The following is a 71,844-nucleotide window of genomic DNA, read 5'->3' as shown; positions in this document are numbered from 1 at the left end:
AGATCCTGTGTATGTCAGGCAGATAAAATTGAGCAGTGCAGGAATAATCTCTGACAGCTTTAAGAGCTCCGTTCTGCTTACAAACTCTCAGTCCAAAACTATTCACAGTTTTAAGGCAATGAACACCTGAAGCAGTTGGATCATCTGCCATTTGCTGCATTCTGCTTCTTGGCATCATGATTAGCACAAAGGGTTTTCTGCTGTCCTGCAGAGATGGACAAAGTCCTGCTTACAGATGGACCAAGTTTCAGTGTACAGCAGAGTTTGTACCAGACTAAAAAGCCACGTCATTCAATTCATGTGCTCAGGTTGTTATGCACTCAGAAAGGAAACAGAACTAACTGTTGAATTCTGAAGGCAATCTGTGAGGTCCTACATTACCTCCTGATTCTGGAAGAGGAAATTCTAATAGCAAATGCAGAACTTTGATCTTTGTAGACATGAGAAGAGCTGGCATTTAGGAACATTCATTTCAGGGAAATCAAATGATGTGTCTATATTTTTACTACAGATAGTATAGGGAGCTGCCAGTTGAAGAACCAGATACAAAAAATCCAGCCCATTGGCAAGAAAATACTTCTCCTTAAATTCTGTATGCTATTATGGTATAGAATCAGGCTACAGCGCCACATAGGCCAACCAAGCGTAGAACCAATTCCACAAAATACTGGTAGACAAAGCAGCAAAAACAGGGACAATATTCAGCAGACAGGCCTTTCTACCCACAGCTCAGCATGTTCTGCCATCCGAAAAGCAAGGCCTCTTGTCAAGCTCAGCTATTTCCCTTCTCAGTGTATTCTAGCACCACTGATACCAACTGGTATCCTCCTGTAGAGTGCCATCATATTGTCATCATCCAAAGGAAAAACCCACACAGCAGAGCATACAGCAGTACACCCATGCTCCAAATATCCACCTGAAAAACAAAAAGACAAGCTTACAAACCTGAAGCACCTCAAATGGCTTCCTGACAGACTGGATTGTCTGCCCTTGCCAAAGCCCACATATAGCCCATGAAAAGCTGGCTCTTTCCCTAAGGAAAAAAAAGCCTTATTGTCCCAGAGAAAGCATATAACCCTAATTCAATTGTTCTTCCACTCAGCTTAGAGCACTACTAAAGCCAGCATCTTCACCTTAGCTCATCACACTGCTGCAGTTCCTTTTAGAAGGATTTCACTGGCAAAAATGAAATCAAAGCCGTCACAAGGGATTTAGCACAGTTACGTGTTACTGGCTACGAGAGCTGTCAGCACAGTCACCTGTCAGGCTTTGCTGCTGTTCTATTTATGTATAGGCACAACAAGGTTCAGACACCTCACAGTGCAGTTCTCACTTTGACTGTAAAGAAAAAGGAGGCTTGAAAAGCAGTGTGTGGAAAACAAAGAAACAAGAATTAGAACAACAGTGGGGCCATGGCACTTGTAGGAATTGCTCCGCCTTTAACAGCGATTCAAGAAGGATGCTGGCATTCCAAACCAGACCAGTTTGGACAGATTAACAACTGCAAGTAGTGGGTTCCAAAATTCCAGACATGAAATCAAAGCTGGAAAAACTCTTTGCATTTACATCTCTCAATTTTTAGTACATTGTGCATTACAGTGCAAACAACTCTTTACATACAACTTGGAATCTAAAGACAAGTCTGACAAAACAGACTGCACAGAAATGATGGATAATTAACAGAGCAAATTGCTCTTTCAAACACTTAGTAATACAAAGAGATCTCTGAAGCTGCTGTTTTGTAGAGCCCCAAAGCAGTCGCTTGAGGCAGTTCAGGATTAGCCTGAGACAAACCAGCCAGCTGTGTGAACTGAGACCAATTGTGTCATCAATTTATAAGCAATGAGCCGATAATGTTCCAATTAGAAACTTTTATTAATTGTAGCGGGTAAAACAAAAAGGCAATTCAGCGCTGGGCGACAGGGGAATCATCGTTCCTCCAACTGCCGCACCTTCCCGTCCCTTGCAACTTCTTTTGTAAGGTCCATCCCGAGTGTATTGTCCTTTAATTGGTCGGTCGTGATCGTGCCACTTGGTGTGTCGTTCCTTGGTTGGTCCTTCCGTGAAACTTTGTATCGGGGCGCGCTTTGCCTGTAACTATGCAGAGTACACAATCTACCCATAAAATTAGAGTGTTCTGCAACCCTTGTGGCCTCCATATTCCACCATCACATCCCGGTCCTAATGAACAAGCACTCCACCACAATGCTACCACATCCCGGTCTTAATGAGCAAACATTTTATCACAAATTGCACTTTTCTAGTCTGTGGCCACTGACAGCTTCTGAGAGCTACCAAGCAATGCAACCTAGCAGAATTCAGAAGGGAAACCAAGAGAGCCTACCTGAGCTCCACTGCCTTTAAATGCTCTGTGGAGAAGGAAGGGAAAGAGGGGAAAACAAACACCGCTCTACATCCCTCTGAGCCAATAGACGCTTTGCCCTGGATTAGCTCTGGTGCTGCATAAGCTGGGCTTCCACAGCATGTGTTCAGGTGGTAATAAAGGCCTGCCTGGAATAACACAAAAAAGAGAGAGAAACGTTTGCTTTAACAGAGTTTATGTCTTCTGGTCATAACACTTCAGAAGCCTCAGAGGCTTCTTCTCCTGTGCATATTTTCATTCATCTTATATTTTGCTTTCATTCAATGTGACCTCTCTGGGCAAATATTGTCTAAGACCATGAGCATCACATAAATGTGCAGATCTCAAGTTGCTCACTTATCTAGTACCCTTCGCATGATGCTTTATTTTCCTCAGCTGATCATCTAGATTGTGCCTGTTGATTGTGCAACAACAGCCTGTTGGTCTCGATTACCTGTGAGAGGCTCTAAATTTGGCCAGGAAAAATCATTTGAGGATAAGTAATTATCTGGGACTCAGTAAGGCAGTCTTCCCATGCTTTCACAACAGCAGAGATACACACACACACAAATTCGTGGAACCCCACTGCTTTGCACAATCCTGTGATCACTCACATGTGTCATGCACTGATTTCCCAGCCAGTCCTCGTAGGGTCTCTTACTTAGGACGGGAGTGCAGGGGAGCAGCCAGAAGCTGTTTGCATTCCCTGCTGTCTGCTAGGCAGCTTTGCTGGAGATGCTTGGGTTGCTTTGTTTTTCCTTGGGAGGTGGGAAGGAGCTTTGGGTTGGAGGCACATCCCGTGCCAGAGCATCCCAATGGCACGTGTGGGGCACTGATCTGCAGCAGATGAAGGGGACGAGGTCCCAGCACAGCTCTGCACCATGCTCTGCCACACTGGGCAGCTTGTTCCTGGCTCAGCAGCGTCATCAGACAAGAAGCAGGGAAGGAAATCAAGGATGGGGGGTACCATCAAACGCAGTTAGTGCATGCCTGTGCAAGACAAACAGACCCAGAGCTTGCAGGTTGTTCTTGCTTTTGTAGCATTTGTGTGCTGTAGCTGAGCAAAAGGTTCTGCTGCTTGAATCTTCTTCTGCAAGAGCCGACTACCGGTAAATGTCTGCGGGGATGTACTTGGTGTGCACGTCTGAAGCCATTTGAGAACCTAGTCATTCTTGCTGCAGGACCCCTGTCTTCTGTTAAAAGCTGAACGGTCCCCAGAGCACCTGTTTCCATCAGCTACCACCATCCAAAGCAGCCAGCCTTCTTACAGTCACCTGGCCCAAACATCCCTTTTGCTCTACACTTGATTCATGCAAGAGATGGGAGCTTGGCACGCAGACCATCCTTCCAACAGCACATCCCAGCAGCAAGGGATCACAGCGCTGGCACAGCTGAAACAAAAAGGGTGTGCGAGTTTCCTGTTAGCACTCAGTGTGAACAAATCTACCACTGAGCAACACCGTGAGCCCCCACTCACCTCAGCACAGGTCAACCTGTAACCCCAGCCTTCCCCTATCCATGTGCAAACGCACACCCATTCACCACCCTGCCTGCTTTGCACACCCCCATGCACGCACTGCATCGTGTGCCCTCCTTTGCATTCACAGACATGTGCCAACCACCCCTGGGAACACGTATTTGCCTACACCTTCCACAAACACCCCTTTGTGTGCACCTGTGTGCAACCCAACTCCTCAGCACACGCACGCGTTTGTGCCACCCTGTCCACGCACTCACCACGTGCCCTCCAGCACCCAAGGATTGCAGAGATGCTCCAGACTGTGCCAGAAATGGAATCTCAGAGTACTGGGACATTATTGATCACTAAGGAAAACACTTGGAAGCATATTCAATCTGCAGAAGCTGTAATTGCTGGGCACAGTTAGCTTTCCTATGGCTCAGCTGGAGGAGGTGGGTGCTCTCATACATCTGAGACACTCGCACAATGTTGGGATCATTCTGATGGAAACTATGTCTTCAGATATCATGGTTAAAACCATCCAAGATGATCATGCAGAGCCTTAGCTCTTGAGCAGCACTTCTTCCCCGCCCTTCACTACTCCAAGCAGCTCCAACAAACTTCTCAGAAGAAATCCAGGCCAGCAGAGACCTGGCAGACCAGAACCAAGTGCAGCTGGTGGGACGGCAGTGCCCACTCCTTGCTTCCACCCTGCTCCAGCAGGTTAAGGAGTCTGAGCCTCACTGGCCTTTGACAGCTCAAGACTTTCAGCACCTCATGCCAACATTTCTCACTAAGATACACCTCAGGCATTGAATTCTCTTCTCACTACCTCCTCCCAGTCCTCCCGTAACAACAGAAACCATTCAGATTCTACAGTAAACTACAGCATCTGCACTGCAAGAGCACACTGAACCACCTGCAACAATGAAACATGGTTTTGGAGAGTGGGTTTGAAAACACACCTTTAGACAGCTGTCTCCCTGTAGCCAACAGGAAAACAAGAAGGAAAAGTCCAGCCTGAAACATGCCCATGCTACTAGCCCAGGTTTTTCACAGTCAATGCAGAATCCATCCTGTTCTTGAGGTAACAAATGACCAGTGAGTCTCCCGTTGCTCCACCCCTTCTCCTTCAAAGCCAGAAAAAGAAAGAATAAACAAGCAGAAGAAACCCAGACGTACCTTTCCACACACAGAGCAGAAAGTGGAACAGCAGTTGTCTCCTTCCTGAGACATGGTGGGGAGCATCCCAGAGGAAGCCCAAGTTCTTTGCTTCTCTCGACAGGGACTTCAAGCACTCTTGGCAAGAGCTGCTTTGGTTCTTTCTTCAACTGCTTCCATCACCAGAATCTCCTTTGGAAAAGGAACCCAAATGAAAGAATCAGCAAATGAAAAAGAATGAGCAATAGCCACTTTACCAGCTTTCTTCTGACACTCAATTTAGACTCTTGACTCGGGCAAGGTCTTAAAATCAGCTGGTTACAAGAACTATCCCAAAATATATCCAGCTTCTGTACAGCTGCTGTTATTTCTGACAGCGAGTGTAATCACAGAATCATAGAATGGCCCGGGTTGGAAGGGACCTCAAGGATCATGAAGATCAATCACCTCCCTGTCCCTGCTGGCCATCCCCTCTTCTGATGGAGCCCAGGGGACCATTTGCTCTCTGAGCTGCAAGAGCACGCTGATGGCTCACGATCTGTTTTTCATCCACCAGGACCGCCAGGTCCTTCTCTGCGGGGCTTCTCTTAAGGACTGCTCCTCCCAGTCTGTAGAAATGCCTGGGATTCCTCCAGCCCAAGTGCAAAACATTGCACTTTGCTGTGTTGAACCTCATTAGATTCACGTAGGCCAACCTCTCGGTTGAGCTCCCTCTGAATGGCATCCCTTCCTTTCACTGCATCAGCCGCACCACTGAGCAAACAGCAGAAGGTGCACTCCATTGCATCATTGGTGTCTCTGATAACCATGTAAAAAAGCACTGGTCCCAAGACAGACTCCTGGATGACACCACTTGTTATCGGCCTCCACCTGGACATCAAACCATGAATCACCACCCTCTGTCCTCTACAAAACCTCTTTGTCTTCTACTCCTGCTGCAGCTGCAATGGCTGCACCAGCATGACTCACGTTTGACAATCCTCCAGCTCTGGCCTAGCCATGCACAGCAGCAGTCCGTCTCCCTCCCAGCTCACTCACCAGTGTGCTGCTGTGCCCCAAATTCAGTGCAGCAGCACTGAGAGCAGGCAGCACCCATCACCCTCCTCTAACTCTCTCTGCCAGCTGCGATGAGGACTGACACAGCACGCCCACCCCAGCCCAGCTTTTCTGCTGAGACACCTCCCAGCAACCACCCAGCACCAATCCCAGTTGCTGCAAGCTGTCTGAGAGCCTGCTGGAGTGCACTAACAATAACTTTGTGGGCCAAGCATTAAGCACACCAAGCAGAAGGGAAGCATTACTGGACATGGTGCACAGCAGGGGTTAAGACTGGAGGTGGTCAGGGCTGTAGTGACCATGCCCTCCTAGAGTTCCTCATCTCAAGGAATGCGGGCCTGGCAAAAAGCAAAGTCAGGACCCTGAGCTTCAGGAGAGTCAGCTGCAGGCTGTTCAAAGAATTCTTGCATGAGAGACACTGGAAAACTGTTTTTAGGGGTAAAGGAATGGAAAAGAGATGGTAACTTTCTCAGAAAACCTTTCTCAGAGCTGGAGCTCTTAGCTCCATCCCGACCACACGAAACACAGCAGAGGAGGCAGGAAAGCAGCATGGCTGAACCTGCTGGTTACAGGGAGCAACAAGAAGGAAATGGAGAAACAGCAGAAACGGAGACATGCAGCCTGGTCGCTTTGGTGGCCTTCTACAGTGGAGTGACAGCATCAGTAGGGAAAGGAAAAGCAACTGACATCACTCAGCCAGACTTTTGCAAGGCCTTCGATGTTGAGCAAGTTTCCTGTTAGAGCTCAGTGTGAACAAATCTACCACTGAGCAACACCCTGAGCCCCCACTCACCTCAGCAGAGGTCAGCCTGCACCCCAGCCTTCCGCCTATTCTGCTCCATTGATGGAAGCACACCGGGCATCATTGCTACTCACCTGACCAATGATGATAGGGGCAGAAAAGGGAATTCCTCTTTACCTTTCAGATGAAAAATTGATGACTGTGTGGAATCTTCCCAGTACAGCTGCGGGGCCTTCCTTTACTTGTATCCTGCTGCTCCGTGTCACAGTGGGAGAGCTGCTCTGGCCTCTCCTCTCAGCCTGTGCCTCCTGCAGTGTGAGCAGCTTTGTGGATAGAGGAGACACCCACACAGACTTGGGCCTGGATAGAGAACTGTGCCCTACAGCATAGAATAGCCCTTGGTACATTTACATCATGCTCTTTTCCTTGTGTGTGAGCAATCCTTGCTCTTTTCAGATGGTACTATGAGCGTGTGACACCCCAAACACATATTTAGCATCTGTCCATATCATTAAGGCTCTTGTCAAGGCAGTTATTTCAGCCTTCTGAGGGGTAGTCCCCATGGCTGATGGTTGTGCTTCCATTCCCTGCTCAGTAGCAGTTACTGCATGTCCTGCCTTACAGCCTCCTTGTCTCACTAAACTGCAGCTGCTGGTAAACCAGACGTCTTCTGCATCTTCTAAGGGTTCGTCCTTCAGCTCTGACCGACTGGATGTAATGTGCAGCATCAGTTGTTTCAAAGCAGTGATGTCATCCTGGTTCTCCACCAGGGGAGTTCCACTAAGGAAAGATACTGGGTTGGCAATAGTAGTTACAATTATTTCTATATCACCCTGCTCTACCAGGATGGCCTGGTATTTCGGGAATCTTTGGGGTGAGAGCCAATGTCCCCCTTTTGCCTCCAATACAGTGAACACTGCATGAGATATTAAAACTGGTATCCTTTGGCCCAGTGTAGATTGATGGGCTTCTTGAATATTGACCACCAGTGCACCCTGGATATCCCTTACTCACTTCAAGCTGTTTCAAGTTTACCATCAGTCCGTAGCTGTGTATCCATGGTCGGCACCCTCCTGTCATCCCTGGCAACGTATGGAGTTCCTTGGCAGTTTGCAGCTCAGGGGTTGAGCAGATGGCTTCTTTCTTGGCAGTCCTTAAGGTTCAAAGTCCAGCTGTCATCTCCTATCCCAAATACGTCACTTGCTGCTGAGTTAGTTGTGCTTTCTGTCAACCAAGAAACTCAGCAAACTCTCAGTCTATTGTACACAGTCCTTTTGTTTCTGTGGCACCCACGTGCTCCAGTAAAGTTCCACCCTAGGATGGAGGATGCCAGGTCTCAGGCTCACGAGTTGACCAGTTCTCAACAATCATTCAGCTGTTCTCACAACCCTGGGTAACACTGTCCAGGTTCACTGAGTCTCTTCTCCCTCTATTAGGGAGAACAGATACACGCAAGTACTAGAATGCTATCATGAGGAATCCAGTAGGTTACATTTAATTTAGAAGCATGATGCAATCAAAAGCTCGCTTAAATAAAAGCATACCCTTTTCTTTCACTCAAAATAATAGCCCAGAAAAAAATAAAAACAAAACAAAACCCTCATCATAATTGTTAAAGAAATTATCTACTAGATCTCAATGGAGAGTGGAGACACATGCTAGTTTTAGGAACACAGCGCTTATCTCATTATCTGAATGCATCTCAAGGCATGCTCCTTGTGAAACTGTGAGAACTTCTATCATTAACAGACGTGTACCATGCCCTGATATATGGTTAAACCGCTTGCAGTGCACTGTCAGATGTACAGGATGGCAGCTGTATGTGCTGTGACCAAATAAACCCCACACTGAAACCTTTCAGAATTTTAGGACCTACAAGTATTGCATTCATATTAAAAGTAAAAAATTCCGAAGCTACACATGTTCTAGGTTTCCATTTGTTACATACAACATACCTTTGGAAGTAGGCGCCTGAAAGGATATGCCTTCTACTTGCTTCTCTGTCTGGCTCTTCGAAAAGAAGGCCTTTGGAGCAGGAAATGCAAAGGGCAGCTCATTTCTTAACGCTGACTCTGCATCAACATTCTCTGTGTTTGCACGCTTCTTAGATGCCACTTTTCTTGTCACTGGAGTTGACAGTGTGAATTCCATATCACCCAGCTGAGTATCATGCCTCGAATGCTGCCAGAGACGGAACAAAAGGTTTTCTGATCACAGCCGGAGAAGTTACTGTCAAAGAAATTCTAACAGCTGAGAAGGTCAGACACAATGCTTATAAAAATATCATACATTATTTGGCTATTGAACAAAACAGTTGAAAACTCTGATTCTCTCCTAGAATAAATTCGTTTCTTATAGACTGTCAAACGCCATTTTTTGATTTGTTCATCTCAATTCTCCATTGAGGATTAACCCTCACCAGCTTATCTAAACATAAATATGAATTATCACTTGGTTTAGTTAAAAATTTGAATAATATCACAGTGGATTTTTTTGTCCAACACAGTAAGATTGAATTTCTTTCGGTACCTTTCAACCTCTGCCTACCTCCAGCCTAACTCCAGAATCTTATTAACTGTGCCTTATCGCTTCCCATTGTGTTTTAAAATCCTCACTGACTCCTTTACTTGTTCCCTTGCTTGCTGTTTCTGTGCAAACCAAACACTGGAGTTAGGGATCACGTCAAACCAACCATGGCCTACAGGTAGATGGCAACAAAATTTATGCTTAACATACTTCTTTGCTCTATCTTTATCTTCCTTTGGTCAAGGTCCACTAGATACTTAAATATGGAGTAAGCACTAGATACAATGAGAAGCAGATTTCTAGATTAAGAGCTGTATTTTTTCTGTAAGAAACTAGCTGTACATCTTCACACACCTGCTTTGTTTTCTGAGTATTTAGATCTAGTGGAGATTCTTCAAACACTGAAGCTACATCAGAAAATTCCATGGATCCAAACGCATCTGGCACATGGCTGCAGTCTGGCACATCTTCATATGCCAGAGCCTTTTCAGACAGAAATGTTCCATCAAGATTCTTTTGCAGAATTAGAAGGAGGATTTCATCAGAAGATTTCATCACTAAAGTCTAAATAAGATTGCTTTGCAAGTTCCAAACTATGGCTAACAGCTAATGGAAGTCCACAGGCCAGCAGCAACAACTTTTATATTATGTTCTTAATATTCTAATTGTTGATATGACGTTCATATCAAGAGCAGAAGGGAAATTACTCTTAGAGCTCAAGTCATCTTTCACAGCTTGTGTCAACAAGAGCAGCACCTCATAGCCTTTGGTTTCAAGACCCGGACCACAAGCTAGCTAATGATTTTACACAGAATTCCAGAGTTCAAGTCACTGTTTACATTAGGGCTGAAATTGTACTGAAAGCCTTCAAGTTCATCACACTTAATTATCACTGGCACCACACATAACTCCACGTTACATATGTGATCACACGCAACCTGGCAACTTCAGACAATTCCAAAGCACTCCACTTGCACTTGGCTACTAAAGTACAGAAAAAGGAATTAACATCAGAAATAGCTGCAGTCAAAACCATCTAAGAATCCAAGTCTCCAGGAAACAAGGAAAGCAAATCCTCTCCAGGACTGTGTTCTAAAACGAAACAGATCAGAAAGGTGAGTTCTTCCCCCCTTTGACCACCCACTCATGTAACGTCCATGTCATTTCTAAGTATGCTGCCCAGACCAAGACTGAGGATGCTTCAGAAGAAGACCTTCCCTGCTAAGCCAAACAGAACAAGTAAGGTACCAAAATATGTAGAGCCAAACGAGGAAAGGTGCTCTAAGAAGGTAAGCATCACAAGAGACCAACAGGAATACTTACACAATCCAAACAATGCACAGTTTCTGTTCCACAAGCTGCCAAGAGGAATGTGTGCAGTACTCACAGCGCACCATGTACACTGCTTACTGCAGTCATACTGCTTCGTAGGACCAGCCCAACTTACTAAAACATTTTAATGAGCAGTCCGAACTGTCTGGATCAGCACGGTTCACTTGGAAGGGACCTTCACAGATAAACCTGAAGAGGTGAGGCGACTGCACTATCTAAACCTTAAAGCATATAGGACCTTATAGCATAAGCTTAAAGCACAGAAGCATGACCAGCAGGTCGAGGGAGGTGGTGCTGCCCCTCCACACTCCTCTCATTGAAACCCTATCTGGAGCACTGCACGCAGTTCTGGAGCCCTCAACACAAGAAGGACTTGGAGATGTTCAGGCAGGTCCAGAGGAGGGCCATGAAGGTGATCAGAGAGGGCTGAAAGCACCTCTACTATGTGCACAGGCTGAGAGAGATGGGGCTCTTCAGCCTGGAGAAGACTCCAAGGAGACCTTAGAGTGGCCTTCCAGTATCTGAAGAGGGCCTACAGGGAAGGCTGGGGAGGGACTTTTTATAAGGGCAGGTAGCAACAGAATGAGGGGAAATGGCTTTACATGGGAAGAAGGTAGATTAGGATTGGATATTAGGAAGAAATGCTTTACTGTGGATGTGGTGAGACACTGGAGCAGGTTGCCCAGCAAGGCTCCAATATGATTGCTTTGCAAGTTCCAAACTATGGCTAACAGCTAATGGAAGTCCTCAGTCCAGCAGCACAAACTTTTATATTATCTTCTTAATATTCTAATTGTGGATTTGACATTCATATAAAGAGCAGAAGGGAAATTACTCTTAGAGCTCAAGCCATCTTTCACAGCCTGTGTCAACAAGAGCAGCACCTCACAGCCTTTGGTTTGAAGACCTGGACCACAAGCTAGCTAATGATTTTACACAGAATTCCAGAGTTCAAGTCATTGTTTATGTTAGGGCTGCAATTCTACTGAAAGCCTTCCAGTTCATCACACTTCATTATCAATGGCACCACAGATACCTCACAAAGAAGCATTATGACATCACAAAGGGGCATTATGACGTTAGAAAGGGCATTATGACATCACAAAGGGCATTATGAATCACAAAGGAGCATTATGACATCACAAAGGAGCATTGTGACGTCTCAAAGGGCGTTATGACGTCACAAAGGGTGTTATGATGTCACAAAGGCGTTATGACATCACAAAGTAGCATTATGACATCACAAAGAAGCATTATGACATCACAAAGGGGAAATATGATGTAAAAAAGGGTCATTATGACGTCAGAAAGGGGCATTATGACGTCACAAATGGGTGTTATGACATCACAAAGGGGCATCATGATGTCACAAAGGGGCATTATGACGGCACAAAGGGGTATTGTGACATCACAGAAGAGCATTAAGACATCACAAAGGGGCATTAAGACGTCACAAAGGGCATTATGACGTCACAAAGAGGCATTATCACGTCACAAAGGGGCATTATGACATCACAAAGGAGCCTTATGACGTCTCAAATGGCATTATGACATCACACATGGCATTATGACGTCACAAAGGGGCATTAAGACATCAGAATGGGTCATTATGACGTCAGAAAGGGGCATTATGACATCAGAAAGGTGCATTATGATATCACAAAGGGGTGTTATGATGTCACAAAGGGGAATTATGACGTCACAAAGGGGCACTGGGAAAGGATCTCTGTGTGGAGATTGCTTCTACTAGAGGTAGTTCTATAAGACTGTTATATAGAGCTGTGCAGGGGCTGTAAATCTGTCTGCAGAGGGTGATGATCAGTTCCAAGTGTCTGCAGTCAATGCTCATGGACAGAGCCCATCCAACCTGGCCTTGAATGCCTGCAGGCCTTGAATGGGGCATCCACAACCTCCTTGGGCAACCTGTTCCAGTGCGTCACCACCCTCTGAGCAAAAAACATCTACCTAAGATCCAACCTATACCTCCCCAGTCTCAGTTTTAAACCATTCCCCCTTGTCCTATCATTATCCACCCTCATAAACAGCCATTCCCCCTCCTGTTTATACGCTCCCTTCAAGTACTGAAAGACCACAATGAGGTCTCCCCACAGCCTTCCATTCTCCAGGCTAAACAAGCCCAGATCCCTCCACCTTTCCTCATAGGAGAGCTGCTCCAGCCCTCTGATCATCACAGTGGCCCTCCTCTGGACCCCCCCCAACAGCTCCACATCCTTCCCAGGCCTGGACACAGTGCTGCAAATATGGCCTCACAAGAGCTGAGCAGGAGGGGACAATCACCTCCCTCTCCTGCTGGCCACCCCTTTTTCAGTGCAGCCCAGAACACACATGGATCTATCTTTTCCATACGGATATTCCCATCTGTGTACATATATATACCACACCTACACCCCCACAATCTGCTACAACTCCATAGAATTTTCAAGGTTGGAAAAGACCTGGATGATCTTATGATCTTATGATCTCAGATCTTATGATCTGGATGATCTTATGATCATCCAGTCCAACCATCACCAATACTTCCCAGTTAAATCACATCCCTCAACACAACACCCAAACTTTTTGTGAACTTCCCAGGGTTGGTGACTCTCCATGAGAGAAAAGGGCACTCAGATAAGGGATTCTGCATTTGCTATTAGCAGAGGTGGGATGAGACCGAGCACTGCCCCAGCTCCTGGGATAACGCAGAAGGGCTGAGACCTTCCAGCTGCTTCCACCCAGGGTCACACAGCAAAGCCGACCCTGCAGGAGTCTGCATCATTCTTTGCATGGCATTGCTAAGAGGAAGATCCCCCCCCTACCCTTGGCTCTACACTCCAGCTGCTGTCTGCCATCTGTAAAGCCACCACAGCTCTCCTACTGGAGTTCCCATCTGCACAGTGACAGCTTGGTTTCTTCTTACTGTCAAAGCAGCCACAGCCTCAGTGCTTCTAAAATCTCCCCTTTTCAGCTGATTTCCTCTTTCTAGTGGCTGGGCAATTCCTCCCTCTCACAGTCATCCCTCTGCCCCACTCTGTGCCCACAGACCCACAGAGGGCACACAGAGCCAGCCCTGTCCCAGCTGCTGCTGCTTCACATCTGACAGTCTCAGGAGCTGAGATCCAGGCCGAGACAGCAATGCCCAGACATGGTTTGTAGGACGTTTGTGATAGGAAATAGGGAGGCTTGTGATTAAACCTGCCCCCTAAGGAGGAAGGCAATGCTGCCTGCAGCCCCAGCAGGCATTACAAAACATCCCCATTTACAGGAGGGTTTTAAATAGCACAATTCAGGAACTACAACTGCACAAATTCCCGCATGCCCTGGAATAAGTTTGGGAATGGACAAGGTTCTACCACCTGTGCAATGCCATAGAAATAACAACCATCCACCTGTAAACCTCCATCCTCTCCCCTGCTGCACAAAGGGAAGCTCAACAGCAGTGCACAAATGTCCCAGCAATGTCTGAGCAGTGCTCTGTGCATCCCAACCTGCTCATCCCATCCACTCCTGGCTGGGCAGCAGGATTGGGGTGGCACACTGCAATGGGCACAGAGGAACGTGGAAGCCCCACACATGTGAGGAAGGGGCTGGCTGTGCTCCACACTCACGTTATCAGACGTGATTTGCCCTTCTGTGGGGAGCCTCTGCTCTTTCCCAGCTCATCCTCCAGCGTCTGGGACTCCAGGATCTCATTCAGGCTGTTGTTGGCTGCGGGGCAGCTCCATGAAGAGCCTCCCCTCCACCGACCGGCACACAACAGCCGCTCCCGCGCACTGCGGCTCAGCCAATCGGAGCCGGCGGAGCTGCCGCTGCCCGATGGGACCCCCCCCCTCCACATATTGACCCCCCAGACGAGGAAGAGGAGGAGGAGAGCGACGAGGAGCTGCCGCAGGAGCTGACGTTGGGGCGGGGGGGCAACGCTGGGGGGGGTCGGCAGTGGGGGGTGGGGGAGGGGGTGGGGGTGGGGCCGCATTACCCCCGGACCCCGTGGACCCCCCCCCAGCCAAAGTGCTGCTCTCCGACCCCCGCGGGCTCTTTGTGCAGCCGCTGCCCTCCAGTTATAGGACCCCCCCCCCCCCCTATATTGCGCTTTGCTCACCCCCAGCCCCCAACTCCGGAACCCCCCCCCCCCCACTCACCACATCGCCCCCTGCCCCCCCGGGTGGGGTTATGGGGGGTGGGGGTGGGGTCGACGATGTGCCGTAAGCCGCGCTGGGATCGTGTGACAAACCCCCCCCCCCATCAAGATGAATCGGGACCTGTCGGGGGGGGGGCTCAGCCGTGGGGATAAAGCGGGGGGGTTAATGACGGGGGGGGGCGGTGCTATAGGGAACGCAACTAATCTAAGCCCCCCCCCCCCCCACATTAACACCCCATTGTGGGTGGGGGTGGTGGGGGTGGAGCACACAATAACCCCCCCAAAGGCCAAACAGCCCCAACCCCCCCCCTCAAAGCCGCTGCCTTACGCTGTGCTCCCCCTGCATGAAGGGGCCCCCCCATCGATTGAGCCCCCCCCAATCCCATCTATAGTTGAGAGCTGTGCTTTTTGTAAACCCCCCCTTTTAAAGCCCCCCCCCCCAATGTTGTGCACGTTGTGCTGCCCCCCATGAGCCCCTGACCCCCCCCTTAAAAGATGGGGTGTGGGGGGGTGGTCTCGGACCCCCCCTCCTTTAAACGATGGGGTGGGGGGGAGATTGTCACTGCCCCCCCCCCACCAAAATGGACACCCCCCTTTTAACAGATGGGGGGGGGGGTGAAGGTGGTCTCGGCCCCCCGCCATTAAAACGGACCCCCCACCCCTTAAAAGGATGGGTGGGGGTCGGTTACGGGCCCCCCCCGGCGCTGTGTGTGTATGTGCCCCCCCCGTTTTGCTCCCCCCCGTGTCGGAGTGTGCTGGAAAAGGATCTCTGTGTGGAGATTGCTTCTACTAGAGGTAGTTCTATAAGACTGTTATATAGAGCTGTGCAGGGGCTGTAAATCTGTCTGCAGAGGCTGATGATCAGTTCCAAGTGTCTGCAGTCAATGCACATGGACAGAGCCCGTCTCTGGAATTCCCAGGGAGCGTGCACCTTGGTAAGCACAAAAACCCCAAAGGAAATGGGTCAGTGTGAGCTGAGCAGCTGTGTTGGTTCCCTAAAGATGTTTCCTTTGACTTTAATGATAGTAGTGCATTAACACACCAAAGGCTTTCCTTTATTCCTAGTTCTCCTATCTCCTATCAACTTCCAGCTACCACTGAAGTGATACAAGTTCTGTTTCTGTGACAGAGACATGAATATCCTTATCTTTTGATATCTCACATGTGCAAGAGGCAGAACTTTCAGTAACAGATCTTAAGCACAGAAGTGCTTCTTCCAGCACTCATGCAAAGGGAGAAGTAGAAATGTACCTATGATTTAATCTTCCATTTCTAATTGAGATACCAGACTTGCATCTAAAGAGCATTAAGACATACATGTTGTTCTTCCTCAGACCCAGTCCTGGCTGTGAAATCCCCCCTAACAACTGGTGAAGCTGTACCTGGAGGGGATGCCATGTTTACTATTGACCTTACAACAACGTGTTGCGGCACTTGGTACCTCAGTGGTAAAGTCTTACAGGAAAGCGAGACCTGCATCATCAAGAGAACCCAAACTACTCACAGCCTAATCATAAAGAACGTCACCAAGAACGATGATGGAGCAGAAGTGAAATTTGTTGCCCAAAATGTTGATGTCAGCAGCAAGATGAGAGTGAGAGGTATTTGCTTTGATCCTTCTCCTTTCCTCTTACAGTCAAGGCATAGTTGCTGTGATCTGATGATTAGAACTGGGGCTGCAGGCATTCACTGACTGTACCAAATACCTGAAATTGCATCCCATGGACTGACGTGAGTCCTGGTAATGACCTAAACATGATAGCACTGAGTGTAGGGTAAGCCAATCTACCCAGCTGCTTGGTATCTGAAACAGATTGCTTCATGCCCATGCCAGCTGATGAATGTCTGCAGTTCACAGCTATTGGCCAGTGCATTCAGTCAGCAGGTTTACCACTGCATCACCATAGAGCAGTACTTTCAGCTCCAGGTTCAGACAGCCTTTCTGATTGCACTGGAATAGTTTAGAAGTAGGGGAGCAATCATTCCAATAATATCTCTGTCAATCAGCTTTGCATGACAAAATATTACAAATAAACATTCATTATGGGAGGACTTGTTTGTCATTGGGTGGAAACCTCTGCAGAAGCATGTTTAGAGCATTATTAATCAGTAGAAGGAGATGTTTGGTTGTTTTTTACTTAGTAAATCCGGCAAGAAGACCAAATGAAATATCTTGAATTGCTCAGCACTGACCCAATGATGAGTGCAGGAACAGAAGGTGATACTTTTTCAGAGATCTTGCAGCAAACATTGACCACGTTAGCCTGATATCAATTGAAATAACGAGGCCTTTGCTCCTGACAGGTGCTGCAGTGAGATTTACCAAGAAGAGCAAAGATGCAGAAAAGATCTCTGCTCCGCTGCGTGAGGAAGCCAAACTGCAGGCTGAGCTTTCAGACACAGGCGCTACTGTGGAGTGGATGAAGGATGGGAAGGAGCTCAAGGCCAGTGAAAAATAGGAACTGCACATTGTGGGGAAGAAACACACCCTGAAAATTCACAACGACTCAATGGATGATGCTGCAAGTTATCAGTGCATCTGTGAGGGGGATAAAATGCTCTATCAGCTTTCAGTGAAAGGTATGTGATAGTCTGGGCTGTGCTCTTCCGGCCCAGGGCCAGCAGACTGCATTCACTTGACTCCCCGACAGTCCAGCTGTTGTCAGACAGCATCTGAGGTGTTTTCAATGGCTGTTTTGACTTGAACTGGCCAATCTGCTTTGTAGAGCCATTTGATTTCTGTGTTCTGTCCTGTGATTCGTCCCTAAGATATAGAGGAAATGAAGGGAAAGATAGGAAAAAGAGCATCCCAGCCTTCCTGCTCTTCTGTCAGGGTGGCCACAAGAGATGATGTCAACATCTCTTTTTGTAGCAGTGATCCAAAATGTAGAAAACACCTGTGAAGAGTCACAGGGACTAAATTGATGGAGAGCAGAACTTCCTGCCAAGGCTTGTCAGCTAGTCTTAATTTTGCTTTTCTTCTCTCTCTTTGTCATGTTAGCATAATATTTCATACTGGCAGGTCTGCCCATAGAATTAACTGGCACAGGCTGCCCAGGGAGGTGGTGGGATCCCTGGAGGTGTTCAGGAGCTGTCGAGATGTGGCCCTGATGGATGTTATCAGGGGGGATGGTGGGGTGGGTTGGGGTTGGAATCAAAGGAGGACCCCCATGTATTTCATCAGGAAGCACTACTGGTAATAAGACCTTTGGAGCAAATCCTGGTAGGGCCACGCTCAGCTGGTCCAGTCTGGAGGCTGTTTCTCCTTACTGCAGTATCTGCAGTGAAAACCAGCAGCTGCTTTTGTGTGGTTGGGCTCACATCCAGCAGTGGTGACGGGACTACAATGATAAGAGACAGTTCCTGAAAAAATGAATGAAATTTGACTGTATGATAGGATGGAGTTAAATGTATTTACAGGATCTCAGTCATCCCAGTGTCCATCAGCTGGCTCTCGAGCTCCTAAATACAGGCATTCTGTAGAGCGTTGTTGAATTTGTATTATACATGCGTGTTCTTGGAACTGCAGAACAAATGCATGCATAATCCAGACTTTGATTTTAGCAGTTCTGACTGCGCTTTCTCAACAGACCCAACTCAGTTGTGTGCGCTGTTTTGAAATGATATGTTAACAAGAAGTTGGAAAACAAGCTCAATTACCCTCAGTAAAATAGGACCGTGGACTTAGGCTTATACTTTTGGCTAAGACAGTGGTGAGATTTTGAATCTTTGAAGTCAATTATTCCACTGTGTGTTAATAGGGGCCAGTTTTATCATCTAACTTTTGCGCTCCAATTAATTTCCATAAAGGAATTCTGTTTTTCTTTTCAGTCCTAAGTGATATCTCTATCTTTTAGGCTTGATTTGTTTGCCAGGGGGTTACAGTGCAGTAATAGATACCCCCTCCATTGATTTCCTTCTAGTTTGCTTGTTCCAATTCTTTCCTCAGTTTTCCTATTTTAGACATTTTCTTGAAGCCTTGGGCTTCTTCCTTTGGCTCTGTCCCCTGTCCAGTGTATGTCCTTCAACTTGTGGAGATAAGGTAATCTGGTACGTGGTTTATAAAAGCTGCCAATTTGCCAGCTTCTGAATTTAGAATCTAGCAATTAGAACTAGGATTAAACGTGCACGTTTGATCTTATGATAAATGAATGCCTCATGGTCACCAATGTCCCCGCAGTTCTTTACCATCATATGTATTTTTTGTCTTCATATTTTGTTTCAGCACTGGCAAACTTCGTAATCAAAGAGACAACTGGAGGAGTAATCAGGGCCGTTGCTGGAAAACAAGCTGAATTTGTTTCTGAGACCTCTGAAGCCAATGTCATGGTGAAGTGGTACAAAAATGGCAAAGAAATCACAACCAGTAAGAAATTCACAATGGAAGATAAAGGGAAACTGCATAAGTTTGTGGCTTCAGCTGTAACGAAAGAAGACGAGGGAACATCTGCAAAATTGGAGATGACACTCTGATTTTTGATTGGAAAGTCTCAGGTAAGTTTGTGAGGCAAACATGGGATCACAATCCATGTAAAGCACTTCAGACTTAATTCATTTTATTTGTCCAGCCCTGTGGGTTTCCAGTATTTAGGACAAAGATTGCATAGCTCTATTGAAGCAATTCTGACCTTACTGTTGTCCCTATGCAAATCCACAGTATGAGCAAATAATGTAACTGTGTTGTGATGAATTCAGGACAGCCTTAGCCGCAGCTCGGGCTGGAGTCACGACTTGAGCCCTGACATCTGGGCTTCATTCTTCTAGTTCATGAATTGCCTCAGCGCTTACATCATCTTTAAACCACTGACTGAAATGGTCCTAAGTTCTTAGCATTGGAATCCTGTATCCTCTTTGGACAAATTAAACCCCATATTTGGAGAGTTCAGTGTCTCCTGCTGTACCCGAAGGATGTTGTGATCTCTGAGGTGTCTCCCTGAGGTGCTGTAAGCACAGCCATTAGCTCATAGTACAAGTAAAGCACTGTCAGGTCAAGCCTGGAGGAGTAATGCTTGTCACTGACATGTTCCTGTTCAGGGTGGAGCTGGAGGGTAAAATAACACAAGAAATTGTCATTGAAATTCAATATCTGTGAAATTCAGCTGGCTGCATTCACAGAACCTGGCATTAAGATCTGTTTTCTGGTTTCTATCTTGAGCCTATTTTCCATAACCCAGTCCTCATTTATGAACTGAAGCTCTACTGAAAGCCTTTCGCTGTGTATGCTCATGCTGCAGCGCAGCGCTTGTGACCTCTAACAGCACATTCACGTTCCTCTGATCACAGGATCCTTAAGGTTGATTAAGACCCTCTAGTCTGACTTCTCACCCATCACCACCGTGATGCTCACCATCAGCTAGCTAAAAACTCAGCGGAGATGATAGATCAAGCACAACACTGGATTTGGAATGGCTAGAGATTTCTAAGATATTGAAGGATTCTTGCAGGTGGTGTTGGTTCAGGTATTCACCCTGCATCCCACCTCCTGTTCTGTTTGGTTGAGAATCATGCATTCTGCAATTTCACTTTGTAATTCAAACACCCTGGCTTTATCTGTTGAAAAACTGATCTAAAACAAGCCAAGAAGACTCCTTTGGAACTGGTTGATGCAGAACAAAGGCATCCCCAAAGGACAAATTGCACTGTTTGATGAACATTATTGGATGAGAGCTAAGCTAAGATTTAAAAAGTTCTGGGGCTGTCTCTGAGCATCAAATACAGAGGAAGCCTGCATGATTCCCTGAGAATGGATACCTCCTACTTTGGTGTAGGGTTAAGGGAACACTAGCAGTAACTCCAATCACAAAATGTCGCATGGCTCAGACAAAATGCCATCAAGAGGGCTTAATTAGGAGCACCAAATGGTCACAAGATGGTCTTAGGGCAGGGAAGTAATCTATGTATGTGATATTGGTTGGTGCTATTAGTTCTTAACAGCTTGACTCTAGAGGGACTGTTGTTCTTTGGTCACCTAGTTTTAAAAGAATAGATGTCTCCTGTCTATTACAATTTTTAACGAATTATTTGTTCACTGACGCCATAAATGTGCCTGGCATAGCAATTGGCCTTGGTATATTCAGTGAATGAAAGCGACAGTTGTTGCTATAAGAAATGCAATACTAAGCTAGGTCTGCCTGTAGCTGACAGCCATCAGCTTGCTCCTCAGGCAGGTTCTGTCTGGATGGAATGAAGGGCATGAAATACTGATGTGCTCATCAAACACTGCTTGTTAGCTTAGAGACAAGGTGTTGAATAGGTTTGTTCATGTATTGCAAACAGGTTACTTAGCTGCCTTCATTTTAGCTTCAGAAGAACACGTGCAGAATACAGAATTGATTAAAAGAATTAAGAACTGTCTGCATAGAACTTACTCTTTCCTTACACAGGAGAATCAAGCAGATGTTTGTATGTGAGTACCTCCAGAGGTGAAACTCGATCACCCAAATGTAATGAGCAGAGACATTACAATCAGTTCTAACTGTATCTTCTTGCTGTGCTGAATAAGCCTGAGTCAGGATGTAAACCACTTTCTCTTTTTTTTTTCAGATGAAGCCATTAATTCTGTCAACAAGCCCAAAACGACTCCAGAAATATCAGTCAGTCCTTCTGAAGACCTGGAGCTGGTGTGTGAGGTGTCAGCTGCAAGCGGAGCTGTCGTATGGAAGAAAGATCAAACAGAGGTGAAGCAGGACCAGAGGACAACCATCATCTCCCAGGGGACGCACCGCAAGCTCATGGTCAAAAATGTGACCCTGAAAGACCAAAGGAGCTACAGCTGTGAAACAAAAGATGACAAAGCAACATTCCAAGTGAAAGTCAGAGGTGAGAAAATGCTTGGAATCCCAGAGAGAAAGGAACGCTTCATTTGGTGTGTCTTGCATTTGGAGGATCAACTGACAGCCTCTCTGGTGCAAAACACTTTGGCTATAGGACTTTCTTTGTCAACTAGTGTCATAGCAACACTTTTCTACATGTGCTTTTCCATCCAGGAATGAATTACTGCAACAAACAATAGGCAAGGAGGGTAACTTGTGCAGCTCTTGTAGTCAGCTGGTGTCTGCAGGGTTACAGTGCAAGAGCACACCAGGCATGCAAGGAGTGAGAAAAGGGGAGGTGTTTGAAGAGATCTGGTTACAAAATTTGAATGACACAATTAGGTGGAAAATGCCACTAATCAGACTCATAAATGGCCTGGGTTGCAAAGGCCCACAGTGCTCATCCAGTTCCAACCCCCTTCTTCCTATGTGCAGGGTTGCCAAGCAGCAGCCCAGGCTGCCCAGAACCACATCCAGCCTGGCCTTGAATGCCTGCAGGGATGGAGCATCCGCAGTCTCCTTGGGCAACCTGTTCTAGAGGGCCGTTCCCTTCTGATTTACTGGAAATGTAGAGAGACATCAGAAGAAAAAAAGAGAAGGGAGGAGGTTCAGCAGTGCATGCAGGTGTTCTAAATCTCATGTCCAAATCTGCTATCAGACTGCGGAATGTTTAGCTTTGTGATATGATGTGATATGATATGATATGAAATGATATGCTTATCATTTCCCAAGGCAAAATAGAGAGTTTAGCACGGAGGCAGATCTCTCACTCCAGCTGCAGTAGAGATTGCTCTGGTGTCAGTATATTTTGCACAAGATCCGGTAAATTTTAACTTAGACTCCAGATAGCCATGGGCACATCAGCTGCATTCTGAGTGACCATTAGTGAGCTGGCTGATGACGAGGGTTTGTCTTCTGTTTTATTTGTAGCTGCACTCTGCTGGTTTTTGCTCGTAAGTCAGCTTGTTCTCTGTTAACTTTACAGTTCTCGTCTTGTATTCTGAGCTGATCAGGACAGGGAATCTGTTTTCTCCTCTTCTTTCTTATGGCAGTGAACACATTGGAGCTTAATCCTGGTCAAGGTTTGGCATTTGATCAGCTATGTGGAGGAGCAACTGTACTGGGAGTCTACTGCCTTTCTGCTCACGCAGACCTGGTGTCCTTGCAGGGCATAGCTTGCGTTCTGTTCCCTTGTAAAGGTTGCAGTCTTTGCTCTCTCCATCTTGGGGCATTCTGCTCCTTCAGTCCCTGGTGTGCAATATATCTCTGCTCCTGTAGTAGACAGTTTTGCTGCTGCCTGTGGTGTAGACTCTAAACCATCAGCTCTTACTATTCCCACACCACGTGGATGTGATTCTGGGGCCTTTGGATCTGTTCCGTGAGTTGTGTCGCTCATGCTTTTGGCTCAGGAAACTGACAGTTTCAGCAAAGAGTGGATTACAGAAAGGGTAGATTTGGGAGGTATCTGTCAGAGAAAATGAAATATGAACGATTACAGAAAGACTATGGCAACAGCTGGAATCAACCAAGTTAATCCTCAGCAGCCAAAGCCAGCCCACATCTTATTGCAGAGGCGTAGGGAGAAAACCCAGCAATGTAGTGCTTTTACACTTGAATTTTGCTAGCTGAGGGCTATTATTAGCTGTTTGCCTCAGAAACCAAAGGTTTTCTGTTCTCTTTCAGACCGGATGAGCTCATGGCTGCACAGGGTAATGTAATACTTCCTCCTCTGCCATACGTGGAGAGTGCTTGCCTAGCTACCGTTGCTGTATTTCTCATGTTTACCACTGTAACATGACGTGCAAGTCCAGCACTCACTGCAAAATGATGTGGTGTGAAAGTCAGGAGGGATTATGAGTACTCTTGGAGTGGTTGGCTCTTTCACTACAGAAATCCTCATCTTACTAGCTTCTCCCAAAGTGCAATGGCTTTCTGAGTCTTAATTTCTCCTCTTACCATTGCACTCAGAAAGATTTTCAGGGTTCCTCTACCCCAGGGTTCCACTGGTAGCACAGAACAATCCCATTTTAAGGACATGTTGAATGTTAGGTGCTGAGTGTTGAGCATTACGGGATGCAGATTAGACCTTCTTGCTTAAAAGAAACAAGTGCTGTACACCTTGGAAACCTATAGAAAACGAGAGTAAAAAGGGCTGATTCTGCCATCTCATTATCTCAGTATTTGTGGTGCATGCTGAAATCCTTATTTGAAGTGGGCCAAAGCTCCATTGCATTTGTGAGAAGTTTTGCATCACCTGGTTGGTCCAGGCCATGTTTGTTGTCTTGCTAATAAGCAAGCCTTCTGATCTTCATCAAATCATTGTGGTTGGAAAAGACCACAAAGATGCCCACATCCAGCCTCAACCCATCCCACCATGCACACTGCCCACGTCCCTCAGTGCCACATCTCCATGGTTATTGAACACTCCCAGGGATGGTGACCCCACCACCTCCCTGCAAAGCTGTGCCACCACATCACCACTCCTCTTCAGAAGAAGTTTTTCTTAACATCCAACTTGAACCTTCCCTGAAAATCATCAGTCAGAACAGGGGCTGTTGAAGATGGGTGGAGAGAATGATGCTTCTGCAGTCAATAGAAGCAGGGAGGTCAGATGTAGAGTGTATCAACTGCATTCTTGCATTGGCTTGCTGCCCTGCTCCCTCGCCTTCAGTGGACTGCAGTGCTGGTGGTAGAGCTGTGGTGTGAATCCTGGGATTGCACGTACTGCAACGGTCAGCAGCACAGGAACTTGAGCTGAACTTACCCTCCTGGGCAGCTGCTGCCACTCAGAATTCAGACAGCATGCAGAGGAGAAAGTCATGAAGGAAGGGAAAGGGATGGCAGCAGAAGGCTTCACAGAGTGACAGCGGGGAGGAAGGAGATAGGGGACAGGTCATGGAAGGGTTTGCCATGACTGCTGGGGAGCAGGAGCCTTCCCGGTCACCTGAGCTGGGTATGCCTGAATATGCTTGCATGAATGATCTGAATGAGTGGTCTTCCATGTCTCCACTGCAAATAAAAGGCAATGTCAATCCCCCTCACACCTGCTAGTCCTGCATTCATGCTTGGAGCCTCTGTCTTGGTATCAACATCAGGACCCTGGGATCTTTCCTGGGACCCAAACAAGCATAGGAAGCTTATTCAAAATTGCTCTGCTGTTAGAAGCTGGCTAGCACTAGAGAAGTCCATGATGTAAGTGTGTCAGAAATATTCTGCACTCTACAGCCTTTTGTAGGGCAAACCATGGAATAGAAATGGAAGCCCATTTATTTAGGGTTTATCTGTTCTCCCATGCCTCAAATAGGAGCTAGCATGAACGCTCTCAGCGACCAGTTGTTGGTAAAAGGAGAATCAGATAAAACAGTCATTAAAGTAATCAATAAAAGATTCAATGTATCAATCGATCCCACTTAGCAAAGTGATTAACTGAATCCCCTTAACTGAAGTGTGTATGCCTAACAAATTATACTTGCTATCTTTCTGATGCTAACTCCATTTGTTGTCACAAAGGGTAAGGTGGGCTTTAAACAATTTATTCTATATGTGTTAGGTATTAAGAGGAGATGACCTCAGCCAGTTCTCTGAAGAATCAGGGGTTGCTGAGAGTAGAAAACCATGCTTTATGCATAAAACCGAGCTACAAAATCTAATGTAGGCCAAGTATTCACAATATTAAGGGCTATATCACTGCCATATGGTAGAGTCAAAAGATGGTTTTCTGCTCTTAAATTTCTATGGTTTCCTGATTTTGAGGTCTTCATAATTGAGCTGTATTTGGCTGCTCTCCAGCGTAGAGTGGAGCAATATCAAAAAGACACACAGATGAAGATCTGTCATTGTCTTCATTAAAAGAAATCTGAAAATTAGGAGTCCCAGCTGATAGTAAAGACTACCCAGAGGGATGGGATGACCATAGGGACTGTGCTGAGATGCATTATAGTGTGTGATAAACACTGTGAAGCAGTGTTGCTCCAGGAAATGGTCCAATACAACATAGAAGCAACTTTTAATGTCTTCCAGTCACAAGTTGTTCATATGTAATGTATATTTTACCCAGTGTTTTCCAGTTCCAGAAGCAGAGGATGCCTTTATCAACAAGCAGAAGGTGCAGAAGGAGGTGAAGGCTGTACTGACTCAAAATGCCACGCTGAGCTGCGAGGTGACCCAGGAGAAGACGGAGGTGAAGTGGTACAAGGAGGGGAAACTGATCACCTCGAGCAAGAAGTTCAGGGTGGAGTCAGAGGGCAAACAGCGTCGGCTGGTGGTGAGCCAGGTGGAGAAGAAAGGTGTAGGGGAGTACAGCTGCGAGGCTGCTGGCCAGAAACTCACCTTCAAGATTCATGTCACAGGTAAGACAGGTGTTGTCTGAAATACAGCAGAGAACAGTAGAGTAAAATCTAGTTTCCATTATACAGTGATCCAGTTGCAGTAGTCTGTGCTGAGGTTTTTTCCCCTATACTTGATTGCCTGGGTTTGTAGAAAGTATTTGGTTTTAGTATGGCACAAAGACCTGTTTCAGTCTGTCTGTAGAATAATAATTACTGATATATGTACAGTGGAAGCAATATTCAAGATATTATTAAAATCTCTCCTGTGCCTGAGATACCAAACTGTAAATCTTGTTCACCAAAACATTTGACTAAGATAAGTATGTGCAGTGAGGCTGGAGTGCATGTTGTACGTGCAGCCTTTCATGGCAGGAGAAGCAGGAACTTCTCCTAGTAGTACACTGCCTTTTTACTATGCCTTTATGTTGGAGGCTGCATCTGGATAGGTGAGTCTGCTACTCACAGTAAGAGACCTGGTAGAGCTGACTATTCCCAGAGCTCAAAGTAAGATACATATCTGCAAATCACACACAAAGAACAAAGGACTGCGTTGGTGGGCATATTTTCTTTGTGCCTTTGACAGTCACAGTTGTGGCAATGGTAGAGGCCATGAGGAGTCTGTTCAGGAAGCCAGGAGTACTGTTCTGGGTCATGAAAAGGCAGCCAGTGGTCTGACTATCACATGTTTATGTGTTTTGATGTTTCACAGTGGGTCTTAAGTAAAAGGAACTCAGGTTTTGGTTGCCTGCAGGACAGATGTTCTTTTGGGTTCAATATGTTTGCATAGTGACTTGCAACCATGGGACTGGTGTTCAAGGACTCTTGGTTCCTTCAGTTCCTAGGTTCTTTCTTGCCTAGATTTGACACTTTGTTTCAACAGAAGAGCTGATATTCTCTAGTGAAGGCTATTAGTTTGGGCACAAGTGGTAACCTAAACCTGTTCCAACCTGTACATACAAACCTGCAAGATGGTCTCATTTCAGTCCTTCTGTTTTTCTTTTCTTCCCTCAGAGCCAAAACCTGTGTTTATAAACCAGGAGCAGGTGCAGAAAGAGGTGAGTGCTGCCCTGGCAGCAAGTGCCTCCCTCAGCTGTGAAGTAGCACAGGATCCAACTGGAGTAAAATGGTTCAAGGATGGAAGACTGCTTGCCTCCTCCAGAAAGTTCAGAATGGAATCTGTGGGCAAAACACGGCGTCTGGTTGTGGAGCAGCTGGAGAAGAAAGATGCTGGAGAATACATCTGCGAGGCTGCTGGCCAGAAGATGACCTTCGAGCTGGAAACAACTGGTGAGCATTCAGAAATTCTCAGACAGGATTTTGTAGCCTTGTTGTGAACTGGGTTTTAGGGTGAAATCTCAGTTTTCTTTGCACCTGACAGTGTGAGAATTTGCTCTGGCCCTTTGTGTACCTCCCTGGTGCTCAGCTGTTCCTTCCCTTACTTGGGGATAACGTCATTTATTCAAGGTGATGTCCAAACGGGCTTGTTAACAGTCCTCTGCAGTGCTTTAAGCTGTCATATGTCAGCCAGAATTTATGCATGTTCTATAGCTATTCCTACATGTTGAAAACACTGCACTGTGCTTAAGCTTCAGCATATGTTCCAGTAAGTACAGTTCCATTAATTCTAGGGAATTGGGTGAATTAAGCATAGATCTGAAGGCTGCCTTTGCCCAGTGCAGAGATGGAAGGACTAATGTAGATTTGACTTGATATTTTCCCTTCTAGGATGGGAAGGAGCTCTGTCAAAGTAAAAAAGTGGGCATTACTTCCCAGGGAAATAAGAGAAGTCTCATTATTCACAGGCGGTGAACTCTCATTTTCTCTCTCAGTCTGCAACCAGGCTGGGTTGCTGTTTCAGTACTGGCTGTTTTATGCAGGAACTCTGCTCCTGAGGTTAATCCAAGTTGTATCCAGGCCCTTCAGAAGGAAAGGGAAATAGCAGCACAGAAATATGGTCTGATTCTGACATAAATAAATGCAGACCTGGAGAGTTAAAAGGGATTGTGTGATGTTCAAAGGATTTTGAAGCAAAGATGTCCCCTAGGTAAGATTTGTGGCTGACATTCCCCATACATTGCGGGCACACAAGCTAAGGAGAGACTAGTGATGAGCATGCAGAGAAGCCAATGGTTCAGACAGGTTTGTAGTGACACAACATTGTAGAGTTCTGTCTAGTTCTCCTTGGCATAGTTTGGAAAATAAAGATGAGGTGATGGTGGTAACCAATATGGCTTCCTCAAGGTCAAGCCATGTCTGACAAACTTGGTGGCCTTTCATGATGGAGTAACAGCATCAGTGGATAATGGGAGAGCAACTGACATCATCTACATGGACCTGTGCAGAGCATTTGATCCCGTCCTGCATGACATCCTGGTCACCAAACTGGAGAAAAATGGTTTTGATGGATGGACCAGTTGCAGGATAGGGAACTGTCTGGATGGTCACACTCAGAGAGCTGCAGTCAATAGCTCAGTGTCCAGGTGGAGGGTGGTGTTGGGACCAGTGTTATTTAACATTTTTGTAGGCAACATGGAGAGTGGAATCAAATGAACCCTCAGCAAGTTTGCAGATGACCCCAAGCTGAGCGGTGCTGTTGATGTGCTAGAGGGAAGGGATGCTACTCAGAGGGACCTGGACAGGCTGGAGAGGTGGGCCCTTGGCAGCCTCATGAACTTGAGTGTGGCCAAGTACAAGGCCCTGCACCTGGGTCAGGGCAATCCCAAGCACAGGCACAGGCTTAGAGGAGAATGATTTGAGAGAAGCCTTGACCCTGAGGAGAAGAGTTGGTCTGGAGGGAGGTGTCCCTGCCTATAGCAGGGGGACTGGAACTAAATGACCTTAATGATTCAGTCAGTTCTATTGTTTTTCTACCCTTAATTTTGCTTGAAAGGTTTTAGAATAAATGAGATTCTGGTTTCCATGAAAACTGTTTGCAGGGAGCTCCACTGTAGCTAGTAAGTCTATCTTTTAGTTCAATGGCAATAATGCATTGACTGTGTTGAAGAGAGAAATGAATCAGGAATGGATGATGGTTTAGAATAAAACATAATCCTACTTATTTTCTATGCAAATATGTGTAAGGAAAAGATGCTGCACTCAGTTCTGGAAATACCCTGACAAATATATCTCTACTGTTTCACAGCTGGAGATATCAAGATTGTTAAAGCACTGGAAGATGTGGAAGTGAATGAATACGGGAGTGCATCTTTTGTCTGTGAGATTTCACACGATGAGGTTTAGAGCCAGTGGTACAAAGATGACAACAAGCTGAAGGCTGATGACAACATCAGAATGCAACAAGATGGTAGGGTGTAAAGAGGGGGATCTTTCTCCTGAGTGGGGGGTGGGTTGGAGATCAAGCATATAAGACATCTGAAATGAAGTGAAGAGGGTTCAGAAGCGAGTTCCCCTTTTGTTTTGGGACTGAGATTTAGGTGGAACAAGTGACATGGTGGGATGCTTAGTGTGGGAAGTGTGATGCTATCCCACCATCTCACACTGCCGGGAGCAGGTAGGAAATGAGTGCAGTTATTTCCAAAGTGGGGGTGAACAGGGCAGTCAGTTCACCTCTCCAAAGAGGTTTTGTCTGACAGTGAGTGTGATCCTTCTGTATCAGGTACTTTGAAGGTGACGACGGCCACATTTGGTCAGTCCTTGTAGAAGCCATGTTTAGATTACACTTTGGTGGGGATGTGGACGTGGGGGAATGGGTGGTTTCATTGACATGAGAGAACAGGCAGTGATGCTGTGAAACCAGATGGATGATGCTCAGCCTGGCCATGTGCCTCAGAGCTCTTTGCTCAAGGAAGCCAAGTGTAGTTGTGGGTTTGCTCTCAAGAGCACAGTTTGGTAGGGATGAGTTGGCGGTTGGACTAGATGACCTTAGTGGTCTTTTCCAGCCTTAGTGACTCTGGTTCTCTGCTTCAGGAAAGACCTACTCGGTGACTTACACACGTGTCCAAGTCAAGGATGCAGCAGAAATAAAATCGGTAGCAGAAAAGGCAGAATCTCGTGCCCATCTTACAGTTAAAGGTAATTATGCTTCTGATGACGATTTTGATTAAATTATCTTATGTTATAAACGAGCTAACATCCTTTGCTTTAATGTCAAGGAAGTTAAACACCACCAGGACCTTTCACAGAAATAAAAACTCCTACCTACCTACCTTTCTGCCCACAAAATATCCAGCTTCTCTTTTGGAATTTACTTTTGCAAAGTAAGACGGATTATTTTCTTAGGAGGTTGATTTTCTACGTTTAGACTTCAGATTTGTGTTTGAACGTTGAGGGATAAAAAACATAGCTTGACCTTTTCTTCATTTTCTCTTGCTGTTTGAAAAGAACACAGGGTTTTGGTTTTTTTTTTAATATATACAATGTTAGGTATATATATGATGTTAAGTGTGATAAAGAAAAGGGAGACATTTGAGTTAGCACGCTACTCAAGAGTTCAGTCCCCAGCTTTGCCACTGTTAAAATTATAAGGGCAAGAACTTCCTGGAAAATGAATTTCTCCTAAGTAGAGTCATTACATTTGAGCTACAGAGACCTTTACTAGGTGAAAACTTGTTGTTCAGAGCTAAGTTGCTGTATTTAACCAAAGTTATTATCAATATCCGTGTTTCAATGAACCTCTTTTCCATTTCGTAATGCGAGGAGTTTGATATTGGGATGGGAAGGTCATGGTTTGATTTGGATGTTGGACTGGGAATCAGATCTGGGCTCTTTTCAGATTGTCAATCTTATTGTCTGACTTCTTAACAACATTCTTTTCTTTCTATTATTTTTTAATGATGTTTCAAGGCATTCTGAGCTGATAGGTGTAGTGTTCATGTGCAGTAATGCTGACGTGAGTAAGTGGGGTGATAATGTAAGGGTTATTTACATTCCTTCTAAATCTCTGCTTTCTCTTGTTCCATCCTTCTTAAAGAGCAATCCATTAATCTAGTGAAGGAGCTGTGTGATGAGGATGTGACTGAGCCTGAAAAAGCCAAATTTGAATGCGAGATATCCATTCCTTCTGTGAAACCTCCCAAGTGGTATCTACGTGGGGAAGTCTTACAGGCTGGCAGAAACTTGATTATGCAGCAAGAAGGCACCATCCACCAGCTGACCATACCGAAAACCACCACTGATATGACAAGCACCATTCAGTTCTCAATTGGCAAATCCAAATCCACAGCCAATCTGCTTGTCAGAGGTAACATATCCAGGCTTTGAAAACACTGCACTGTGCAAAGATCTGTTTGAATAGCTGTGATGTGCTTACTATTCAGATCTACAGAGCTGAGGTTTTGTCCTTGGCTATACCAAAGAAGTCAAATCAGGTGAAATTAATTGTATTTCTGAACTAGACAAGGTTAAGTTTGGTAGCACCTAAATTTGATGCAGTTTGTCATTGATTTCATCTGAAAGAAACTTGCAGGCTTTTTATCTGCTGTTGTCCCCAGCGTAAGAGTCTCCATTCACATCCTAAAGTACTTGTTATATTTTCAACTCACTCTTATTTGAATAAAAGCCTCAACAATTGGGAGCAATTTAGTAAGCACAGAACAAGAGCTGGACCTTGCATTTGGTAGATAATATACAGTATTACTTTATAGAAATGTAGTCAATGGCATTCCCTATAGACAATCGTTTGTTTTATCTTTAGAGTCGTTCAAAGAACCATTGTGAACATGACATTAATTGGAATGGAATACACGCAAGAGACTTTCCTCTTCTTCCAATTGTCCTCATCCTTTCTTCTCTTCCACCCCTGCTTTGCAGATTACCATATAGAAATCACCAGGAAGTTGGAGGACAAGACAGCTTTGGAACATCATTCTGTCATCCTGTCCTGTGACTTCAGGCCTTCTCCAAATGTTGTGAAATGGTTCAAAGTCCACACACTCATCAAGCCCTCTGAGAAGTACAAGATCAAGAGGGATAAGCATTCAGCAGAGCTCAAGATTCTGAAGCTGAAGCCCGATGATGCTGGTGTGTACAAGTGCAAGGCAGGAATTGCAGAGACTGAGGCCACGCTGACAGCTGAAGGTATGAGCAGTGAGGGTGGCCTCTTCCATGTCCTATTTCACCTCAGATTTCTCTTCTTGAGGTTGATTTCTGCCGTTCTCTCCTGCTAACTTTATAAATGTATAATCTTCACTGAGAAGATTACACAAAGATCATCTAGTCCAACCATTCTACCACATCCCAGTATGATTTATAGTAACAGTGGTAACAGTTCACCTTGTTTCCCCACAGCCCGCAATGTAGAAGTAACGAAGCACCTGCAGGATGTGGAAGTTGAAGAAGAGAGCTCTGCTGTCTTCTCCTGCAAGCTGTCCCATGATGACAAGGACGTGGAATGGTTCCTGAATGGCAACCTCCTTTACACCAACAATTACAATGACATCAAGAACGTTGGCAATTGCTGCACACTGACAATGAAGCAGGTTAAGCCTGAGGATGCTGGCCCAGTGACAGTGAAGTCAGACAAGGTGTCAGAAAGCGCACCTGAAGGTGATAGGTGGGTCTGATCACACCCCTTCTGGATGTAAGAGATGCTAAGGAGCTCCAGTTCATTCTATTGTGCAGCAGTCCTGCTACTAAAGCTGACCTCTCTGGGGTGACAAGTCATCAGAGGCTTTCTTCCAGTGGAAGGTTCCATTGCAGCAGATATCAACGAAGGAGGATGGTTTTGGTGTCCTGCCAAAGCATTCCATTGCTTTTTATCATCATTTTATTTAGCACAAGGAGAGTTACAAGAGCAGTTTCTTTTACTGCTTCAGTAACATGCAGTGTCAATGCTGTTGTCTCCAAGGATTTATGACTGCAGGGAGAGATCATTCAGTGTGTGTTTTGCCTCTGGGATGACTAATGACCAGGCTGTGAGCAACCTGATCTAGCTGTGAATGTCCCTTTTTATTGCAGGGGAGCTGGGCTAGATGGCTTTTAAGGGTCTCTTCCAATTCTAAGGGTACTGTGATTCTAATCTGCTCTCCCCAGCAATTAAGCTCTTTTACTCTATGCGCTCAGAGTTTGAAGGATTTCCTCTTTCTCCTTTCTTTTGCATTTGGTGGAAGTTTTTTCCCCAGTATAAACATCTGATGTGTGAAATAGAAGATAGATAAAAGGAGTCAATAAAACAGGAAAATCAAAATTGTTCAGCAGCTAATCCTCTTAATCCTGAGGCCTGCTGTATGAGCTCTGCTCCATGTGAGGGCAATGCCAGCTCTCCAGCTTTAGAAGAGCTGCATCCCAATAACTTCATATGATATCAGTCCCACCCAAGGCAATGCAGGCTGTCCCTCCTGTTCCCTGTATTCTCCTACTGATTAGTTCAGAATTCCATAAAGTGCATTCAGTCAACAGACATGAAACCGCTTTATGTTCTATATTGGTGTTGTCAGTGCTGGTAAAGATTTATTTATCCCTCTTTAAAAATCTGAAAGCAACTGGAAATGTCTCAACTTCTGTATCACGTTGTTCTGTTTTGCCCTTTTAATTGCAGAGAAGCCTGCTGTCTTCATGAAGTCCTTGGATGATGTTTTTGGTGAGGAGCGGGGTGTGATTAAATTGGAATGCGAAGTCTCTAAAGAGAAGGTCAAACCAGTGTGGAAGAAGGACGGTGTTGTGCTCACTTCTGGCAACAAGTATGAGCTGGTACAGTCTGGGAAGACCCTATATCCCCTTATCCATGACTTCGAGAAGTCAGATGCAGGTTTCTATACCTGTGATATTGGCACTGATGTTGCCAAATCAAAGGTCGGCGTTCAGGGTAAGTACTGTGGAAAGTAAAGGAGTGCTGAAAGCACATTCAGTGTGGTCACTATGTCTTACACCTATTCCCCCACGAGCCTTAATAGTTTCTACAATAGAAGTGTATTACTGCAATTTAGCACAGTGATGTCTGGAAAATTCCCATTGCTTTTGATGTAAATGTATCTCATTTTGCCATGAAAATCACCAAACACATCAAGAATGTCCTGGAAATGTTTCCTTTCTAAACATCCCTAAAATGGAGAAATGGTTTGAACACCAATTGGGGTAGGATGGTAACAAATGAGCTAATAGAAACATTTAATTTCTTGTCATAGGCAAAACCCTTTTTCTCACGCAGCATCCTAGAGTTGTCCTCTCTGTTAGGTTGTTCCCTCTGTAGCTCATTGAATCTTCATTCTGCTCCATGGACTGAGCTGCTCTAATTGTAGTTCTTCCAGAGCAAAGACAAGAGATTTACGTCTCTTTTTTTTTTATAGCTTTCTGGTAATTCTGAGTGGAGAATGTCTTAGAGAATACATCAGTAAGGAATGCAGCCATGTTCTGCAAATCCTGAGTTAAAACACCAGTACTGCTACTCATGTCAGTCACAAATGCCTTTTCTCCATATAAACCTCATACTAACGTATCTCTTACCTTCCAGAGCTGAATAGTGGCATTACCAAACGGCTGAAAAACACTGAAATCCAGGAGGGAGAAGATTGTACTTTTGAATGCATTCTGTCCCATGAAAGCATTGATGAGTTCAAGTGGACACTGAATGGAAGCAGAGTGGAAAGTGGTGGGCGATTTAAAGCTTCTAACGTGGGTTGGAAATATACTCTCATTATCAAAAGTGTGACTCCTACTGACGCTGGGGAAGTTGTTTTTTACTGCCCGTGGTCTAACCTCCAAAGCCTCTCTGTCTGTGAAAGGTAATGAGATGGGAGAGATTCTGGGGTCTGATTCCTTCAACTGTCTTCTGATAAGATTGTCGTGAGAGCTAACTCATAATATGGTTAAAGTGAATAGCAACCTTCTACTTGAACCTCGAAGCACTGAGAATTTCTCTTAAAAATAAGTAAAAGGACAAAACATTTTACACAAATGTGAGAACTACCCAAAGCACTGGGGTAGTGTTGGAAATGGGCATCTCACTACAGCTTGTTCCATTAACAGTAAATCAGGAATGCTCTGTTGAGGGAACTGTGGGAGCAAATATCCTCTTAAGTATAAGCTGAAGGGATGGCCTTCACATCATCTAGCTGTACAACAAATTCCTATCTAGAGCATGTGCATCTGAGAGCATCATCCGAGGCTCCCAGTGTGATGAGTGGAGAGAAGAGAGAGGCAGTTTTCAGACATGGTTCATCATCCTCAATTGGGTAGATTTAAGAGAGAATAAATGTTGCCTTGAATTCTGTTGTCTGTACTTTGCAGATTACTGCTGGCTGTAGGATGGCGTCTGTTGCAAGTGCCTCTCTAACTTATCTCCAGCATGTAGATGCATGTATTTTGAGAGAGGCATCCTACCCTAAGTGTATGTTACTCAAAAAGCATTTTTTCTTCCAGGAAAACCTACTGAGGTTTCAAAACAGCTGGAGGATAAGACAGCAGCAGCAGGGCAGGACATCAGCCTGAGCTGTGAGCTGTCAAAACCGGATTTGAACATCAGGTGGTACAAGGATGGCAAAGCAATCAGAAAAAGCCAGAAGTACGACTTGCAGCAGGAGGGAACTGGGGCCATTCTGATCATCCATGACTCTACTGCCAAGGACAATGGGGAGTACCCCTGTGAGACAGAGGACTCCATAACAAAAGCCAGGGTCACTGTGCAAGGTGAGTTGAAAAGCACACTGGGGATGGCATGTAGAGAAGTCGAGGTAAATATCTGCAGCCTGTGGGTGATGTTTTTCTCTTCTGTTTCTTTGAGCAGGATCAGTTCTTAGTTTTCAGAAAATACGATGGATTAAAATCTTTTCCTTAAAATAATCTGGAAACCGAATGATTCTCCAGTGTGATGTGGATCTGGGCAGCCTGGTCTGGTGGTTGGTGGCCCCTTGACAGGGGGTTTAAAACTAGATACTCTTTGAGGTCCTTTCCTACTCAGGCCACTCTATGATTCTGTGATCATTCTATGGTTCTATGATCTTGGTTGTTAGTGAGCCAAGAAAAGATGGCAATCTGAATTAGTCTATATTGAATATGTGTAATCAAAACTATATGCAGTTTATCAGATGAGATCCTACCAGCGCATGTATAATGGTATTGAACTTTCCAAGCCAACCAGCCAAATAAACAACAACAGACCCCAAAAGCCCAACAACCAGAAAACAAGAAATGTTCATATCCCAGTGTTTTTGTTAAGTTCAGTGCTCAAGCAAGCAGGAGGGAAGAGCTCCTTCCCCTCTACTCCACACTGGTGAGGCCGTATCTGAAGTAGTCTGCTTATGTCTTCTACTCCCCAGTACAAGAGAGACACAGAGCTGCTGCAGAGTCCACTGCAGGGCCACCAAGAAGATACAGAAGTTAGAGCAACTCTGCTATCAGGAGAGGCTGAGGGAGATAGGGGTGTCCAGCTGGAGAAGGGGAGGAAAGTTCAGATTTTGGAAACCACCACATCAGCTTTAACGGAGTGAACCAGTTCCAAAATCTGTGTTCCAAAAGCACTGCTAAATAGCCCCTGTGACTCCTCGAGCTTGCTACAATAAAAGAACAACACATGGGGTTGTTTAAACGTTGAGGCCAATGCATCCCATTCCTATGGGAGGTAGTGATATGTGGAGGAACTCAGTACAACAGGGTACCTTTGGAAAAGCATGTATAAAACATTAATTGCATCAATCAACAAAATGTATAAGTGAATAACTGTTCAAATCCATTTAGTGCATTTCTTACTTCTATCACGTTTTTAATTCTCACTATAATACCAATAGAAAAGAAGAAAAGCACTTTTTCAGCAGTCAGTTTACTACAAAAAGAAAATACTTCATTTAAAGCTTTTGCAGCTCCATCTTATCTGTTTCTTTCTCAAGGATTTGATCATGAATTATACATTCCAGCACAACATGAAATATTTAACTGATGCTCTTCAATTCCTTTTCAGCTTCCCAAACAAAGAAATGAGTTTGAGCACAGGAAAATTTGGGTATACAGCTGTGAATCCACTAACGTCCACAGTAGCTTTCCCCTGTTTAGTGTCCAGATCAATGGGACAGGAGCCTCAAAAGACTTCAGGTTGTCAGCACTGCTCTGTGTGCTGTAATTACAGGAGAAATGTGGATGGATTTTGCAAGTATGAGTTTAGGCTTGATGCTCTGAAAATATTCCTGTAGATTTCTAAAGGCTAGGAGGGAAATATATGAGGAAAAATGAGTGTAATGACTATTACTAATGCAGTGAAGCTATTCTCTTGTTCCAGAATTTCTTCATGCTGTCAGGAAGGTCACAGCACTGTAGTGGGACACCAAGCAGTCAGGGAGGCTACACTCTCAATGTCCTGGACTCCTTGCCCATACTGTGCGTCTACAATGCTAGTTAATCCCTAGTGCTGTGCTGAAGAGGTCTGACGTGAAGCAGAGATAATTCAGGTCAGGAGTTGTAAGTGATTGCATTCAATTTAATTTTAATAAGTGCGCATAAGATTATAACTGGATAGAAATAGAAGGTTGATACTATATAGCTATATACAATATCATTAGCTCTGGCTGTCCAAAGTGTGGAACAGTTATTGATCAGCTGGTATTGCCTTTGAGGAAAAGGACAGAGATCTCTCCTAGATTTCATTTAAGGGCTGACCACTAAGGCAGCATCTCTTTATGGAGATCGCTCCGTTGTGGCAAGACTCAACCTTTTCCATCTTGTCTGAAGGCCTCAGAGTTGATGAGTTTTTCCCATAGATCCCATCTGATTATTTATTTACAACTGTTCTTGTGTTATTCCAACTGTACATTACTGTTCTTGTATTATTCTAATCATACATAACTATTCTTGCCTTATTCCAACTGTACATCTGACTGCACAGGGTTCAGTGTAAGTAATGCCCAGAAACCTGAACTTGAGGTACACTTGGGAATTCTCACTGAAATCCCAGCTGATTATTTTTTCCTCTGCAAGATTTCTTGGTATGTTCTTCTTCTTTTCATTCAGAGCCAGGAAGACTGAAGGAGCAAGCTCTTACCTTAGCTTTTGTTGACTTCCACATTTCTCCTCAGGTGGACCAGATTATAGTTAATGAAGAAAGTGACATTAAAACTTCCTCATAGCTTTCTCTGAACTAAATCCAAAGTGTATCTTGTGCAACAGTTGGCTTTACTTCACCTCTTTCTTCCTAACTATAGATATATTAAGAATGTGTCTGTTTGCATCTGCTTTCCAGCACATTTGTTTGTCTGGCTGTCAATACATTGCAGTTTAGATGGCTTGGAAGACATAAATTACATATTTTGCCAGAAATAACAAGAAAGAAAATAGAGTAGATGTTGGATTTCTAGAGTACTAGCAATAACATTTCAGGCAACATCTATCTGACACCTGAAAAATGGGGATGTACTAATAATTTGTGAAAGGCCATTAATCTGCTGTGCTTGCAGGCAGTGGATTTTTGTGGGTGCAGTGCAGCACATCCTCTATGTACCATCTGTTCCTCAGAACAGGTTCACTATAAAGTGAGATGAAGTTGTTCTGGCATGGTGTTTCAAATACAGATGCTCTCAGAGGCAGCTGGGTAGAGGAGGAGGTTCCTATCAGCAATTAATTGGTTACATTAATCTTAGAAGGTATTCTGTCTTTTATGTGTGGAAGGGGGGTGGGGGATCATGGACTACAGTCTATGAATATACTACTGAAGCAGTGAGTTTCTATATGAACTCGGAGGACATCAAGTCAGGCCTTGTTTTGAGTTATACTTGGATGAGGTGATTGGGATAGTGCCTGATGTTATGAGTGTGTCATTCTCTGCAAATCTGTGGGTTCATTTCCAGGGGAAAGCTGAAAATCAAATGTAGCACCTCCTGATTGTGTACAGTGTAATGCTGACTTGTGCTGCATCTGTGTTTTCAGTAAGATAAATGCAATAGTTTTGCTGTTTGCTAGCTAGCATTTTAAAGATAATTCTGGATTTGGATACACCTTTTTTCAGATGTTCCATACAGAAATGCGCTAACAAATTCATTGAGCCATATCCAGTATAATTTGTTCAAATCTACTGACATGAGCGTAGCCATTCTCTTTCACTATTTTACTTACCTTCTACAGCAATTCTTCTTCTGTTAAAGAAAACGTATTCTTGTTGTTCTGGCTGTCTGTATGTATGGCAATTGCACTTCCTTCTGTTTTGGTTTGTTTGTTTGTTTTGCCCGAATGTCGCACATCTGAGAGCCTAATTGCAACAGTAAATCCTCTAACTAATGTGTTGTTTTTGTAATAACTCGTAGGCTTTCTGGTTGTAAATCTTTCCATTCCAAGGCAGTAATATTCCACAATACTCTTGGAAGTCTGTGAAACAGAGACTACCAAAACAGGTTTTAGTTTCTTGGCATAACTAAAGCGATGAGATACTTTTCTAGGTTTCCTCTAGCCTTCTAAATTGATTTCTTCTGCAGATAAAGGGTGGGGGCAGTGGAGAGTTGGTTTAAATTAAACTGGATGTGATTTCAGTGATTTGACAGTTACCTTTTGAATAACAGAATTACAGCTGGATGGCAAAATGCCTCTTGGTGGCATCGCAGCTGTGATTATCCAGCTAACATAGCTGTCTATCCGAGGGAGTTCACAACAATTTGCCCTTGAGCCGAGCCGGGGCCGCCCGGGCAATGCGCAGCAGTGCCAGCAGATGGCACTCGTGGAGCGCAGCAGCTCCGGAGCTTCTTGCAAAGGAGAAGAAAATTCCGTCGCTCTGTGCCGGGCTCAGGGCTGGGCTCGGTTCACCGCTGGGAGAGAGCCGGGGTTCCCAGACGGTGCCAATGGCGTTAGGCCGTGTATTTTAATATAGATCGTCTGGTTCTGGGCAGATCGTCTGCCTGGGCAATGCCTTATCAGGCCTTTCTGAGAGTTCATAACATAGTGTGAGCAACTGAACAGGCTGGTAGCCCTTCCAACCAGTGGTTTTATGGTTCTCTTTACTACCTTAAGGAAATAAGGAGAGAACTGTTAGACTTTCATAGGCTATAACTACAAATGCTTGGCTTTGTGTACTCTCTGCTTTGATCTCATTTTCTTAAAATTTGCTTAATTAATACAAGATTTGTAGAATTTAAGTTATGAAATATAATAGTATATGAAGTTTAAGAATATGATTTACCTACAATTTATTTTTTATTATGAGAATTTCTGTTCTTTTCTTCCTAGAATAAACTTCAGGAAAAAAAACATTTATATTAAATGTAGATTCATTACGATGTAGAATGTTTACAAGCATTTAAGGTTCTTGGAGGATACTGATGTGATGATCCACAATTTAAAACCTATGCACACAATGACACAGAAGCCAGTTATTCCTATAGATACGAAAATAAGGCATGTTCTCTGTATAATTCAGGCTCTGCTAAAATATGCACAGTGTTCCTGAGAATTTTCTATAAGTAATGCCTATGAGAGACAATTGATAATCCTCCAGAAACAGGCTTTAGCTGAAAATTACAGGACCATTAGGAGTGTAGAATCCTGTGTTGAAAGTAGACACATCGGTCTTGCTCTTTGTAGATTAGCATAGTGCCTTTTAAGTCAACCATTAATACCTTATTAAAATATTTACTACTGTTTTGCACACATACTTGAGAGCATTTGTGTCTTTCCAATAACCAGCATTGTTTCTTTATGGATTTCTGTGCACAACAGCATAGGTCTGTTTTAATCCTGTTTTATGGATACAGGAGTTCAAGCTCAGATAAATGGGGAAAACCACTTGGCAGAAATGGGGACTGTGGGTGGCCCTTCTGAACACCAGCTCAGTACCAGGTGCAGTGTAAGTGACCAAAGGCCAGTGAGCTTTAATCCAACAGTGCTATCATCAACCAAGCCACCTCTTTGCTGTGGGAGAACAACCATAAGGATGCAGTGTGACAGACACTCCCAAGCCTTTTGCAGGGGCTCTGGGAGTTAAAAGGGTCCTTTGAGCCCAGGAGATACTGTGCTATTCCCACTGTGCCCTTTCATAGACTTATAGAATCACAAGGTTGGAAAGGACCTACAAAATGATCTTTCCAGTGGGAAAAGCTGTCAAGTTGAAGGTTTAACTGGAGAGCTCTGTCTGTCTTGTAGTTACTGTCTCCAAGGAATGTTTCTTACACATCTCCAAGACAGCAAGGTGCTGGGGCAGCAAGGCAAGCAGGGAAGAGAATGATGAGCAACACTGTGGTAGTAGAAAGGTCTGAGTATATGGTGTGGGAGAACAGCTTGTCCACTCCAGCATGGTGAAATGCAATGTCCAGTTGTTCCCTGTCTGTGAATACAGAGTTGTAGTTGACTACATAAAGTCATTTAATTTCATGTCCCCGTCCCAGGAATGTAGCTGTTCTGTCTGTACAAAATGTCCTTAGGTATCAAGATGTATTTGTGTCCCCCAGCTTCTGTTTATGTTCAGAGCTCATTCCCTTTTGGTAATTTGATGTTGTCAACTGTGCTTTTATTTGTGAATAGCATGATTTTTGAGAACACCAAAGGTATTAAAGAACAAAGTTCATGTGGTTATTATATTATGCTCATTTTTAGGCTATGGCTATGTTGCAGAAAAAGTCACCCCCTTCCATAGACTTCAAAGCTGAGCACATGTTCTACAGTGAAGATGCAGGTGCCCAAGTAAAAACCATCTTGGAGGGATGGAAGGCTACCCTCAGGTGGGAGCCTGATGGCAGTGTGGATGTCTGCTGCCCAGGTCCTGACCTGCTTGTGCCAGTTGTTGCCCAGGGCAGAGCTGAGGGCACGTGCAGTGCTGGTTGCCTGGGAAATACCACTGTTACTGGCAAATTTGCTGTAAGGTCACTCTTTCAAAGTACCCTTTTTTTCTTCCAAACATAAGCTCATGGATTATCAAGATATTTTGTTTAAGTATTCCTCTCTCTTTCTGTTTCTCCCTCAAAAAAACAAACAACAACAACAACAAAACAGCCTTCCTAGAACCAAATTCAAAACAATCAAATGGAATTGTTGAGTAGAAGTATCTCTTCCTGATGCATTTTGATGATGTATTTGTAAGGGTTCAGATTTGTTAGCAACTTTCAGTGGTATCTTAAAACTCATTTCCTTCAAAATCATTGCTTCTCAGTTAGACATGGTCATTTGTGTTGGTTGATATTTTAATTATTTTTATTTTTTTGTTTGTTTGTTTAATCTTTCTCACAGATGCATGAGGCTAATACTAAATCTTGTAGAACAGAATATAGTAACAGCCATGGTATAGAGCAATGCAGATGGAGTCCTGTCTCATGTTGCTGAAAATTAATCATTTATGGCTACTACTACTTGAGACTTGCATGAGATTGCTGTGAGACAGGCCAAGAACATTGGTTCAGCAGCTTCTCTTGGCCTGTTAACCAGTGATAAGCATGACAGGCACACCAGAGGCAGCAGGTTTGGTTGCAGCCTGGAGCAGCTGGTGATCCGGCTGGTAGGAGCCCAGCTGTGCCAGGCAGGGGCTGGGTGGCATGGCCTGGGGCTGACTCCTCCTGACCTGTGCTGGGGTGGGAACAGGGACGGGAATAGTTCAAGGGAGAATTTTAATCTGCATAAAATAGGGACTATTTTAAGAATAAGAACCTGTGTTCATAATTTCATTCCCATCAGTGCCTCTTTGCTCATAAATATCTCCTATTTGCATGGAATTGTTTATTGTAATAGCTCTGGTGTTTAGAAGGTACAAATAACATTTCCACTGGGAATAAAGAAGTGTCTTCTCTGACATCTCTAATATCTGCCTTGTCTACTTTTGAACTAAGGAGAAGTATTTTGAGAGTAATTTTTAAATAGTTTTCAACAGCTAATGGGAATTCAGGCTTTGATGTATGAGGGATCATCTCAGTGGTCCATTTGCAATATCAGCTTAGAAAAGATGATTCCCAGCACAGCACCCACCTCTGCTGTGGTGCAGCCCAGTCCCTTCCTCACACTTCTGGGGGCTGTGGCCTCTCCACTGGACCACTGGACTGTACGTGCTCTGTGCCCCCAGTGAGGGATAACTGTACTGAAAGGGGGAGGACAGAAACTCTGAGCCTTTGCTCAGCTGAATGGAGACTGCAGCAGCCTGTGCACAAAGAAGGCAGTGTGCAGGAGTTGTATTTGTGTGCTGTGAGGTGGACCAGAAGTGTTGCTGGGCACTGTTCAGGGTTGATTTGCATCATGATACCAGCTATTTGGCAGTTAGCTTCAATGAACCATTTCTCTGCTGTTGTCTGTTGGTTTAAACTGCAATACAGAATGAAGAAATTGTCTAGTAAATTTATTTATTAGGCCTTTCAAAGCCTAATAACAAAATATGTCAGGCATTAATTTACCTGGAAAGATAATCAGAGACCTTTCATCTGGAGCAGGCAGTCTGGACAGTGTCTGTAAAGTTAATGGGTTATGAAACGAGAAGCTAAGAGGCTGCACAGCTTCAGTCTCTCTAAGGTCCTCTTTGCTGTGAGCAGCACAAGTATGCTGTGTGCCTCTAGAAACACTGCCCAGCCTTCCCCCCTCCTCCACCCCCCACAGCCAATGACAACTTCGGTGGCAGCAGAACTTTTGCTGGCCTGTACAAAGCGGGGGAATTTCCTGAGGTGCCTTTTAATCCACATGGCTCTGACATTTCTTGTCCAGTTTCTGAGCTGTGGGTCTCAGCTGGAGGAACACAGTGCAGTGTGAAGAAGAATTCAGGAGCTGGAGAGATGGGGGCATGGGGTGGCTACTAGGAGGTCAGGGTTCTTACTTCAGACGGGTGGGTGCAGTGTCCATGCAGCCCCAAGCACATAGTGCCCATTGCACTGCATAGCCATGGGGTTCACTGACAGAGCACCAAGGAGCATAGCTGCTGAGATGCATGAAGGCATGCAGTCTCCTCACAGCAAGGTTAAGTGGCACTATGCTTTAACTTCTTAACTTTACAGTCAGATTAGTGGCTCAGAGGCCCTTAGTGTTTGCTAGACAGAAGCAGAGATTTTTCAGGGCTGCTGTGTACCACACTGTATCCCTTAATGAGCAAAAGCTGCCTGAATCGCTTTGTATATGGGTCCTATCAGTTTAAATGCCACAAGAGTATCTCTGATGTCAGGATCATTGGATCCAGGACTTCTCCATACAGCAACCCCAACTGCTCCAGCAGTGATATGCACTGTGTAGCCCCTGTTCTCCTGCCACCCCTATGTGTGGTGTCAGCCCCATCCCTGATAGCACCTCATGAGCCCAGATTGGCCATCACCTCCTGCCTCATCTGGGGCCTGTCCTCAGGGGAAGTGCTCTCACCCAGTGCCTTGCTAGGGATGCTCAGTGGTGCCATGACAATGGCTCTGGGCTTCAGTGCCAGCCTATTTAAGGAATGTATTATCTACTTTGGTAATTGGAAGTGTAATGTATTCACTCCCTGCACAGCACAGCTGATGGCTTCATTTGTCACATTCCTTTCTGTGGTTTACGCGGCTGTCACAGTGCAAATAAACCGATTACATTTCTTCAACATTGCTTTCACAAGGCTAGGCTGTGTGATGTGTAAATCAGTAAACAGAGGATGTCTGACTGCTCTCTTATCTTCTGTGGAGCCTCTTTTGATTAGTCTGGATACAGGAGCTAAAACAGGTGTGGAGGCTGTGAGTTGGGTGTGCTTTCTCTTGGAGGAAAAATAGCTGTGTAATGCTGTGGGTGTGCAGCATATGGGAAGAAGTGAAATATGTTGTGTTAAATGAGCCCTACTTCAGCTAGAGGAGATAGCCCAGTTCGAGCTGCTTCTTATGCCAAATCTAAAGGACACAAACATGACATTTTAAAATATGGAATATCTTAAAGAAACAAGAGCAAGATAATATAAAGTGAGGTAAAATAACATATAGATCAGGAACAACAATCCACAGGCCAGATGCAGCCCATGGAACATAGTATAACTATGGAGTTAGAGAAAAATTTCTGCTTTGTTCTGTGTGCTTATACCTCAGGAATGAGAGAAACACTCTGCCCAAGCGTTTGTTAGAAGCAGTGTATGACTGTGATGGAGCCTTCCATTAAGAGTGTTTCTGAAAATGTATTACCATCAGACCATTCTCTGTATTAAATCAATATTTAAACATTCTTTCTCCCTTCTCCAGAGAGTTTTCTCTATTTAAAAAACAAACAAACAAACAAAAACAAACAAAAAAAAAAAAAACAAAAAACACCAATGGGAAATTAGTTGATAGTGATCTTATTTTATATGTTCATTTTTCTGTATCTGCAGCACATCAGAGAGCATGTAATGGGCAGCTTTGCTTTCCATTAGCAGTCTGATGAACCGTGCTTGCCAGATGTGTTAGGTCTGGCCTGCAGGTGAGTCCTGCACCCAGTGGGACCAAGCAGTGAGTAGTGCATGGGCCAGGAGCTGTGCTTCTGTATGAAGTGTCTGCTCAGCCTTTCGGTTTGGAGTTACACTTTCTTTGTGGACGTTATTTCACCTTCACTGAAAGGTACACTGAAAGTAGTGATAGCTCTGCAGATATCATTGGAGTTAAAGCTTGAGACAGCTCTGCTGAGTTCAGTAAAAGCTGATCTATAATATTGAGAGGGGTATGTCACTTTCCTGCACTGCTCACAGTGCTTTTCTTTGATTACTGCTAAGACTCCTGGCTCCATTGTCCATTAGCTGACATGTTTGTTTCCTCCCATTTGTACTCTCACTTTGCTGAAGTCTGATCACTTTCTGCAAGCAGATGAACTTCTGAATACAGAGGTCTGATGAGATTTGAGCAGAATGATCTCAGAAACTGTTGCAATCAGAAATGTAAAAATTCTTTCTGCTCAATAAAATCTCATGGATATTGCCTAAAATCCTATAAAACCTGTGAGATTAAAAATGGGACTTCTCTGGCCTCTTCCCCTCTCTTGTAACCAGACTGGTCTGGGTGTGCCAGATCTGACTGCTGGTTCTCATGAGGATCTCAGATACCCCAACTCAGTCTCTTTTCACAGAATCACGGAATGACCCGGGTTGGAAGGGACCTCAAGGTTCATGAAGCTCCAACCCCCCTGCCTGGCAGGGCCACCAAACTTCCACATTTACTAGATCAGGTTGCCCAGGACCCCGTCCAAGCTGGCCTTGAACACCTCCAGGGACGGGGCATCAACAACCTCCCTGGGCAGCCTGTTCCAGGACCTAACCACTCTCCTAGTAAAGAACTTCCCCCTAACATCCAACCTGAATCTTCCCTCTTTTTCAACTTAAAACCTTTTTCCCTTGTCCTGCTATTAGGGGTCCTTTCAAAGAGTTTACTCCCCTCCTGGTTACAGGTTCCCTTCAGGTATTGAAAGGCTGCAATGAGGTCACCCCGCAGCCTTCTCTTCTCCAGGCTGAACAAACCCAACTCCCTCAGCCTGTCCTCATAGGGGAGGTGCTCCAGCCCCCTGATCATCTTCGTGGCCCTCCTCTGGACCCTTTCCAAAATCTCCATGTCTTTCTTGTACTGAGGGCTCCACACCTGGACACAGTACTCCAGATGGGGCCTCACATGAGCAGAGTAGAGAGAGATAATCACCTCCCTATCCCTGCTGACCACCCTTCTCCTGATGGAGCCCAGGATACCATTTGCTTTCCAAGCTGCCAGAGCGCACTGCTGGCTCATGTTGAGTCTCTTGTCCATCAGGACCCCCAGGTCCTTCTCTGCCGAGCTGCTCTCAAGGACCACTCCTCCCAGCCTGTACAGGTGCCTGGGGTTCTTCTGGCCCTAGTGCAAAACGTTGCACTTTGCTGTGTTGAACCTCATTAGGTTCACCCGGGCCCACCTTTCAAGTCTGTCAAGGTCCCTCCAAATGGCATCCCTTCCTTCCTCCATGTCAACCGTACCACTCAGCTTGGTGTCTTTTGTGCTAATCCTGTACAGTCCATCTTTTTCTACTTGACTACCTGCCTCTGCATCCTGCCTGCATAGAGCATTGCTCTTGAGCACACAGTTCACCCTATAGAAGAGAGCTAGGTTCAGCTTGTGGGATTTGATGAATGCAGTCTGGAGAGATGCTGCAGTGCTTTCACGTGGCTCCTTGTGACTCTCCTTCTCTTCTCCAGCTGCCAAGGAAGCAATGAGTGGAGAGAGGAGTCCTAGAGTGCCTTGGCCCCCTGCTGGGTGCGAATTCCAGAAGGTGGGGATTGTTCCTCTTCCTTGTGCTCTTTGGTTACTTGTACCTCAGCATTCAGAACTTGAAGTGCCCCTCCCAGCAGATGAGGGGCGGTGCTACTCTGGCTGTGGGACTGTCTGCAGGGTTAGCAGCCTCCAGTGAAGTGCTGGGGTGTGTGAAGTTCTCTCAGTGAAAAAAATCAGCCTTCTGCACTTTTGTGCTGAATATTAACCACGTTTCTGATCATCATAGTTCTGAATTCTACATCTTGTCTCAAAATAAGAAAGCAACAAGTTATTGTTTAAACCGAAGTAAGTAAATAAAATAGAAGCTCTTGCTATGGAAAGAACACTTTTGTTCATTCTCCATAATGCATCTTTTCCTGCTAAGATTAAAAGGTTTTTATGTATCTTCTTCACTTTTCCTTGTGAATTGCCTTTCTCAGGGTCACAAGCTATTTACATATGTATATATATGGGAGGAGGGAAGCACCACTTGTTCTCCAGACATTCACTCTCTTCTCTCGTTCCAGGAAATCTCAGCCATGCTTTGCATTTTAGGAACAACACCAGATTTCCAGGAATATTGCAGTGAGTAAAGAGTTTCTTACCACCATAGACTTTGAGGGCACTGGGTTGCCTATGGTCCTGCTCAGCCAGTATCCCATGCACTGGGTTGTTTTCTGTGACTTGGTTCTCCTTTTTGGAATCATAGAATCCTTAGAGTTGGAAAGGATTTCTGAAGGCCATCTAGTTCAACCCCCCCTGCAGTGAATGAGGAAATCCACAGCTAGATCAGGTTTCCCAGGGCTGTCTCCAGGGATGGGACATTTCCTATCCAGATCCTCTCATTTCCAGCCCCGAGGATCACTGCTCTGAGGCTGCACATCCCACTCATCTACCCATGTGGTATTTCTTCTGGCACATCACTTCGGGTTTTCCCTGAACCTGTGTCCTAAGTATGGTTCTCCTACCCCATGGACTCTGGGCATTGCTCTGTGTGCTCACATCCCAAGTGCTGTGTCTGCATATGCCCCAGAGCCCCCACTGCTCCTGGGCTCCCCTCCAGTGACAGGACAGTGGGGACTTGACTTTGCCATGGATGTGACTGCATCTCACAGGAAGAAGTCCATTCATGCTCCTGTCATGTACAGTGCTAAATAAATTTGGGAGTTGCTCAATAGCTCAACAGAATGACAGCCTTTTTCCTTAAAGATAGATATTGCCTTTAATCAGGTGCTCACTTGCTTTGCTTGAGTAAGCCAAACTCATTCCAAGAACAAAAGGGCTGCCATTGCAATAGCCTGGCTTTTCAATTTCAAACTATCTGCAGATTACAGAATAAATGAAATATTCAGTATACACAAATACTATACAGAATGATATGATACAGACCATTTCATTTTCTTTCATCCTTTTCTAGCTTACTGGCTTTTATGTAATGGGTAGACCTACATCAAAAGCCATGCTCAAGTAAGAACAAACAAATACTTAAAGCACACATTACACATGGCATTCCTAAGCCTTCTGTAAATGATACAGAGTTATTCTTTGAAGAATAGAGAGGCAGTCTAATAAACTTCTCTATGAGACCAGACCATGACACGGTGACAGAGCGGCATTTTTGAGTGCTTGGCATATGTAAGATACCAGCTGCCCTTGGGGGAGAATGTGTATTTGACAACAGAAATAAGGGCAGTCTTTGCTGCTAGGACCCTAGGACACAGTGCAATGTGCATCTTCCAACTCTTTTTAACCGTATCTGTCACTCCTTCAGTAAGGAGATGTGAGCTCCATCTCAGGCAGCACCGCACTGCCAACTTGTCAAGCAATCTCTCATGGTCCTCTTGTAGTATCCCTTACACCTGGGACATGTATTCAGTCTCTGAGGGACTACTTCATTGACTGTCTGTCTCTGCCTGAACATCTTTTCTGCCTGTCAGGGTGCTGGCAGTCTGGGGTATTTCCTGCTGTGACCATGAGATCCTGCTCATCTCCAGGTGGGGGCATATCACTGCAGTCTGACTGCGATCCACTTGCTCTGTGGGTCAGGAGCCAGACATGTATTTAGAGCAGTGTTTGGGAAGGACAGAAGCTCTGGTCAGAAGTGCTATGGGGGACAATACCAGGCCGACTCTCTGAGTATGGGATATACCCTGCAGCTGGAAAACTGACATTCATCCAGAAGGAAAACATCTGAGCAGTTTGCCCAGCCTGTGACACTGGAGGAATGTACACTGCTCAGTGCCTTTGGGACTCAAATGTGATCCATACTGAGTCTGACCAGTGGCTCATCGTGTTGACGCAGAAGCTCTTCTGTTCATATCTTCTGGCTCATTAAGTCCAGACAGTCACTGACTGCAGCCGTAACCCTTCTCTACTTTCATTCCTGTGGGAATCTCTTAGTCAAACATAAAATTTCAGCATTATACAACCAAACTTCATTGTTAGTAAGGCCTGTACAGTAATGCTTATGTTTTCTTAAAATATATGTATGAGTTCTCCCTTATATACACTCATTCCAGTCATTCATAGTTACTATTAATGATTCAGCATTTTTCTGTGGTTTCAGGCTTTCCATGCCACCCATGCTATTTGCCAAACTAAAGTCACTGCTACTTTTTGCACCAGAGACTATGCTACATATCCTGTGGCCAGCCCGCACTGCCATTTAGACCACCTGCTCCCAGTCTGTTCTAGAAGTTTCCCACAATGTCACAATTGCCAATATGAGAAGGATCTCTCTTACAGCACAGCAAAAACTTCAGAGTTTTTATTACAATATTTCAAATGTGAAACAAATCTCTCCAAGTGGGAAGTGACCTCATCCCCTGATGTGAGTCCCCTCTCCCTTGGCACATGGTGGTTCCCTGGGGCATGTCCTTGCCACCAAAGTTCAGCCGATCTTTCTGTATCTCCAGAGACTGTCCCAAAACTACTCATTGCACATTAGTATCAGCTCTCCTTCCAGCATCAAAGTGCAGATGAATCAGCCGGGCTCTTCCTAGGAACTCCCATCTCTCTTCTCACTTCTTAACCAAGTTGAATTTTAGTTCTGATCATGCTTCAGTGTCCACAAAAACGTGATGAAATATCATTAAGCTGTCTGAAATTGAGTTTTAGTTTGCTTTCAGAGGGTACTTTGGAAAATTTTTCGTTATCTTTGTCAGCCTTTGTAAGTAGTTGAATGACAGCTTTACCTGTCTCCTGTGATGCCTTGCAATGTGACATGCTCCCTGTGAAGTGCTTTTCTCAGAACTATTATCCTGTATGGTACAAATCACACACTTTATGCCCAGCACCTCCTCCTACTCATGCCATTTTCTCTTAATGCTAGCAGGTCAGACTGTGTCCTGGATGTTATACCTTGTCTGTTGTGTTCCTTCCACCCAAGATATCTGTTCTCATCTCTGATTCCAGGACCTCAGGTCCATTCTCCCTTGTTCCTGATCATCTGTCCAAAGCACAGCCATTTCTGTGTTTCTTACAGCCTGCATCCCCTCTTTAAATGTTGGGCAACAATATCCATCATCCATTCAGCTGATGTCCTCAGGAAATAATCATACATCTGTGGCCACTTCACATCATTTACCTTCTAACTTTCTAGATATCATTGCTAAATTCTCACTAATTCATTTCTTCTACCTTTGTGTAAAAGTGAACATACATATTACGGCATCTCCCTGCTCTTTCCCTTCCTTTCCCCACCATTAATTTCATTTCCCTCAAGCCCAGAGGGAAATGCTGGAAGGATGCACCTTCCTGTGAATGTGCCCATGACTCTCCTAGAGCTTGCCTTGTACCAGTCTCAAGTCCTTCATTTCTTTCCTTTTCTCATTGCATCCTTACATTACTCCCTTAAGAGGGTCCTGGTCACCCAAGTCTCCACATTATGTCTTCACATTTCATCAGTCTTCTTTGATCTGTGCTAGCTGGCATCTAGCATTGTCAGTCCTTTCTGGTTTACTTCTTGTAGTCAGTCCTCCTCTTTTTTGGCTATGACATCTAATGGGTCACCCAGTCTGCTCTGATTTATGGTATCTCTCTCCATAAAAGGTGTGGAATTGGCACATAACTCCATAAGTAATCCCATTCATCAGAGCAGAGTCAGAATAATCACCTATTTATCTCCTATTCAATAGACTTGCTACAGCACACATTATGAATTCATTTAAACTGATGCACAGTGCCCCATTATGCACTAATGGTGATGAGAAACATGACAAAACAAATGCCATTTTAAAATTGGGAAATGAATCTGTTCAGCAAGATGTATAACTATGGCTACTCATGAATTCTTACTCTTGCAGTCTTCTGCAGCACACACCTTGTTGTCTGTTGTCTCCTCATACCTGAGCTGTACCCTGCTATGATGCTTCTGGCAGAATCAAATCCCCCCCTGCCATGGCTACCAACACATGTTGCGGCTGCATGACTCCTGCATTCCTACAGCCCACCCCTCAGCACAGCCCCTGTGCAGAGCTCCCACTGTTGCAGTGCCTCTCTCATGACTCTGTAGCACCAGCACAGCCTGAGTCCTTGGTGCTGGGGCTGGGAATTGCCCAATGACTGTGGCCATGCTGAGCGCCCTGACTGTGCTTCACTGCACCATGCAGTCCTGGTATGGCTCTGAATGTTCTTCAGGTCTCTCCCCTGTTCTTATCTTCAGGAGGATGGACTTTGTAGGGCTGTTAAATCTTCCTCTGGCACACCTTTGAAGCCATTACTTCTCATCCTATCACTAGTTAGCTGCTTCTGCTGAATAGTTTTCCTAAGGCAGTGGTTCGGCTCTGTAATGTAGTGCTGCAACCTTCTGTAGAAACAGCCCAAAGGATCCCAGCCATGTGTATGACTGCCCAAGAAGCTGATGTCTGGAGCGGTAGGATGAGTCCAGGAGCTTGTGGAAATCCTTGCCTTGCCATGGAGCCATATGTTTGAAGACTTTGATCACAGCTTTGCGGGGAAAAAAAAAGCACACTGGGAGATGATGGCGAAAAGATTTCTTCAGAAAAAGAAGCATGTGTAGAACAACCCCTCCTCTCGTTATGTTGCTGATGCTCTGGGTGCCCCTGTTCATGCCGAATTGTTCTGGAGGTCAGCCCTGGATAGGAGTGTGTCAGAGGCCAGCAGACCCAGCACTGCTCAGGGGGTTCAAGCCTCTGCCAACCTGGTACAGATAGTGGGGCTGCTAGAATGTGTGATCCCCCTTTCCCCACCCTTCTCTCCCCCCCCCCCCCCCAGCCATGTCTAGGCTGTAGGAACAGCAGTGGAGTTGTTGTTGTACCTGTAATGATAGTTCTGACCCTGGATGTCCCACCGCTCACTGGCTGCAGCATCTCCTCTTCAAACTTCTGACTTCTAAGGGCTTTGGTTCATGTGGAAACTTCTCTCAGAGGTCTTGATGAGGAGCAAGTTGGATGCAGTCCCAGAATAGCACCACTAACAAAAGCTCTCACAAACAGCCAACCAAAATGCATCCTGAAGTGAGATCACAGAAATGATGCAAAGCAATCAGATGAGAGACATGGCCATAAAGAGCTGTTAGATTTTTAGAACAGAGCTTCCCTTTGCCTCAGAATAGCAAGAGGATTGCTTTACATGTGCATGTGGCCTTGTAAAATTCCAGTATCTGGGAGTTGTGTGTGTTTAAAACTGCACGAGCAATACAAGGCGCAGTGCCAGCTTTCAGCTGCATTAAATCAACAGGTGGGTGTGCAGTGCAGGGTCTCCCCAACTGGAACCACCTCCTCAGAGCCTGTCCTGAGCTGCTGTGTCTCCACCTGGAGCCCAGGGCAGGATCCTGTGCTCAGCCCTGCTCAGGAGGACTGTCCCCTTTGTTCACAGTACTTTGTCACAAAGCCCAGTGACCCATCCAAGCCCTCGTCCTCCAGCCCAGCACACTGTCTGTGTGATACAGACGTGCTCCTCGTGGCCATTCACAGAGGTTTGCTCCAAGTCCTCAGCTCCAAATGCAAATAAACAATTATAAGTAATCAATATGTCTGATATCATGGAATTCTTGGCTGGCAACAGCTATCCTGTGTTGTATAATTGAAAGAAATGCAATGGAGTGTTATTTAATAGGTAATCAATCAGTGCTGTACTTGTACACCTGAGCTAATCAATTACTGCAGGAATGCCAGTGCTGGCCACCTGCTGGGAAACCACCTGTGTACATCAGGGCACCAAAATGCTCCCCTGCTTGTTGTGGGTTCATTAACAAAATTTCATGAAGAAATCTTATGTTCATAGATGCCAGTCATCTAATAAATGTTGTAGAGTTGTTTCTCAATCTAAGCTTTTTAATTTTTATTATTCCATAGAAAGTCTGAAAATGTAATAAAAACAGTTTAATAATTCTAAACAAACAAATGAACAAACAAACAAACAAACAAAAAACCTAAAATGGTAATTCAATGTTCCTGACTTGCTTTAAAAAGATCCCAGATTTAAGAAGTAATTAAAAAGTGCAGGAGAAAAAAATACATCCTAGAAAGCCCATCTGTGCTTTGCAAAGTGGCCTCGTTGGTTCTGGGCTGTGTCCTTCAGTCCTGTGCTTTGGGTGCTGGGTGCCTGCCCAGAAGGTGTTCTACAGTCCACTACCTGCATCTCATCATGTGCATCCCACCTGAGCACTGGGATTCTACAGCCCTCTGTATTGCTATTTTATTTATAAAATGTTACCAATAAAGCCAGAAGCTTCAAACAGATTAGATTCATTCATCCAGCCTTCACACAACGTTGAATTACTCACACAAACCAGGCTGTCTGAGGCAACGACAACAATGTTTTCACAAATTGTTTAATTAGACAACTTCTGGGCAATTTCTTCCAATGGTTTCACTTCCCCTGCCCACAGATATTCTGGTGCTCACCACATCTGTCATAACAACCCTTCCTGGATGCTGGAGTTTTGGGGCCAAGCCCAAATTTTTTATTTATTTTTATTTTTATTTTTTGCTTTGAAGGACAAAAAGAAGCATAAACAGCAAAGAACCTTCTTTATTTTTTCCTTTTTTTTCCCCCCTTTTTCTTTTCCTTTTCTTTTTTTTCTTTTCCTTTTTTTTTTTCTTTTTCTTTTTTCCTTTTTTCTTTTTCTTTTTCTTTTTCTTTTTCTTTTTCTTTTTCTTTTTCTTTTTCTTTTTCTTCTTCTTTTTCTTCTTTTTTCTTTTTCCTTTTCTTTTTCTTTTTCTTTTTCTTTTTATTTTCCTTTTTTTTTCTTTTCCTTTTTTTATTCTTTTCCTTTTTTTCCTTTTCTTTTTCTTTTCTTCTTCTTTTTTTAAGGAACAAATTATCATCATTTTGTTTGCTTAGCTGAGAACTCAACCAAGGTCTGGCGGGCAGCTCTGAGGGCACTGCAGGGGACTCCAGGCTCAGCTTCATCACCCCAGGCTCAACCAGAAATCCAAGGTCCCTCCTGCAGCCACAGCCATGAGTCACTGATGTCTTATGCAAGAAAATTCCTCTTCCCATTTTAAACTATGGATGAGAATTTCATCAGAGGGAAGCAGCTTCGGAACAGACGTTCTCACAAACTCATTCTTTGGCTCTATCTGTTTCCAATGAGGCTTTACAATCTGCCCTTCCAATAGTATTCCCATCTTGTTTGGTGGCTTCTATCCAAGTTGGTTAATAATTTCTGTTATCGTCCTTCGAGCCTGAACAATTTTAGCTCCTCCAAATCCCTTGTTGTTCCTTATTAAGACACTAGCTACTACTGGAGAAAGATGACTGATTGCAATAGCTGTAGGCAGAACTCATGCTGATTAACAAATCACTTGAAAATAATATGCTTTTTAGCCATTAGAGTTATTAATAGTATGTTTGCTCCCTTTCTTGGGGCATTTAATGCTCAAGGAATTAGCCAATCTGGAGAGTAAATCTTTTAGTTCATAGTGGACACCAAACTCAATCTGTCTAGCTGGAATGGGACTATACACTCATTTTCTTTTCAAGACTCCACAGAATTTGACATTTTAGTAGAAACTTAATAGCTTGCAGTAATTTTTTTTACTACCTGTAGCAAGATTAGCTGCTAAGATAAGGAGCTGATGGAGCTGGTGAGTGACAGGGCACATTCACCTCATTTAAAATATGCATAGGGGAAGGGAAACACTTTGGTACAGAAGTGCTGCTGCTGCTTCCCAGGCATCCAACGACCCTCAAAAGACACTGCCGTCGCACTGAACCTTGCCTATGGGAGCCTAGTCAGAGAGACAGCAGGTGTTTCTAAATGAAATCTCCATGCTGCCTGATTTTAATGGGTCCTTTACTTTGTAAAACCAAGAATTATTAATTAATATTTATACTTTGTTTACGAGTTAATGGGTAACTGGCTTGGGTAAGATCCCTGGATGATCTATCAGTTCACACTGGGAGTAACTGTCATGCAGAACAAGCAATGCTATTAATCAACACAAAGCAGAAGATCACATGGAGGATATTCTTTCTTGCTCTCTTTTTCAGTTTTTTGTCTCCCTCTTTGTTCTCTCCCTCTGTGCACTGTATCATAGAGTGATGGGTAAGACTGTATTTCAGCCTCTCTTGAGGAATGGTTTTGTGGTAAGGAGCCCAACAGCCTCTGGTGTCAATGCTGCTCAACAACCAAAGTTAGTTAATGTGTAGGAAGAAAACAAGTACCTCTGGCATAGGTGTGGTCTCGCAGTGCAGAGCAATGTTCACAATAAAATGGCTGTCTGGGATAGAATGGGACTGTTCCCATATGATGAAACAAATATAGGTCTAACCTGGCATAAAAGTCTACAGCAATTAAACAAGTGGCTGTTCATTTTGGTCTTTTAAAGAATTTCATCGTATCCTGACGCTGTAAGCCTTACCAGGAAACTCAGTATGTGAAAACGGAGGAGTAATGCTTGATTTGATTTGATTTGACTTGATTTGATTTTTTTTTTATACTGATTACTGTGAATATCACTATGCATTTGAAATACCTATATTTGAATTGCATTAATCTGCAGAGTGTTTCTGAATCTTTTTAAAAATCTAGCAGTAAAATAATGTCTGCTTGGCATTTAATAATGGCAGATACAACAATAAATATTCACTTAGGATGACTGTTTTTTGCACTGTTCTGTCCATCAAAATATGAACAGAAAATGTGTCCCATTAGTGCAGAAAATGTCTGGAAAAGATACTCCCTGATTAAGGCAGATGTGTCTGCTGATGGTTTGATTTGGAACATGGATTGCTACAAATGAGTCACATTCCTGGGAAGGGGATTTAACGCTCAACAGGTTCAGGCTCCAGGCTTTCCTCTGGCTCAGTCTCACTGCTCTCTTTCTGCTTCACACTTCTTTCGTACACAACAATTCAGTTGTCCCTTATTAAGAGTGCTCCCTCTGTCAGTTCTTCCTCAAGTGCATAACCTTGCTACGCCCAATCATATTAAAGAGTGACTGAAATGGCTTTGCTTTCCATCACAAAAACAGCTGCTACATCAGTTGTAAAATCCTGTCATTTATCTTTTCCCATTTCTATCATCTTATTCAATGCATGAGACAGACACAAATGCTCTGTATTATAGATATTAATAAACCTCCAAATTCTGTGCTATTTCCATGCTGGTTAAACATGGAGTAATCCTTAAATGGAAAAATGAAGCAAGATAAATGCAACCAAAACTCAGAAAGCCAAGGTATACAGCTTTTGTCTATGTACAAGCAAATCTTCATCCAAATGGCTTAAAGGAAATAATGGTGATATGCACATTCCATGCAATCATCATAAAAAAGAAACTGTACAACAGAGCATTTGTCAGAAATCACTGTGAGTAAATGACGACTTTCAGGAAAATCAGAAACATTCTTTGCTATAGTCACTGTCTAAAACTGAGGAATAGAATGAGATGAAATGAAGCAAACCAAGAGATCTCCAATGGAAGTTTTAAAACATTACAGCTAAAAGCAGAAGCTGAAATAATAAAATGAAACTGGTCAAACCCTAGAATTAGAGATTATGTGATAGAAACACATTTTGTTAGATTGTGGGTGACATGCAAGCCTGATTTCTTTTAGTTCTATTATAAGAAACATCACTGGATTCAAAATATCTTGGTGTGGTTTTCAATCATACTTCCATTTTACAGATAGATTTTCAGTTCAATACTCATGGTGTCCTTTGAGAAACGAGCAACTACATAGCTGATGTATACATATTTAGTATGCACATGGCAATCAATTCTGGAGGGGCTGGAATTACATGATCTTGAAAGGTCCCTCCAGACAACTGTTCTGTGATTCTATGATATATTCTAAGTATACAAATACACAATAATTAAATGTTTATATAACATGTGTAATATATACGTATATTTAAGAACAGCAAATCACACACAAAAAAAATGTTAGACAAATTTTGGAAGAATGCAATTCCAGTCCTCTGCTCAGATGTGGCCAGCCTGGAGGTTTGCTTCCACTGCAGACCTGGGCCAGTCCAGCTCCGACTCTGACTGGGGATGGAGAACCCACAGCTTCCTTGGTCTCCAGCAGAGTGCCTGGCCATCCTCTCGCCAATAGCGTCATCTTGTGCCTGCTCAAAATGTACCTCACTTCAGCTGTGCCCTCTGTCTCTTCTATGTCCTTCCATGTCCATCTGCCAAGGGCCTGGCATCCCAGAGGGCAACTGGATAGAGGAATAAAATACCCATTCTACACCTCTCACCCAGCTGCCAATACTCATTCACGCAGCATTGCTTCACTCCACCCATTGCCCATCATGCCTTGGTCTCTAAGTGCTACAAATTAAGAGGTTTTTGAAAATGCACAAGGGCATAGATGTTGAAAATATGTACCATCGCTTGGCTAGCAGAGCTCCAGTTAAGCCTTTTGTGTGTTTCTGTAATACACAGATTTTGTAAGGTAAAGGACGATTTGCACTTTCCCTAATAGCTTACTGGTAGTTTGTGTTCATGGCTAACACACACCACAAAGATCTCTCCAGCTGCTTGTCATATCTTTGCAGGCATTGTTTAAAGGATGAACTGTACTGAATAAGTTTCATTCTGCATACATTATTCATCAAAAAAATATTACTTCCATGAACTGCGATTAGTACAGTTGCTGTCCATAGACTTCAGTGTATTTTGCCATGAATTTTTCTATAGCTTTTCAAAGAATACACAGTTCCAGGGTTCTTTTTCTCTGTGCCTTTTTTAAACTTCCTTCAACAATCACTTGTAGCTGGTGATATGTTTCCATTGAAAACCATATTGTGATACAAAGCAGTGTGACAGCTGCAATTTTACACAACATGAAATATCAGCTGAGGAAATTACAAAGAGCATTTCCCTGAAACCACGATTTCAAGAACAAATCAATTACCTCAGTGAAGCTGCTGCTCAGAAATTAAACAACCCTGATTATCCTCAAGTAAAGTTCAGATCTGAGGAACTCACGCTGAGGCCCACTTGGAGTTAGCAGAAAATCGTTATTCTAGGGTAATTGCAAGGAAGGAAGGTTGCGATCCCACACATGTTGATAAGGAAAACCATTATTTATTACAGCTGTTTGTCTTGCTCCAATTCATAGGAAGGAGAGGAGGTTCTTTGATATATGTATACCTGACATGAGATTAAGAAACAAAGAGTTCAAATGGTGGTCCAACCAGCTTATTACAAATCTTAATCAGGGAGATGGGGAAGGGGAGGACTGGCAACTATTATGAATTAGGGTGATGGGGAAGGGAAAGTGGGCAATAGGAAATATAGGAAAGAAGCAAAAATTGCATAAAGCAGGGATAGTCACCACCAAGACCTAGCAGTATTCTGTTGCATGCCATTGCAATGCCCCAAGGCAAAAGTGCAGGGAAGAGCAGCAGCAGAGTGGCCGGCCTTAGGCAGCAAGCAGGTAGAGACAGAGCAGGCCCAAGAGGAAGGGGCAAGTTTCAGGTAGCAGGCCCAGGAGAGTCTATCAGCATGCAGGAATCATGTTGTGAAGCACCTGATGTCATGTTTATTGGTCCCTTTTTTATCCTTCTTCTGCCAATGTGGTATTCCTGGGTACTTGGGTAAGAGCCATGTGCAGAACCCCCGAGATGGCATCTCCCTTGAGAAAAGACTGCTTCCCAGCCACTAAGCTGTGGCTTATCTCTTTCTCTATCGTTGCCCTTGGACTGCAAATCTTCAGACAAAATATTTCATCAACTCTGACTGTGATTTGCCTGGACTTGTCCATATGTGTCCCTAGGTTGGATATTAGGAAACATTTCTTTACAGAAAGGTTGTTAAATACTGGAATAGGCTCCCCAGGGAGGTGGTTGAATCGCCATCCCTGGATGTGTTTAAGAGCCATTTGGATGTGGTGCTCAGGGATATGATTTAGCAAAGGGTTGTTAGTGTTAGGGTGCTATTGTTAGGCTGCTGTTGGACTTGATCTTCAAGATCTTTTCCAACCTGGGTAATTCTATGATTCTATGATTTAGACAAAGGATTTCTCAACCCTTGACCAGGACTTGTCCATCTGTGTCCTCAGCAAACTTTGAGACAATGGTGTGAAAGAATAATCTCTTACACTGTTTTATAGAGGTCCTCAGATGAAACAATAACAGAAATGTATTAGTAGTCTTTGTGTTTAGTTATCCCTCAAGGCAGCCCTATGACTCCCTCATAGCAGCTCCTCATGTCAGAATGCAGCTCCATGGCAGCCTAAAGCTCCCCATGGCATCCCTACAGCTCCTCATGGCACCCTGCAGCTCCTCACAGAGAGTGGAGGGGTAGCACTGAGCTCTGCTCTCTGACAGCCACAGGGTCTGAGGGAACACATGGAGCTGTGTCAGGGAGGGCAGGTGGGGGTGAGGGAAAGGCTGTGCCCCAGAGGGCGGTGGGCATGGCACAGCTTCCAGGGCAGCAGGCACAGCCCCGAGCTGCCGGAGCTCAGGGAGTGTTGGGACACCACTCTGACACCAGGTCTGGGTGGTGCTGTGTGATCCCTGTGGGTCCCTTCCAACTTGGAACCTTCTATGTCCTATGGTGACCCCACCACGCAGCTCCCCACAGTCCTGGCACAGTGGCTCTCTGTAGCACCTGCCCCTCAAAAAAGCTTTCCCAAATCTCTGATATTTTCATGGAAAGAAACCCACGCAGTTCTCAAGCACCTCTGTAACACGTTCCTCCTTATGCTGTTCTATCAGCCAGCTGCAGAAATCCCAGCTGCTGCGGATGCCTGTGCCAAACGATGACCATGCCAGTGATTGTAATCTGGAGTTTGGGCTGTGTTCTAGTCTTGCTTATTTTGCACTGAATACATGAAGGTATAGTCTGCTTCTGTCTTAATTAACATCAGGAAATTTACACTGTTCCCTTTTCACAAAAGGAGAAAGAGAATCACTTTTACCTAAGGTAAATTAGCATGACTTCAGTGAAGCTAATTAAGTTATCCCTAAATTATGTGCAGAAATCAAGGGAAGCGCTTTGTTCTCCCTAGAAGGCTGTCTGTAAAAACACACTGCTTTTTCTCTTTTCTTAGGCTTTCTGCAAAATTACTCCTGGGGAGCCCAAATGGCTCCAACTGCCAGGAGACAACCAGCACTGACAGCTCCTGCAGCACTGAAGGCAGCCATGCAGCCATGCAGAAATGCAGCCATGCAGAAATGCAGCACTGCTCCTTGGCCACTTTGTGTGAAGTGCTCAGGCACTGCCCCCGTCAAACACAGCTCTGTCTATGAGCTCAGCAGCCAGTGATGAAACTCTAAGAAGAGAAGCTGCCTAAGATCCCTTTTATATTCTTGGCAATCGTATTTTGAATGTATGAATTTTCACTCAGTCAAAAGCACCGATACACGCTGCAGGTGTGTATCACAAACAGGTTGCTGTTTGTCTCCCAAACAGAAGGTTGTGTTGAGTTATGGAAGTAAAAAATACGTATATGGTACTGTATCCGGTTCTTGAGTACTGTATCCAGTTCTGGGCTGCCAGTACAAAACAGACAGGGATCGTCTGGAAAGAGTCCAGCTGAGGGCCACAAACATGATAAAGGGCCTGGAACATCTCTCCTATGAGGAAATGGGTGACCTGGGTCTGTGCAGCCTTGAGAAAAGAAGACTCAGAGGGGATCTGATTAATGTTTATAAGCATTTAAGTGTGGGAGATAAAGGCACATGGCCACCATCTTTTCATTTGTCTGTGTGGACAGGACAAGGGGAAATGGCCACAAACTGGAGCATAGGAAGTTCCACACCAATATACAAAGGAACTTCTTCACAGTGAGGGTGATGGAGCACTGGAACAGGCTGCCCAGGGGAGTTGTGGAGTCTCATTCTCTGGAGATATTCAAGACCCATCTGGATGCCTACCTGTACAGCCTGCTGTACAGTGCCTGCTTTGCAGGGGAGCTGGATTCGATGAGCTCTGCAGGTCCCTTCCAACCCCTACAATTCTGTCATTCTGTGACATCTGAAAATGGGGAAGGGGCTTACAAAAATGAAATAACGATTGCATCTTAGGGATGTAGTTGCTGGCTGATACAGCTAGAACACTTGTCATGATAATTCTACACACAATTCTACAAGTTAATTTTGCTCGTTGCTGTTCAGCATAAGTCTGGGAAGCTACCCATTTAAAAAAGATTCTGTGCCAAATGAAATAACCCTCCTTGGAATTGCAGCTGCTCTTTGAGAGTGTGACGTGAGTGGCATGGTGAGGGCTGCAGCAGGGCCGGAGCTGCTCTTGCAGGACCTGGGGCTGCCCCTGGGGGGTGTTGTAACCCTGGGTCTATTCACCTTAATTACTCCATCCTAACCACAATACAGTAAGACACAAACCAATGGCAGACACTGTTCCATACCTTGTTTGTTCTGGGTACGTATAATGACAGGACAATACAAAGGGAAAGTCAGTTAAAAAATGAGGGAACAGAGTAAAAAGAAGTGGCACAAGAAACACTGCAATGGGGAGAAATCTTTACAATAAGCAGTTTAAAAGGACATGAAAATAAAAAAAAAAATGTCCCCATCAGCAGAGTATAAATCACAAGTCAACCACTTTAACTCCAGGAACTGCTTAAATTGAAGTATATGTTTGAAAAGAGTTGTGAATCCTTGAAAAAAATGAGTTTACTGAGAGTACGTGCATTAAATAGTTGGCAAGAGACTGCTTAATGTGTTACACTTATAACCATAATTGCACATAATTCTGTAATTAATTTCATTGCACGTGTGACACTATACATGCCAAACATAAGTGCTTGTGTGCAGATGCACACTGCTTATAACGTGGTCATTAATTCCCCCACTGTTGACAATCAGCTCATGGAAATAAACTGCCAAATCCCAGTAGGACTCCAATGTGTCAGATGTGTTCCTTTCTTACTGCAGATCATATCCTGTGCTGAGTGCTGTGCTTCTGAGCAAGCAGAAAACAAAATTCTCATGAATTGAATGGTGTCACTTACTTCACAGCTAATTACACGTGGTTTTGTTCTGCTCTGGGTTAAGTGATCTGTTTGCAAAATTTATAATACGAAGAAAAAAAGAAAGAAGAACATGGCTATTCCATAGAAGTCTGTAGTCCTGTGAACAGGATCCTGGCTCATCTAAGCCAGGGCTTGGTGACTTGTATTTACAAATGAGGGTGGTACCGCCTGTTGGTTTAGGACCCTTCACCAGTCTCTGGGTGTCTGTTGTTTCCTGCATTTGGCGGAGCCTTGCAGCCGGAGCTCCAGGCTGGTGCCTTCCAGTGCCAAGCAGTGCAACTACAATGGGGGGCAAGTGGGAAGCCAGTCATCATGGTAACACTGGAGCACTTCTGACATCCTCCTCTCCAGATCCTCCTCTCAGGCATGTTAAACTTGACTCTGTGCTTATCTCAGGTCACTGTGCTTAGCGAAGGCCTTTACCAAAACAGTGTTGGAAATGTCAGTGAAGCAGCTCCTCAAACTGTTTGTATCCTGTTCCCCTTCTGCAATCTGGTCAGCCTCCACATGTGAGGCTTTGCTGCTGCTGCTCAGAGAATCACCAATGTGGGTTCCTCTGTAGGCAAACCAGTCAAAGCCCCTTGCATTATGCATCTATCCAGTGCACCCTCAATAATTTTGCACATGACAGCAAGTTGTTAGGAAGTGCTGATCTGCCTTAGGGTAAACAGGCCCCACAGAGAGACCAGGACAGGCTGATCAATAGGCTGGGGCCAATGGGATGAGGTTCAACAAGAGCAAGTGCTGGGGTCACCACCCCTGAGTGAAAAATCTTACATGCTTGGAAGAGGCAGAACACAGCAAAGACCCATTCCATCTTTATTCTTGCAATCTGAGCTGTATTTTTCCTTATTGAAGAATCCACCTTTGCTGGATTAGGACTTTTCCTGAAGTCATTCTCTGAACTGCATAAAGGATGAGCCAATGTCTAAATCCATACTGCTAGCGCAGGAAAAGCAGCAGTGCTAAATAAACACGGGAATATATTTCCACAGGCTGGAAATTCTGGGCAAAATCAGTGGATAGAAAACTAAAAAAGGTGAGACTAAAAAGGAAGGGAAATAAAAACATTCCATCCAAAAATGACATTTCACTGTCACCATTACTAGAGATATATTCTTGGGTGCTCTGCTTTATATATGAATCTTACTTTGATGTTAAAAGAATATCATAAAGGCAAGTATGAGACTCGGCTACCAACTAAGAGATTTCTTTGGCATTCGCCCACCAGGATCTGGCTCTGTCTGCATTCAGAGGCTGCAAGGCAGAGAACATGCAATGGTCCAGCCAGGGAAATCCCCCCGAGCACAGTGCCTCATGGACAGCCTCCCGTTCCACTCCTGCACGCTCCAGGCCCTGCAGGCACCCCCCAGAGTAAATGAATGAGCTCAGGAAGCCAGTGTGATGGTGGCAAGGCTGGGTGGTTGGTTACAAGTGCAGGCAGAAACTGGCAGCACTGCCCACTGACTCTGTCAGTGTCTCTTTGCTAAGTCCTTTGTTGTCAGTTTCTCTCATCCGCTTGTGGATGGACTCCTGTTCTGGGATTAAGAGGTATGAAGCCAAGCGGCATGTTGCATTTCATTCTTAAGGAGCATTTGTTGGGGTGAAAGCAGCAGAAGCAGAGATCCAGGCACCCTCTGTGCAGCCAGAACTGAGCTCCAAACCTGTAGGGCCATCCCCAACCTTGGGACTCTGGAAGCACTCAGCTGGCCACTGTCTTCTCCCCTCCCCATCCACATTAATGACTCCAGCAAGAAGCTGCTCCTCCCTGATCTCGCTAAACATCAAGTCATGACTCGGGGAACAAAAGAACCACAAGGAACACTTCAAAACTTCGAACAAAAGATGAAAGCTCCAACAAGGTCAACCCAACCAGGTGTTGCTGTTTACCATGATGGCCTCATAATCCTCCAGATGAAAGGGGCCCTTTGCCACCCTTCAGGCAGTGAGACAGGGAGAGCAGCCGACATGATAAAAATGCTGTGATACATCCCTTTCATCAGCACTCCAAACAGTAAGTACGCAAAAATTATGGTTTGCATACAGCAATTTCTCTTTGCTTACACCATGCATTTCACTTAACTACAACCTATCCCACCGGGCAAACACATACAGAAATCCAGGAGCGCATTCACTGACTCCCATTTAAAGCTTGATTCAAACCAAAGAATGATCATTTAAAAGAGAGATGAAGGTTTCCAGCAAATGAAACTCACCATAGCAAATAAGGGGCCAAATACTGTCGTGAACACAACACAAAATCATGGGTGCTCTGATCTATTATTTTGGTGTTTCCTTGCTTGAAACCCTATAGGCAATCAGCACTGCATGGCAATGCTCCTATAACACAAAGCCTCTTCCTTTCATCTTTGCGGTGCCACCAGCGATGGAATTAGATGATCATTGTGGTACTGTTCAGCCCCAGCCATCCTATGAGTCTATGATGATGATTCTGTGATTCTCTAACTGCTCCTCAGTGATGCTGCAGCAATGCAGCATCCCAAAGATCAGCATGGAAAGGAGCAGTGAGAGCACAGCAAAAAACCTCCAGGTAACAGCAGGGACAGGAAATGCTGAATGGGACTCTCTCTTCTAAATGGTCCGAGACAATAGCTGTTAGAAGGCTTAGCACCAGGTCAGGTTTGATAGGAGGAACTGCAGCTCACTATCATATGAAATTTCTCCTCGTTCTGGTTGCAAATTGCTGGAAGGCAATTCATCTTATCTACCACCTGCTTTCAGCTATACCTTGGCAAGTCCCTGTCCATGTGGGATTGCTCTGTCCTTGCTACCTGCAGGCAGAACCCAGAGATATGTTCCATCTGCACAGGTAATAATCAGGTGGCAGGAGATGTGCAAGCCTCATCCACCTTTAGCACAAGGATTTACAAATCCTTCAGGAGCCCATGGACACAGAAGGGCAGAAAGTGCCATTTTTAACAGCAAACCTGTGCCAACCTCCCACTGATCACAGAGTTCTGTAGTATGTTGGGGTGCTAAGTTGTCTTTGCGAGGATTTATGAGTGCATACAGTAGTTCTGAGTAGATGGAGTGTTCTAGAATAGCTGAGTTAGGCCTGTAGGTTAAGAGTTAGTGGGCTGCGGGTTTAGGTAGGTGTGTGTATAGGTTTTCTCGCGTGCATCGGGTTTTGCGTAGCGGGTGTACGTGTCTGCGCGGGATTTAGGATGGCATATAAGGTGTGTGACAGAGCAATATATTGAGAGAAGACATGATGGCATCCATGTTTGTGTCTCTCTCCCCGGGACAGTTGAAGTCCTGGGATAAGTCAGGTTAATTGGCGAATACGTCAGTAGTACCTCTCAGATTACTTTCAAGAAGCTGAATTTTTTACCTAATCCTCTCTCTAAAGTGGATTTTTCATCTCTCTTATTTACTGATAAACTTCCAGGGCTAAGCATCTACAGCACAAAACAGACCTGTGTAGTTCATCACCACGCTATATTTTTGGTCCAACATGATGAAAAAATGGAGCAGACATTTAGAAAGATGACAAGAAGATCCAGAGCAGAGCAGTTATAGTCACTGATGATTATATCAAAATATTGTTGAAGGAATATTAAAACCCCTGCTTCAGGGTATAAAATAATATATACATTTTTGTCAAACAGGTGGACAGAGTAATATATGTTTGTCCACTGTGCTGCATTTATATACCCTTCTGAAAGGTCTATCATTTTTATATATGTAAAGGTATATTATTTCTATATAATACTGCTATCGATGGACATGAGATCTGGTCCTAATGAACTATACAGGCCTTTATGCACCATTTGTATTCGTAAAGCATCTACCAGGATACGACCCCAAACAGGACACCCAGGGCAACACCAGCAGTATTTGGTTAAGAGCACATGAAAAGAAGCATATTGCAACAATAATCAGACAGCGATTTATGTCACCCATCATACAATCATGAAATGGCCGGGGTTGCAAAGGTCCACAGTGCTCATCCAGTCCCAACCCCCTGCTGTGTGCAGGGTCACCAACCAGAAGCCCAGGCTGCCCAGAGCCACATCCAGCCTGGCCTTGAATGCCTGCAGGGATGGGGCATCCACAGCCTCCTTGGGCAACCCGTTCCAGTGCGTCACCAGCCTCTGAGTGAAAAACTTCCTCCTAAGATCCAACCTAAACTTTCCCTGTCTGAATTTAAAGCCATTCCCCCTTGTCCTATCACTGCCCACCCTCACAATGTCATGGTTTTGTACATTTTTCTATTGGTATTCCACATCATAACATCATATAGAGCACAGAGAACAACTACATGTCCCAGAGGGTCTCACAGTCAGAGAGGGAAACACATCACGGAAGTGATGCTGTCTCTCTCTCAAACTGCCTGGTAGCGAGTCTGGGTGTGCTTCCAAGCCGTGGCACCTTCAGTTTCAAAGTAGGCTTCTCGGTCTTCGGAAAACCTCTCTCTCTCTTTCCCTTTTATTTTACTTGGCTTATTAGCCTCAATTTCCATTAGATTGTAATTAGTAAAATAATAAGTTTTCCTCCTTAGATCGTTGCCACTTCTCTGTTTGTTTCCTTGAGTCCAGCTCCCATCTCCCTACCCCTTTCTTATTTTCCCTTCCTATGCGCTGGGAGCCAGGGGGAACAGGAGCCTACTGCCCCTCCCCGTCACAGACATAGATTGATCTAGATAACACCGTGACACAGCAATTCCTCCTCTGTATACGCTCCCTTGAAGTACTGCAAGGCCACAACGAGATCTCCCCAGAGCCTTCTCTAAGCTAAACAAGCCCAGTTCCCTCAACCATTTCTCACAGGAGAGCTGCTCCAGCACCCTGACCATCTTAGTGGCCTCTATATTCTTTCAATATACGTACACACGACGGCGAGATTGTGACACAACAGGATATATAGTTTATAAGAGTTTATTAAAAGTTGTTGTTGTTTAGGGAAATGGGGAAGGGAAGTCGGGTGATAGAAAAGAGATAGGAAATAAAAGCAAAGAGTCTTTGTAGAAAGCAAGAGAGAATTAGTCACCACTGGGTTTCCAGCATGACTCGTAGTTCAGATGTTGATCTTCAGTAGAGATGGTCGTCAGAGGGAGCAGGGAAGCATCTGTTTGCATCTTGCCTTCACAAGATACAATGGTTCCATCCCCAGATCTCCCATACCAAGATGGAGTCATTTGGTCACAGGCCGGATCTTCCACTGGTAAGCTCTCTCCAACGTGACACTGACTGCCACAAGGAAACAGCCACCTCTGGCCTCCTAAATAGGTCTCAGAGTCTTATTGCTCACAGGATGTGAGCTTGCAGCCAAAACAAGAGAAGGGTTCGGACAAAGGTCTCTCTCAGCGTCCGAACAGCAGCAGTCTGATGTAGCGATCTCTCAGCTCCCTGAACTCACGCAGTGCTATGGAGTGGGCGTCCGGGTCCTCCTCCAGGTGCTGGAAGAGGTTGAGCGGCTTGGCGGATCGGAAGGACTGCGGCAGGACAATCGTGCTGTGCACCGACTTGCTGCCAAGGAAGAAGTGGTTCAGGCATTTCTCATCCAGGCAGAAGCGCAGGTACCGCAGGAGATTCTCCATCCGATTCAGGAAATACTTCCTGCGCCACTTCTTCAAAGGGATGATGGCCAAAGTGTGGAGGACAAGAGTCTTGATGACATAGGTGGAAAAGCCCATGCCCACTAAGATGCTGGCAAGCAACGTCAGGCAGTGCAGGTGGGAGCTGTCCTGTCCGGTACTCCTGGCCGTGTGCTGGAAGAACTTCTTTTCTGCCACAGCGCAGCTCTGTGGCCATGTTGTGCTGGGCGTAAAGCCGGCGTCTGTGTTCTGGCTGGTCAGGTAGATGTCCGAGTATTCTTGCTGCACCCCGAACAGCAGCTCGACGAGGACTTTTTCCCCGCTGGAGGCTTCTGTCATCTGGAGCTTGCAGGAGCGTCTGGAAGGCAGCACCTTCAGGTTGTAGGCGTGCGCGTGGTGGGTGGTCTTCCAGATTGCTGCCACCTGTGCGGTGAACCAGGTGACAGTTCTCTCCACATCCAGGTAGGAGTCAGTGCAGAGAGTCTGTAGCAGGCTGGGGTCCTGATTTTGGCTCAGCTCTTCCTCATGGTGGTGGAGGAAGCACAGCACATTCCCCAGCTGCTTCTCCCTTTGGCACATGCACTGAAGCTCCACGCGGACGCGGGAGTTCCTTGCCAGCCCGTGCCCTTCATCTCCCAGCTCCAGGAGGAAGGTGTGCCCGGGGGGAGGCTCTATGGGCACGAGCAGGCAGTACACATTGTCCCACTCCCGGGGACTCCAGCCTTCAAAGGCACTGCCCACCCCAATGGCGGGCTGCAGCACCGGGAAGAAGCTGTTGGACCAGATGAATCTGAAGGTCTGCACGAGCTGGTCCATCAGCTCCTCCACTATAGGGCACCTGGTGGCCCTTCCTTCCACCTTTTCCAGGGCACGCCTTGTGAGAAATTTTGTCAGTGCTGAATCTTTGAAGTCTTCTTCCTCGTCATCCTCCTCTTCTTCCTGTTCCTCCTTTTCCACCAATTCCACCTGCTCCTGCTGTTCTACCTGCTCCTGCTGTCCGCCCTGTTCCACCTGCTCCTCCTGCACCTGCTGTTCCTCCTGTTCCACCTGTTCCTCCTGCACCCGTTCCTGTTCCTCCTGCACCTGCTGTTCCTCCTGTTCCACCTGTTCCTCTTCCTCCTGCACCTGCTGTTCCACCTGTTCCTCCTGATGTTCCTCCTGTTCAACCTCTTCCACCTCTTCCTCTTCCTCTTGCTCCGCCCCCGATGCCTCCTCCTCGCCACTGGAGCTGTCATTTTCACTGCTGCTTTCATCATGCTGGCTCATTTGTATGGACTGCACCATGTTCCAAAGGAGCAACAGAATCAGCCCCACATTGAACCAGATCTTCCAGTAATCCAGCAGAGCAAAGAGCAGAGATGACATGTCCACCCAGCTCTGCTGCTCATTCCTCTGCTCAATCTCGTGCTGCGGAGGTATCATGTGCTTTTGCAGATCAACCTCGCGCCGCTGCACGTTCTCGAGCATGAGCACATCAGTATTGACACTGACACTTAGCGCCCGCACCAACAATGCGAGAACAAACACCAAAGCCATGATCTGCAAGAGATGGGAGAGAGGGGCTCAGTGGGGCTGGGAGGGAGCGGGGCCAGGAGCCGCATGGCCCTGTGCTCAGGTAGGAGCAGTGGGTACGAGGGAGCTGGGTGGCAGCAGGGACCGAGGCCAGTGCTGGCAGGGACAGTTCCAAGCACTGCCCGTGGTGCTCCCACAGGGGCCGGTGTTTGCACCACATCCCTCGTCCAGCCCGACCTTCCCCTGCTGCTGCACTCACCATTGGCCCAGGTCAAAAATGCAGCAGCGCTGCCTGCCTGTGGCCCTAAACCCATCCCCTGCGTTGTGATGCAATGCATTCCTGCTGATGTCACAAATGGGCTGCCCGACTCCACCCTTCTCAGCTGCCCAGGGTGGGCACATGGCCACTGAGCCACGGCACTGCCTCAATTTGGAGGCATATCTCTGGACAGAGCTCCTGGGGACGCTCTTTACTAAGCAGGTGGGAGCTGCCCGGGCCTTTCTTTAAAATAAAATGGGGTGGTATTTCCCATGGATGCTGTGCTCCTCATGTGCCACCCCACAGGTTATGTTCCAAACACACTGTCCCTGGAAAATCATTTGGACAGAAAAGGAAAATCAAAACTACTGCTCCTGAGGAAACATAAGAATTTGCAGCATATGCAGAAACTCATTTTAGTGCTGAAATGCCACAGAGGGAACAAAGCTGAAGATCAGTGCCGGTCATGTCAAAGTCTCAGCACCTGACATCACACAGCCCTTTGCTGATTGCTCCCTCAGCCACCGGTGGTCTGAACGTCCTCTGAGCAAAAGGCCAGATGGCTCGATCCAAGCAGCTCAAAGGGGCTCTAACAATGATGATTAGGATGCCCACATGTGCAGCAGCCTCTTCAGCTGCATGGGCTCTGGCTCCTTTGGGTGAGCTTATGCTGTAGAGAAAACAGCAGGAGCAACTGCTGTCTACCCCATGTTGCAAAATCACATGTGCACGAGGCAGGAATATTTCTCAAAGGCCAACAGAGAAAGGCTTGGCTGGGAGCCTGTGGGTGTTGAACCAAGGCAGCCCTGCAGGCACAGAGTGGTCTGGTAGGTAAGGAGACAGCCCTGTAGGACAGGAGCGTGATGGCAGCTGTCAGACCAGCTGTGCTTCACCTGCATACCTTGCTGCCTGCAGCACAAGGCTCCCAGCCATGGCTGTATTGACTTCTGGGAGGTAAGGCCAGAGTCACCTCCTGAAGCCAGGGGAGATCCCAGATCAACAGGGTTGGAAGTCATTTGAACCTCACGAGATCCCCTAGACCAAATCCCCTGCTACAGCAGGTTCCCTAGTGTAGGTTTCTCCACAGAAGATAATCGCTCTTCTTCTCTGTTTCCGGTAACAAGGATATCAATAAATATTATTAACCAACAGAAGCTGTGTAACCCAGTGAAACAGGACCTAATCTTTCCTGAATCCGAATTCAGCATTCAGATTTCTGTACTTCACCAGTCTCTGGGTGTCTGTTGTTTCCTGCATTTGGCGGAGCCTTGCAGCCGGAGCTCCAGGCTGGTGCCTTCCAGTGCCAAGCAGTGCAACTACAATGGGGGGCAAGTGGGAAGCCAGTCATCATGGTAACACTGGAGCACTTCTGACATCCTCCTCTCCAGATCCTCCTCTCAGGCATGTTAAACTTGACTCTGTGCTTATCTCAGGTCACTGTGCTTAGCGAAGGCCTTTACCAAAACAGTGTTGGAAATGTCAGTGAAGCAGCTCCTCAAACTGTTTGTATCCTGTTCCCCTTCTGCAATCTGGTCAGCCTCCACATGTGAGGCTTTGCTGCTGCTGCTCAGAGAATCACCAATGTGGGTTCCTCTGTAGGCAAACCAGTCAAAGCCCCTTGCATTATGCATCTATCCAGTGCACCCTCAATAATTTTGCACATGACAGCAAGTTGTTAGGAAGTGCTGATCTGCCTTAGGGTAAACAGGCCCCACAGAGAGACCAGGACAGGCTGATCAATAGGCTGGGGCCAATGGGATGAGGTTCAACAAGAGCAAGTGCTGGGGTCACCACCCCTGAGTGAAAAATCTTACATGCTTGGAAGAGGCAGAACACAGCAAAGACCCATTCCATCTTTATTCTTGCAATCTGAGCTGTATTTTTCCTTATTGAAGAATCCACCTTTGCTGGATTAGGACTTTTCCTGAAGTCATTCTCTGAACTGCATAAAGGATGAGCCAATGTCTAAATCCATACTGCTAGCGCAGGAAAAGCAGCAGTGCTAAATAAACACGGGAATATATTTCCACAGGCTGGAAATTCTGGGCAAAATCAGTGGATAGAAAACTAAAAAAGGTGAGACTAAAAAGGAAGGGAAATAAAAACATTCCATCCAAAAATGACATTTCACTGTCACCATTACTAGAGATATATTCTTGGGTGCTCTGCT

General features: G+C 45.1%; 2 protein-coding genes across 2 annotated transcripts; one reads left to right on the top strand and one right to left on the bottom strand.

Moving 5' to 3' along the window:
- The first annotated feature begins 33,415 nt into the window (after positions 1-33,415).
- LOC146759286 (obscurin-like protein 1) lies at positions 33,416-42,557 on the top strand. Its single transcript, XM_085510196.1, has 4 exons — positions 33,416-33,678; positions 34,324-34,594; positions 35,232-35,498; positions 37,081-42,557. Exons 1-3 carry the CDS (start codon positions 33,429-33,431, stop codon positions 35,242-35,244), a joined length of 534 nt encoding a protein of 177 aa, XP_085366322.1. The 5' UTR covers positions 33,416-33,428; the 3' UTR covers positions 35,245-35,498; positions 37,081-42,557.
- A 25,083-nt stretch (positions 42,558-67,640) lies between these two features.
- Positions 67,641-69,439, bottom strand: LOC146759285 (inositol 1,4,5-trisphosphate receptor-interacting protein-like 1). The gene is made up of 2 exons (XM_085510195.1): positions 68,870-69,439; positions 67,641-68,833 (listed from the first exon to the last, which is right to left on the bottom strand). Exons 1-2 carry the CDS (start codon positions 69,437-69,439, stop codon positions 67,670-67,672), a joined length of 1,734 nt encoding a protein of 577 aa, XP_085366321.1. The 3' UTR covers positions 67,641-67,669.
- Between the last annotated feature and the right edge of the window lie 2,405 nt (positions 69,440-71,844).

The sequence above is a fragment of the Coturnix japonica genome, chromosome 10, assembly GCF_054131305.1.
Source record: "Coturnix japonica strain WE chromosome 10, WE-NBRP24, whole genome shotgun sequence".
In the NCBI taxonomy this organism is placed as follows: domain Eukaryota; kingdom Metazoa; phylum Chordata; class Aves; order Galliformes; family Phasianidae; genus Coturnix; species Coturnix japonica.
The sequence above is the reverse complement of the archived record's forward strand: the minus strand, read 5'-3'. Positions and strand labels throughout refer to the sequence as shown.

Excerpts from the sequence above, each read along its gene's own strand:
- LOC146759285 (XM_085510195.1), bottom strand. The coding sequence starts at position 69,439 with ATGGCTTTGGTGTTTGTTCTCGCATTGTTGGTGCGGGCGCTAAGTGTC. Across the intron at positions 68,834-68,869 it reads AGGTAGAACAGCAGGAGCAG|GAGGATGACGAGGAAGAAGA; the intron begins GTGGAATTGGTG and ends CAGGAAGAAGAG.
- LOC146759286 (XM_085510196.1), top strand. The coding sequence starts at position 33,429 with ATGAAGTCCTTGGATGATGTTTTTGGTGAGGAGCGGGGTGTGATTAAA. Across the intron at positions 33,679-34,323 it reads ATCAAAGGTCGGCGTTCAGG|AGCTGAATAGTGGCATTACC; the intron begins GTAAGTACTGTG and ends CTTACCTTCCAG.